The sequence below is a fragment of the Ptychodera flava genome, chromosome 12 (assembly GCF_041260155.1).
Source record: "Ptychodera flava strain L36383 chromosome 12, AS_Pfla_20210202, whole genome shotgun sequence".
In the NCBI taxonomy this organism is placed as follows: Eukaryota; Metazoa; Hemichordata; class Enteropneusta; family Ptychoderidae; genus Ptychodera; species Ptychodera flava.
The window spans coordinates 29,492,294-29,564,382 of record NC_091939.1 but is presented as its reverse complement, the minus strand read 5'-3'; the positions used below and the strand labels follow the sequence as shown (position 1 = coordinate 29,564,382).

Here is a 72,089-nt window from a genome sequence, read left to right as displayed (position 1 = left end):
CGGACTATATCATTGAAAGTTACGTCTTTGGAAGAGGGTATCGGTACACTGTAAACAAAACTGTCAGTATCCATGTAGGCTAATCGTATTCCAGGGAACCGCTTTCGAAAGTAATTGTAATGCGTCTCATACATAAGCAGCTTAGAAAGTTCCAGTACTGCGGCGCCGATGAAAACTGGTTTTACATATCTATGCTCATCCGTTTTCAGTTCCAGTAGGGCACTGTCGCAGGAATCGCCATCCTCTTCGGAAGTTATGAAAGTTATATGTTTCGTCTTTGGATTATACTTCTGAATCTTTTTACGGCCACTATCCGTACCGTTCCAGTCCGAAACAAATTTAAAGTCTCTGTACTTTCGAACATCTTCTATTGTCTTACCGAACATTGCATTATTCATCAGCTTATAGAAATTCTTTTCGAAATCTGTCTTTCCCTTTGCCCTCATTTTAGTGTTAAAGTCAATATATTTCGCGAGACATGCCCTCTCATCGAAAGCAAGCACCCGATAAATCTTTTTCAATCTCATTCCCATCCGAAGATAGAATTCCAGCAACTTGTAGTGTAAGACGTATCTCTCTCTGTCCAACACACTTGTAATCAGTCGAGTGCCCTGCCTCGGAAATTCATAGTGATGTGGCGCTAATGGCAAATCGCTGTGTTCTTCATGTAATTCGACCGGATATTCTAAGTCTACTTCTAGAAAACTTGGTGGAAAGGTGGCGCCAGGTCCCCACGCCCCGCCAGCTCCGCCGTCTCGGGCATACCATTCGTCCCACTCTTCCATCGTCATCCAATGAAGTCCGCCCGTAGGCATTGCCTGACTCATTGCCCAGCCGTAGAGATTGTTTGCATCGAGATATTTTATTTCGGTCACCGGCTTCTCTGGATCCCAGTTCCCGCCAGCTTCACCAGCCCCTTCGGCGACGTAAGCAGGATGATTTGTCTGTAAGTAATGAATATTACACTGGCTGATACCGCCTCGAATTCCCCGTTGTACGAAATTCATCTGCTCAGCATCTTGAATGAGCCCAAATTTATTACCTGTGTAAAGTAACATAGCATCCCATGTCAAGCCGGGCGCCGACATATAGTGGGCTGGATCTAACTTGTACGCTTCTAAACATGTGTCACGGAAATTTTCGAATATATTTGCAAGAAGGAGAACGTCCGTCTCACAATAGAATTCCATATAATCACGGATCGTCTTACATCCAACTTCGTCCCATACTCGCAATGCATGTTCGTAATCAGACTCAGAAATCCCCTCTTCCGTCAATTCGCTATAAAATTCCCCCCTCTCCGGGAGCTCACCCTCTCCCAGTCTGTCAACCGAGTCTAAATATTCGTAGGGGAAGAAACCTTTCGCCCTTTGAATGTCCGGGTACGAAAGTGGTACCGTCCACCCATCCTCCGGCACAGTTTTTGCCAACTTCGCGAGCGACCCCATCATCAACTGAGCACTATCCATAAACTTTATAGAAAAGAAACGTTTCTTTATCTCCCTCTTCCCATCAACAACAATTGAGGCACTAAAAATAAATGTTTTCGAGAGACCCATAATTCCACCATTGCTCGTCTTAGCTATGATTTTAGGCTCTGGTCCGGAACCATCATCATCTATTTCATGTAATTCTTTCAAAATAAAAGAACCATCGTATCCCTTGAGGTTGTGAAAGTAGATAGGAATGGTTCTCGACGGTCGACATCCCTCGCAATAAAAAGTCGCCCCTCCTTCACTACTCGGTATCCTGCCGGCTCTCCACATGCAATACAGACTGGATTGTCGTAATTAGAAGGATCTTTCATCGGTATTATTTTCCAATAATACGATTTCGAATAATACTCGGCCCGTTCTTTCATATCCTTTAGAAATTCTGTAACACAGGAGAGACCTGTGAATGTTCTTTTACCATAAACTTGGGCCGCCGTTCCGAAGGGGACCACCCCCGTTCCACCATAACATACGAAAGACAAATTGGAATATGTCGACCGGTCCCCTTCTCAATAATTGCCTCAGTATCTGCATAGACTACGTAGGGAGAAGGAACCTTCTTCCGATGTCCTTCGAATTGACATACTTCCTTAGGAAAAACTGGCTGGGCGGCGTCTGTTCCACAGTATACCTGATGTTTTTCTAACTCTTCTGTTGACTTAAAACCTCTTTTACAAACCGGGCAAATACACTTCCTTCTGTGCTTATTCTTACGATTAGTATGAGAATTAAGAAGACGATTTAACGAAGTAATTGGCACGAAGTGACCCCCGCCCTCCCCACCAACTATCAGTAATATATTTGCTACCCGATCCGCTCCCAGAACGGGTCCCTCGGCTCCGCTATATAACACAGTTATGTCTGACGGGTCGGGATCGGACTCGTGGATCTGAAACACTTGAAGTTTCGTGCCCGGATTTTGCTGCTCGAAGCGCCTGAATACAGTCAGATCGGCGGGCGTAGGAAAGGGAATACCTTCCCAACAGTAGTCAGCCATAAATGGGGCGTACGTCTTCCAGTTTCTCCTTACCTGACCACCCCTCTTTTCACGAAACTCGGGATCGCTCAACTTTATACTTGCTACGACGGCATACTGAAAACAATTCTCGACCCCCACCGGTAGAATAAGTTCGCTCACACAATGCTTATTTTTTAACCATCCTGGAAGTTGGACTGCGCCAGCCCCGAGTAAAACTTCTACTAGAATTACTTCAAAATTAAGTATCTCCTCGAGAACGAGACCAGAACCCTCAACAGCTTCAATTGTATCAAGCATACGATCGTAGCGATCTATTAATTGTTGTTTCACATCCGCCCCTCTTACATCTTTTGTGTATGTATCTTTTAATTTAACAGGCAATGTACGATTTTGTGTATTACCAGTTTTCGGATCCGATAATTTGACTTCCATTTCGGTATAAACAGAGTACATCTTTCTTTCTTTGACCATACCTTCAATATCCACCAGCTCCCCGATATCCTTGACTCGCTTGACTTCAGGAAATTCTTTTCGTAAACTGCTCCCTTGAATGCTGTATGTAATCGACGGGCCATAATAATCTTTATGATATATACTATCCTAAAAATTTTTAAAATGAAAAATAATTATTCTATGATAGGTCATCAAAATCCACTATAATATTTTTGTCAGCATTTATTTGTTTATATATCTCACCTAATCTTTCTAAGTCGACTAGTTCTTCCGCATCTTGAATTTCTGGTTTATTAGGCGCAGCACAAATAACCTCTCAACAGTGAAAGAAAGGCCACGCTTACTTAATCGCGGTTTAAATGCTAAGAATTCTATCTTACTACCTTTCCGGATATTACGAGGTACAATAGCAGGATTTTCTCGGACTGGCAATGGGCTCACTGTTTTAAAGCACAGTCAATTTCTTGAACCATATCAATACATGTAGCGAAATCGTCCCCTCTTTTAAACCGAAATTTAAAATACGCCACTGGCTGTGCCTCGCTCCCTCGCTTCTGATACACTTTAGATGGATTGTAAAATCCAGTAGTATTCTTGGAGTGAGCGGCCAGGCTTGCAGCATAACTTTTAGCAGTGCTTGCATCGAAACTTTCACCTAGGGTACGGAATATTATTAAATCGGTAAACTTTTGAAGACTCGGTTGCCAACGGACACACATTTCATCGCATGTAGCTGGATCTTTAGAACCGTACTTAGGTCCGATGGGGAAAACCACTTCTAGCTCACTGTCTACGTATATGAAAGGATCTACCAAAGATTCTTCAAATATGAGTTTGCCGTCACTGATTCGGACGCCTTCTCCGGTTTCAAGTATTTTTATTGCAGTTGAAATAGAAAGGATTGTCATTGTCTTATCGTATATATCTTAATAAAAAAATAATTTAAAAAAAAAATTTTCTATGATATAGTATCCCAAATTGCCATACATATTCATAAATGGACCAACTGGAAGTGGTAAGAGTACGATGCATTAAATTTGGATCCGTATCACGTACCAGAATTTGACACTAGTTTTTCCAGCAACATTGCCGACTTTTATAATGGGCGCCACGTTTCGATTGCCGATTTTCAGAAACAGTTTATAGAACATACTCTTAGTTTACAATATCAGGCTGGTGATGGGGAGGGGAAGTGGGAGGGCCTCCCTTCAGAACGCTACATTATTTGTGACTCTTCCATAATTCAACATCTGACTTTTTCTAGAATCCGGGGCGTTTCCGTGGCAGCGGAAGAAAAAAGGATTGTTTCTTTAGCATTTAACCATTTACATAGTTTCATTATCATATTCAAAGATATGCCTTGGGTATTATTGCAGGCGGAATGTGTTGACTCGAGCCAGGTCGTACGAAATAGCTGCCTTAGAAGAACTAGAAGAGATTCACAACAAGTTCAACAGACTTTCTTAGAAATTTGCCACGACTACAGGCTTCCATGTTTGGTAATTCGGAACACTCTTACGCATGAAGTTCTCAATAATATACTTAATCCAACAATTGATACCGAGACAGTCGGGCCAGTAGAATATCCACGAGCTTTTGACTTTGGAATTGCATGGAGCGGCGGCAGCCAAGGATTTTTAATAGACGGTTTCAGCAAGGAGGAACTTGAAAAAGCTTATTATCCACCTGGTCAAGAACAACTAGAACAACCTCGAGTCTCACTCAAGAACCTACACAAACTTCTTAATGCTTGTGAATCTGTGCACGCTTATAATGCTTCTTTTGACTTACAGGCACTTGATATGATGAAAAGGGTGGACTTTGAAGTTACTTGTCTATGGCTCATGTCAGTTGTGTACATTATACTTCAACCAGAACTTATCGATAAAGCTGAAAAAGGGGGACTCGAAAGAACGGACTATGGCAACATGAGAAGTCGCTTTGAAGATCTTGCAAACTTAATATGTGCCTCCGGATCCTTCCCTGTACCACCTCATCCACATAAGGCCAAACAAGATGCAATAAGTGAACATTACTTACGACAGTACATGATAAATACTTGGCCAGGTGGGGGGTGGAAGCGAGGTGGTAAACTGACACTTTCGGCTTTCAAGAAATTAAGACTTCGTCCATGGTACTTACTGAATAACTTTCGTAAATACTTACGTTAGTACTTACGTAAGTACTACGTAAGTACTTGACAAGTACCAGCACAGGAACTTACGAAGTACTTACGTAGTACTAATAACATTTTCCTCCGGCTCCCAACTATTGAAACTTTCTGGATAGCCGCGCCATTTTATCAGATAATATTTCTTTCCTCTAATTTTTTTCGTCTTCAAAATTCGTTCTACTCTGTACAGCTCGTCGGCTCCCCGTTCCGAAAGGGCGCTCTGAAGTTCATCGGAGTAGAAAGTGCCAAGTATTTCCTCTCCATTCAGATCTTTTATTTTGTAAACTGGTGGCGTTCCCAGTCCAGCCGCATACACAACTTTTGAAACCACGAAAATCTCCTCTGTCCAATTTGGTAAATATCCTTTCCTGAAAGTGGTCTTGTATTTTGTAATTCGGACCCGTTCTCCCGGCTTGAATTCAGGGTCAACTCCCCCGGCTGCCAACTCAGGACCGAATAGTGTATAAAATGCCTGCCAATCGTTCTCCTCTGTTACGTCGACGGGTTTCATTTTGATACTTCCGTGTACGGTGTTATTGTAATTCTCAAGAAGTTGTGGTAGAATGGGGAGCCAGGAACGTGTCTGTCTGTATGTAAAGTATTTCCACATCATCGTCTTAAGAGTCCGATTAAAACGTTCAACGACGCTAGCTTTTTTGTCACTGTAGGTGTGAAACCAATGAATGCCTGACTCCTGGAGCCATCCCTGCATTTTTCGATTAGTAAATTCCCGCCCCTCATCTGTCTGAAGTTTGTCGGGCCTTCTCCCGGATTTCTTAATCACGTCTTGTAGCGCCTGCAACGTATCATCCGCCGTTTTTGACTGTATCGGCCTGGCCCATGCATATTTGCTGAGCACATCGATTACTGTTAGCATGTATCGAATGTTACGGTTCTCTTTTGCGAACGGGGGAGGGAATTCCACGAGGTCAGCCTGCCAAAACTCGTCCACCGATGTTACGAAAACGCGCCTCCCGCCCGAACCACCCCCGCGAGTACGAGGTACCGGTTTATGTAGATTATAAGTTAGCTGAGTTTTTAACCACTCCTGCACCTCTTTCTTAGTGACGTGGAGTCCGCTGGCCCGTGCTGCGTCATATAATTTTTGTACACCTCCAAAACCAGTTTTCGGGTTGTAATATAATTCTCTAAGAGTACCTTCGGGATTTCCTTCAGCTTCCATAATTGCTATATTATACGAAAAATTTTATGTCGTACGGATGCCGTAAACGAAATACTAGTTTACTGAATGTCATCCTTTTCAATTGCTTGATTAGGCCCACGGCTTCCTGTTCTGTCACCTCCATTCCATATTCTTTTATAATAGTTTGTTGTCTATCTTGTTCGGTGTGTAACATAGTATTTAACATCTTTATGTTTTCCCTGAATGGTTTACAAATACTAGTATATTGCTGAGTCAGAACCCAGACAGATAGTCCGTAGTGTCTTCCACTGAAACCAAGTTGGACTAAAACATCACTGCGATTCTTCATATCTTTGGACGAGGAGCAGTCGTCAAGGACTATTAAAGTGTTCGTGTCGCCCCATTCGTTCCGTATGTAGGTTAGTGTATCACCCACAGATCGAATCCGACCGGAAACACGAATACGTTGTCATCGTTGAAAATGAATCTTTTATTATACGTTTTATTTTTCATTAATGTCGGGCAAATGAATATCACATATTCGAATTTTTCTCGGTACGGACCTGTGAGGAGGTCCATTACAAATTCTGTTTTGCCAGAACCCGTCGGTCCAGTTATAATCATGTTGAATGGCGGGTTTATGTATATTGACATTTACTCTGGATCTATATATTGTAAATAAATGTAATAAATATTGCTAAAGATAACAACCCAATTTTACCATATTCGTGAATAGGGTCTGCGGTGAGTGTTGCAGATGCTGCCCGTTCCGAAGGCGGGGGGAGGGGAGGGGGATCCCGACTCGTATCAGTCGCTCCTTCGGGCTCGTCCTGCCACTTAACAGGATCCGGACCCCCTCCTTCCATCTCATGTATAGCACTTTCTCGAACTTCCGTGTTTATATCACCGTTCACCCGAAACCAAGACCATAGATTCAGTTGCGTATTGCAATTCATTATTATAACCTGAGATTGCCGGGCCCGAAAGAATGACCATCTCAGACGGCAAGAGAAGTAAATTGGGTGAGACTGCCATATCAAGTTTGACACCAGTATTCATTATTGTGTCTTGATATCGCCGATAACTGATTACTTTGTCGGTATTACGAATTTCATCTTCGAGGAGAACGCCGAATTCTTTTCTTACTTGCTCTGCACTGCCAGTATCGCCTACTATGGTACTGCGAATATTTGCTTGTGCGCCGAGTATGCAATATACGTAGGCTTCAAGGCTTTCATTGAGGCGGGCTAGGCCAGCCTTTGTCAATCCCGAGTCTCCCTTCAGAGGGATGAAACTATTATATTGTCCCTCCGATCCATCATTTCGGAAGAAATAGTAGTGTGGTCGGTTCTTTGTCGGACAGTACATGTTTTTTCTTTCCAAAATTGTATGTGTATAGAAAACGCCTCCGTCGGCAGAGAGGAAAAAGTCATGACCGTTGTATACAGCGGCAGGCTGTCGAACGGGCCCACGATTAGTGTAATATTCATAACCATAACCAAGACCCTTATTTTGACCTTTTCGATATCGAAAGTCGGACTTCGTTGGGCTTATATTTCCAAATTCTGTACATAGAAGTTCATATTGGACGAGATTGTACGGATTGTCACCCGCTTTGAAGGTGGGGGTATCGTCTGGAAGTGCAACGCCCATTTCATGAAGGATACGACATACTGTAAAGTAAACATGGAAACGGCAGAATGATCGTATTTGTGGTGGATATTTCTTATCGACGAGATGGGCGAATGATATACCACAACCAGTAGTGCTGCACCATACGGCGAAATTTAATTGCTGGTCCCAATATTTCATATGCGGGCTGCCCAGCCAGACATTACTTTCTTTCGCTGATCGATGAGTGATTACGTTATCTTTGAACACATCCCTTGGATGAAAAGTAAATTTATCTGTCGGCGTTACATATATTTCTAAGTCCATGAGAATAGGTTTTATTCCTCCATTCGGTTTGGTAGGAATATCAGCATGCTGTACTGTCGGTATGTTCATCTTATTCAATTGAAAAGCAACTGGGAATAGGTCTGTACTCATTATTCGTGTTTCTATATACAGATAGATTTAAATGGAGGAGAATTTTCCCGGAATCCCTATCGGAATGGTACTAACATTCCAGACTATGTTAATACTTTATTTCGGATTCAGGTTTAAACGAATTTTTTATTTTTTACTAAGAATAGATAACATACTGCAAACAATGGAGAATTTAATAAAGTCATCGGCAGCGGCAAATACGACAGCGCCAACCGCAGCGTCGGACGCTCGATCCATAATAGAGACGAAACGTGAAAAAATACTCTGTGTCATCGCAAGTGGTCAAAGTAAGTTATTTTTTGGCAAGGAGATTTCAGTTGCTGACGTAGAAAAATGGGGAGATGAAACGGTGAATAAAGCCTTCAAAATGTACGAAGCGAAATACAGTTCTCTTATCAGTGATACCATCACTCAAAGTTTCATAGATCTAGGAGCCCGTGCAATCAGTCAGGTAGTTCCAATCGATGATCGAGATAACTATGCCACTGATCTTAAAAAGGATTTTATTCTAAACAGTGAAATAAAACGATTATCAGGACGGATAGCGTACACGTGGGGGCCCGTGATTGCTCTAATTTCCACCGGTTTAATTACGGGTAAACATTTAAATTTTAAAAAAATCGGGTTTAATATAGTACCTGAAATAAATGGATTCAACTTCGCAAACGATTCCGACTCAGCAAACGGAAACGACGACGGGGCCCACACCGCAAACGGAAACGACTCCGACACAGCGCAACATAGAGAAAGTGACGTTACCGACGAAGCATCCAGGGAGAGTTGCTGCGGGGAAGCGAGTAGCGGAATGGAACAGGAAAAACAAGGAGAAGAAACGCCAAGCAATGGAGGGGGATGGAGGGGATAGTGATGCGGTAGCGAGTCCCTTTCGGGACCGTTCCGATAGGGTACCGCCTACAACGAAAGAACAGTGTGATAATAAATGGTATAATAAATGTTATCTTGTTTTAGGAATTGTGGGAGTTTCATTGACTGCATTAGGGCTATATTGGGGGCGTGCTCGGCATAATTGTCCCCTTCGGAAAGATCCTCCCCAGAAAGCGAAAAAAACAGAGCACGTAGCAGCTCCCTCCAGAACAGTTCCGACAGGGGTTCCGAGGGGAGTGGAGGGGGAGGGGGGACCCAGCTCCTCTACATTGCATGAGATGGAGTAATACATAATTTTATTATGACTAATGTTTCCAATTACGAAACATATAACTTCCGAAGAGGATGGCGATTCCTGCGACAGTGTCCTACTAAACCTGTTCTCCAACTCCCAATATTTTTTTATTTTTCTATTTTATATACTAGTCAGCAATCATGGATACTAAAACAGTTGTAAACACAATGTACGATGGTATTGTAATCGCAGGACTTGCGATGGGATATCTTATGATCTCCAGCAAATTTCTGAAAATGGATATGGGCGATCCAAGTCGACCAAATTTAATTCGATTGGCAAAATTAGGCGGTGCGACTGCTGCCGCGGTTGCGACCAAAGATCTCCTTGAACAGAAAAATATTATTCCTGCAGAACCTTATACTTTGTAATAATATACAGTTAGCTATGGCTCAGCTATAGGAATGACAGTTCTCGGTGCTGTATTAAATGCAACGGCATTCACAGGAGAAATATTATTGGACAAAAGCTTCTGGGAATGGTGAGGCTCTTATTGAAGAGAAAATTAGACATGATAAAGCATTAGAAAAATTTGAACATGATCGCAACGTCTGGTCAGAAAAAAGATTACTCCAGGCTGACTGGGAAAGAGAAAATCGGGCAAAGGATGCACATGCTGCGGCAGAATTAAGAGATACAGATGCAGAAATCCTAGAAGAAGCAAAAGCGGTGCAAAGCAAAGCAGTTCAATTCTCAGATTATTATCAGCCAAGTCAAGAGCAAAAAAATATGAGATGATCTATATTGCTGGAGGATTGGTCGTGGGATGGTTTATGTTACACCGGTAGGATCCTTCGGAACGACTACAATAATTCAATACAAAAGCTAATTGGCCAGTTATTGAAATTGATCATGTTTCCATCCTGATCTGTTACCCAAATACGCATTGAACTCATATAGTCTGAGCCTTTTCTCAATGGCATGGAAATTGCGCCCCAGTTTTTAAAATTATAGGTGACCTTTTCACCTATTTCTTTTGTATCCTGAATGGGAAGTGTTTGTAAAGAGTCTGATAATACTCCCTGTATGTATTCGTCAGAGCCCAAGCCAACATAACTTCCAGTAAAATCAACAACATCTGAATGAACTATATATTCAGTGACTGTTAAGAAATCTGCTCGACCTGGACTCATAGTACTTTTTGTCACGGGGTTGTTCTCAGGTTTATCTGAAAAGCCGACGACGTTGGCGAAGCTACCTGTGGCATTGAAATAGACTTTAATATCTTTAGCCAAAGTTAGAAGAACGTGACCTGTCGGCAGATGTTTTTCAAAATTAATTTTTTGCTTCAACCCGATTGCTTTGTTTAACGTATCGATATTGTAGTTACCCGGTCGTATTGATTTAGTCTTCTTCGGTTGGTCGCCTTCTTGGTATTTTAATACATTATTCGTCGATGTTATGTTATGCCATGAATTGTACAGTCCACACTCTAGCAGCCTTATCTTCGTAAACTGTGATATGTCAATGCAAGGGTTAAAATACATAGTAACCGGTTTGCCTGTTTTGCTTACAATCTTAATGATCATCGTTGTATGTTGTATATTATTACAAGGTATTATTTATTTTTCACTGTATATAGGTTAATCATGTCTGGTCCAAGTAACTCCGGTCTAGGTGCAATTCGTGTACAAAATCTTGAGCTTGAAGATTTAAGTGATGTTAAAGTGAACAATAATACTAAGATAGCTGGTAATCATAATAAGGATTACGTTCTTCGTTATAAGGACCGCGAGAAACTTTTTGTCTTAGCTTTAGCCGACGTGCAAAGTCACGAGCATGCTGTAGAATTTTCTGAACTGAAAGACATTGATGAGTCCATAATAGACGCCACAAAGGCTTCGAATGATCCTACTCCTTTTGCTCTGACGTGGGATGGAGATAGTCAGAAATTCATGCCTTATAACGTACCACGTAACATCTTAGATATATTGGATAGTGAAATTAGTGGTGGAGTTGCTGAACTGCCAGGAACTCCAAATGTTATTTATTTCGATAGCAATGTTAACAAGTACAAGTTGCTAGATTTTCGTAGTTGGCTTACTCCTACGAATCCATACATTGCACTTCTTGGTATACCGATTCACCTTAAAATTAGTCCTCTTAATACAATAATGAAGGCAGATAATACACTAAGAAGGTGGATAAACGAGGGGGAGAATTATTGCTCGTATACAGCTAGCGGAGTTCCAGTTAGATTATTTTGGGACACAACTTTAAAGAAACTGGGTCTGAAAAGTGTCGGTGATGAGGCAGCTGTTCTCACTTTACAGACTGTAAATCAACAGATGACTGATAATATGAAAATACTTCAACATGGTACAGTTCTCATTAGATGTGTAAAGTTAGCTACTGGAGATGAATTTGACGATTTGGTTGGATATTATGCTATGAAAACAGATAACAGAACAACTTGTGATATTATCATAAGTATCGATAAAGATCGCAATGAAATGAGTATTGAATGTTTTGTTGGTGGGAATAGAGTAGAGAACGACTTAGGAACTACATTTGTACGTAGAGATAAAAGAGTGAACACTTTAGATATCAGTGTTATTCATCTGAAACGTCTCATTTTATTTGAAGTAATGGTCTTCCGACATATTTTAAGTTCAGAGGAAATTACTAAAATTTTATCTATCGGGTGAACAAGTTAACTAGAGTCGTTCAGAAAAAATTCTGTAGAAAATGTTTCTGAAAACTGTAGACTTTCAGACCTCTGAAACCACGTGACAAGTTGCTAAGCAACTGGAAGGGTATTGCGAAAGTTCCCTACCGGAAAGTCCCTGCTGAAAAGGTATTGCGCAACAGTGTTCAAGATCGGAACGGTTACTGTATGGGAGGGACTAAAATCTCGCTCCGATAGGCGTAGGAAAAACATAGTAAATTCACACAACCAGAAAACGAGTATATACTTACATCCACCTCCAGAATGGGCACTGGAACACTTATGGAACGGTGCAGAGCTGCAGCACAGTCAGAATCTATCTAACAAATGAGAGAGAGAATAGAATGTCGTTCCGTTTTGATAGTGGGGGTGAGTCATAGCGCATTGCGCAAGTCTCATTCAGAATGTGACCTGACTCAGCAGGGAATTTCCCTGCTTAGTTCAGGACAATGCACTGCTGCGCGTGAGTTCGTATATAGGTCAGGGTCATACTTTAGTTACATGGATGGTTAATTTTTCCTTCGCTCCCTTTAGATAAATGAATAAAATGGGTGTAAAAATTCTTATTTATCCCAATTGGGAATAAAAACTTACTACTACCTTTCTTAAGCCAGGTTTTTGGAAAAGTACCCCTTTTTTCTCGATTTCACGGACCCGAGATAGGGAATAAAAAACACTCCCCCCCCCGTGATTTTAGGACCATGCATGGATACCCATTTCCCCCGACAGTGACACCACCGAGGGCATTGCTGACTCGCGCCTTCAGCGCTACGTTTGTGGCCCCAGTCCCGGGCCCCACCCCAACCCCGTATGTGCGAACGACAATAACAATAATAGAAAAGAAAAGGCACAAGGGACTGTCGATAGTCTAAGTTTTGTTTGCCCCATTCCAACCAGGCTGGAGGTTGGCACTTTGACAAATTGTACCAAGAAGAAAACATCTCTCCCAGGCATTTGTTTGGTTTGATAAATTTATTGACTCGTACATAGCGGACCATTTTGGCATACGCGATGCTCTTTTATAAACCCGGAACGCGGTCTTGGCACTCACAGAAAAAGCTTGGTACTTATGCTTGTTACGTAAAATTTCAAAACATTCCTTACTTGGATCTGGGGTTTTCAAGAAAAAAGACACCCTTATAATAGTGCGAAATATAGGAGAAATATGAACCAGAAAAAAGTACCTAATTAATTAAGAGTCAGTGAAATAATTACAGATACAGTTACAACCATGTCAATGACCAATGACATTGTCTTGACACATCAGTGTAATCTTTGTTGTTGTCTAACAGATGACCACCACTTATACAGTCTGGGGCAACAAGACAACTTTTGGGAAAAGAGTGTTCATGATGATGCCCTTATTAAAATAGTCACATTTTCACCTCAGCGCTGAAATGGTTGTACGTGTAAGAACATTGTTTACCAGATTTCAAAGTGTTATTCCAATCTTTTCATGGATAAACCATTGCAAAAAGTACGTGTCTGCATGATGAACAAAAAACTCCCGCTTTTCCATGATTTTGAGAACACGCTTGGGTATCCAAATTTCCATTATAGGACCACAATCAGGTTTATAACCCCTTTGTGAGGAGCAAATCTGGCACCAAATACGAATCCACTTCCGGGCTGATGATTCGATGAATGTAATATACAGTCACAGACCCTCCGAGGGTTGTGTTACAGTGTAACAATAACCGTGCGACGCACCGTCTCTGACCACAGGGTACAGGGGACAGTCCCCTGGGGTGGGGAGGAAGGTGTTTTTTGTGCAACGGTTTACCTTATTTGATTTTATTAATTTTGACTGTGATATTTCAAATAAAGAGTTCAACTCTACATCGTCTGACTGCTTTATTATTACCGACAAGTCCTTATCTCCTCTCCAACTTGTGTATACACCACTGTAATTGCTCCGAAAACATTACCAACTTGCTAATCCGCTGTCCGTATCAGCGGATTAAGTGATTGAGTCAACACCACAGCTGCCTCACACGCATTAAATATTTTAATGCGTGTGGGACGGCTGTGGTGTTGACTCAATCACTTAATCCGCTGATACGGACAGCGGATTAGCAAGTTGGCAATGTTTTCAGATCAATTACAGTGGTGTATACACAAGTTGGAGAGGAGATAAGGACTTGTCGGTAATAATAAAGCAGTCAGACGGTGTGAGTTGAACTCTTTATTTGAAATATCACAGTCAAAATTAATAAAATGAAATAAGGTAAACCGTTGCACAAAAAACACCTTCCTCCCCACCCCAGGGGACTGTCCCCTGTACCCTATGGTCTGACGGCTGCGTTAGCGACGCAGCATGCCACTGCGCATGTCAGATAGGAAATAGGAAATAGCCTGTATTTCCTATATTCAATTTACGTCGGGCTGGTGAGGGAACAAGGCTTCGCGTTGGCCGCAATCTGCTATCCAGAATTACCATTATGCTTATTTCGAAATCATACGCTTTGAAAATAGGAAATAGAAATATCAGTATGTTTCAGTATTCAATAGATTTTAGCGTTCAAGAAAAATCAACAAAAATCTATTTTCAAATTTCTTTATTAAAATTTCGTTGCGGTAAACAGATTGGCCGCGATTTGTCACGGATTATTCCAATATATATATATATATATATATATATAATATATATATATATATATGTATGTGTGTGTGTGTGTGTGTGTGTGTGTGTGTGTGTGTTTAGTGAAGTATGATTTACTTCCTTGAAAACGGATTATACAATAATCCACATTATCTTTCCTTTGCTTTAGGATCTCTATTGCTTGCAGCTTGTCGAACGTGTAAAGATACCGCAATATATCGCACCGATTATCTCTTATCCACAGCAACCTATCAGCTTGTCAGAGATTTTTTATTGTCTCACAAAGTCAACAGGAACAACATTAAAGTTGGTCGATAAATGTATTATTTATAAAACATCATTTCCTCCGATAAATCTCCCAGAGACCTGTACGAAAATGAGGATATTCATAAATCATTTTGACAATATTTGCGAGATTTCCACTTAAAAGGGAAGTTACAGGACCGTGGGTGCACAATAGGGGGATTACCGATGACGCAGCCATTTGCATACAGCCGGGAGTTTTTAAATTCTCACAGCATCACTTTGACCGTATGCTAAATTTGAATAATCATAATGGGCACTTTCGTGACATATGCAAAGAGAGGTCAACGGTCGTACAGGGAACACATTTTGAAACATAGGCGTTTTCCGACAAAAACGGAACATTTTCTCAGTTTATTTTAGACCCAAGTTTAGTCGCTGTATATTCACAGACATAATATGCACGATTCAATGACAATGAAAGCCTGACATGGCAAAATTGTGGAATTCTGGGACCAAACACGGCACGTCCAATCAGTAGCGTGGCTTTTTCACACTTGCATGGATTTACGATAGTTCGGCCTTTATAGGGGAAGTTCCTGTTTAAGAACTATTTTTATCGACGGTCATTCTTTGGTTCATTTATGTTTGCGGACAGACAGCAGTGTGTGGGTAAGTAATCAGGGGGTCGAATTAAAGTATCAAGTAAATAGATTAGAGCGGTGGTGTAATTTAGGTGCCAAATGGTTTAACAATAGTGATACTTCGATTAATAGTTATGTAATTTGTTTCTCTGATTCCAAGAATTGCACTGTGTGACCCCTAATCTCTGTTATTTATTCAGTAAAAAATGGTTGAAAGTTTACTGGAGGAAAGTTTGATAAAAGGTTTTAGTATATCAGTTTCGAGGCGCACACTACCTCAAGATGTCGTCATGAACGATGGGAGACTGACCAACACGATTTTAAAATCCTTGAAGAGGCAGGTTATTTTCAGCAATATTTTGACATTTTATTCCAATCGTTAATTTAATTCTCGATTCATGATTTAACTTTTAATTGAAACTCCAAAAACCGTTTTGTCTTAAACTGTGATCTCTAGCCTTGCAAAGCTGGCTCTCCTTGTGGCCCTCAAAATTCACTAAGTAGGTGTTGTCCGGCTGGAGTTTTACGAAGATGAATAATTGATACAGATTAAAGGTAGGGGACTCGATCCTAGGGATCGAGTTTGTTCTAGTCTGTAAGAGGATTATAGAGGCGTAATAGCCTTTTGTTTTTCTTTGAAATTGTAATCTAGTGAGTAAATTACCTGGCAAGACAATCTGTCTCCTGTTCCATGCCTTTAAGTAGCGTTGTCAGATCTTTTAACTATGGGTACAATATATTCTTAATGACTGCGTTCACGATATCTCACCCATATGAAAGTTTTTGACTTGTGAAAACATTTAAATGGTAATAATAAAATTCCTGAGTCTCAGACAGTCGAAATCTGAACACACAACAACATTACCGTGACAGCTGACTTACCTCCACAATACGTGTACTGCAGAAATCACGGGCCGCTGTACACGATATTCTTCTTCTGTTACAGATCCTCGACTGAGTTTAACGCGATTCAGAATACAATGGTATCATCAGTATGGATCATGTCTAATTTCATGATTCGGGTACTATGTAAACAATGTCATTCATAAATATGTTGTCGTTTTGGCTGTCAACTGGATGCAGGTGAACGACTGGATCCGGAGAGTGAGGCGTAGCGGATAGTACACACCGTAGAGAACTTTGGGACGCGTGCACGTGGGCAGTTCTATTCATTCAAAGAATAGAGAAAGGTCATCAAATCAAATATTTACCGTAAATCATTATTGGCTTTTATATTATATTATAGCTTTGTCAATACCAGTAATTTTGTGACGTCATATCCATACATTATTACTGATAATGTATTCCATTATTCAGCATTGCGGCCCCACAGCGAGCAAGTTTTTTTGGAAAAAGAAAAAGGACTGCGCATTTAAAAGGAGGGAAATATCGGATAAACCATGTAATACACAAAACTATAAATCTTGATAATGGTGCACAATATTGATAATAATATCTTACTGTACGATTTATCACATTTTTTGAGTCCTCACGCACGCACTTGTCGTCTGTCTGGCTGGCGCTCAGCATGTAGTTCCCGTCCGATACGCTGGTTGTACTACTATGTTTGTTTACAACATGGTTCGCTTCGTTGCCGTATAGGTGAAACAGAACTCAGTACGTTTGCAAACTCCTAGACGATACTGAGTTTGACACATGGCATATTATGTATGTCAGTGGCCATGCAAACGATGCCAGCGTGAAAGTCTACTCGAACCAGCCGTAAATGGGCCAACAACGGCAGCTTGCTGTCATCAACCTTGACCGGAAGTGTCTACGGATATACTACGGAGCCATTCAAAGTCTCGGTCCAAGGTCAGCTGCTACCAACAATCATGACGACCGTGGACTCTCCGTTGATCTAACATCTCGGCCACCTAATTCTGATGCACTGACTGTAATCGGAGACAACTTTCATTCATCGTTTTTTTCTCCATGTCTGTGATTTTACCTTGCCTTGTTCTCGATATCGCGACGGTACCGAAACCCTCCAGTATGTTTGTCAACTGTACCTTTCAAGCACTCGTTTACGTCAAGTTCTGTCGTTCGCCGAAATAAAATAGCTCTTCTCAAGAAGCTATCAAAAATTAAATTTATAGACACAATTATTATTTAAGTATAAACATTTGAATAACAATGTTGAACTCAGTTGATATCGTTTGCAATGAATGCTGTACTACTAGCGACATAATAATGATCGTATTGATCAGCTGATACCATGGCATGCAGCTCGCTGATCATACTGATGTCGATGCAGGAACATTCCGTTTTCTTCATCTCTGGCATTTCACCGTGTCTACTTTTTGAATAGCATGATATTTAAAGGTGATGTTTCAAGTTCGATATAGACGGTAGGGATGCGGTTACTTTTCACTTCCTTCGAAAATACAATCGTTTTTCAATTGAAAATGAACCGTGAAAGTGCAGTGCAGTGTGGAGTGCATGTAATATGTACAGAGTCAGGGCCGATCATGCTGGACTACGCTCACTGGCTTCAAACTCAGTTTAAATTTCGTTTTTTATTTGTTTTCTACAACTACAAATTCACTGGCATTGCCAAAACTAAAATAATAGCAATAATGCACCCCCTCCCGGCCCATAATGGACTCAAGCAAACTTTGCACTCCATAATGTACTCGGCTTCGCCTCGTACATTATGTCGTGCAAAGTTTGCTTTCGTCCATTATTGGCCGGGAGGGGGTGCATTATTGCTTAACTATATCGACATTACACTGCCAAAAAAATCCGGACGGCAGTAAGCAATATCATGTACTTTATCATTGATATCTTTATTATACGTATCTGTTAATCGTTTTACCTAAAAAAACGTTGAATTTTGCCTTCAAACAGTATGCAGTCCTGTATTTTATAATGATACTCATTTCACCATGAAGACAGAGGGGTATAACTTGGTACAAAGTTCTTACCAGCCTGACATTTCTGAATGTGTGATAAGTTGTCGTTATTTGTCGAGCTTAAGATCCTCGATCCCTGATTCGCGAATTAGTGCTTGTTGACATTGACTGCTTATATGATTCCGTATTTTGTTCTCCTTTGCAAATTGTGTTCAGTTTATCAGCCTGTTTGAAGATAAAGTGACAAAACATCTGCCAATAGAATTTGTGAGTCGCAAACATCTTGTTATACGTGTTTATAGATGTAAAGGGTGTGGTAACAGATTCGTAAAGGAATCGCGACGTTCTATGCGAGAATCATAGGTGCCTTCTCTGTAAGCGACAGGCCTAGGGATTATTCTATATCTGTAAGGCGTTTACCTGTCAAATCCACGTTGTTCAATTATTGTTAAGCTCAAACACATGTATCAGAAAGGAGGATGCTATAAACGGAGAGACTCTTAGCATCAGTCTCTCACTCTAAGCAATGATGGACTCACATTCTAAGATGTATTAGCGGCTACGTCGTAAGGTCTAGCCATATGGTTACGTATTGAACAAGCTCCAGTTCTACATTATAACTCGTCAGTTCGAATGTTGCCTTTTTTTAGATTAGCTATGACATGGTGGAGAATCCGCGCATCGATCCACTTTGTTCGTTTGAAATTTCAATATGTCAGTAAGTTTCAATACGACGGAGGTTAGAGTATATAATTGAACTTTGGTCTTCTGTGTGGATGAAATCACGAATATCTTGCATAGAGTTACTTTCTTGAATTTCATGGGAATGCAAAACACCTGGCATTCCAGTTACACTAATACATTCCTTCTCAGCATTGAAAACACTATGAAACCTTGACCTAGATTCAAATTCTTACATGACCATGCAATAACGAGAGCAAATTAGGTAAAATAAATAAAAACGCATCACTAACGTTTTGTATTCTTCCAAAGTGTTGGATATATCCCCTTGTGATTATACGAATCTGAAATAAATATGCGATTATAAGGTGATGAGTATTTTTTGTTTAATTTTGTTTTATGTAGGGAATTGATTTCGTGATGGTGTCGCCGGGGAAGTATATCATATATTTTACAATACTAATTCATTGAACAAGGCTCTGAATTGGGAAGTATCCATAGATTAAATTTTCAGATTAAACCCATCTTCCTCTCACATGAAGCTGGTAGAAGCAACATTGAGATGCAAGTATCATTACGTAATCATTGAAGCAGATTAAATAATAGCACTCATAGCTTTACAGATTTTACCTCTACTTTCGTAGGGTAACTTTCAACGTACATCTTAACTCTCCATTACCAAGAGACAATGTGCAATTCAAAATGAAAAGTCCACTTTTGCTTAGATCTGTACTATTATATTGTAAATCAACATAACTTGTATTTGCTCTTTCATGTAACATAAAAGTAATATAATCATACTTGTGAAAGTTTAACTGAAAATGCAAGCTTTTTTACTTTCTGAGTCAAGGCTACTTTCTTAGCATCTCAATTGTGTCTGAAATACGATGTCTTCAAAGTTTACTCACCTGAATAAGTTATCGTTTCTCTTGTATTTGAAACGGCTGAAATTGATTAGAGAAAAATTTAATAATTTGTGCTTATTTTTCATAGGCACTTGTTTCTGGGTGTTCTAAATAATAAGAATTTGCAAACTTCAATTTTTTGTCTATTATATACATCGGTTTTTTTATAAAGACAACATTTTCTTTGATTTCTCATCAAATATCGGCTTGACCGACAGTTTCTCATTTCGTATTTCATGTCGATATCACTTATGGGGCATTGCATCATTATACCTTGGTCTTGATAAAGTATGTCTTTGTTTTATCTCTAGATGACGAGTGCCTTCCTTGGCAGATGCTATTCGTAATGAGTAATATGCTGTCACAGTGGATCATAGTAATATGTTGCATGACATTTTATGGTCAGTTGAAGTTAAAGAATTCCTTTGCGCTCTCGTAATGAGTAATTACTACTTCATACTTAATTTTTATATATTTAAGCTTTACCGCATATAACTCTACTTCATAAACAGGACATGGTACTCGTATCGCACGAGACAATCAAATGAGAGTGCCTAGCAAACTGAACTAGTCTGCATGATTATCTTTATCGCAACGTTTCATCGTTGACGCATTCTTATACTCTCTGTGTGTCCATATTCTTGAGAAAGTGTAATCGACCGACTTTTAGGGAATATTTAGTGATTACAGGGAAGGGTTACCTTGAGATTTCCCCATACCTCAATAGTAAAATGCGATTCATACTTACTTATTCTTCTAAATGTGGTCATATTCTACTTCCCAAGTTTAAAAATCTTGTCCTCCCCAACCTCATAACTGACAGGGAAATAACTGTTAACATACAACTTATGTCAAGTCATAAACAGGTTAATGCTATGGGAGATGGTCTCATCCACCTATGGTCATTGATACCAGTTACAGAATGCTTTAAGTTTTTGGAGAGAATTCTTATCTCGTTTAATTTTGAAAGCAAGCTAAGCGCGTTTAGATGTAAAATGTATATTCCTTTCCATTCAAACATTCCAAATGCTCTTCATCTTCATGAGAGGGAACGGTATCACGAAACCCGTGCCTTCAGATAATTGAAAGTTCGCTGTCTTACATTACTTGGCAGAATTTTATTGTGACAAGTACTAAAGGTCATTGCGCTGTTTTTAACATACGCACATTTTAATATCATTATTCGTTTTTGCCTTTAATTTTTTGCTCAACAGTGTTGCTTGCACTGCTTTCTAATCATTTCCTAATGACGTATCTCTTTCAGCAGCGATGTACACCCCTTGAGCAACAGAATAGGCTAGGACTAGACGAAGAATGAGGAAAGGGAGAATATTCACAGCAGACGAACGAGGAAGGCTGTAGTGCTAGAACTATTGAGAAAACCCTTGTTGGTACAAGCTTTAACGATTCGAAAGGTTAATGCGTATTAAAGGGCATTATTCAGCGTAAAAGCATTTCAGTGAGAATCTATTCTCATCGGATAAAATTTCAAGCAATCTCTTAACACACCAATAATAAAGCCGTGTCATTTTCACAGGAACTAGTATATCATTTTCCAATCTGAAATCTTAAATGACTGACAAAGAAACGGTGTTAGTTTTACATGTAGAAAAGTGCTTACTTTTATAATGCTAGAAGCAAAGCCAGGTACACAAAGGGAACAAAGTATTGTATTTGAGAGAAGAGTAATGAAGGAGCTGCTGTAAAATGATTTTGTTTTCTATCATTCTCTTACAGTCGTATATTTAACAAAGAAGAAATATCATAAGACTGCATCGTGCCTAGTTGTGCGTAGTGTAAAAATGTTTGACCGAGAAGTTATTCTTTATAGGAATCGGTGACGGGTCAAATAGTTTAACGATTGGGTAGCCTGGTAAGTTTCTCTCAAACGGCTGGATGCGTTCTTTGAATTGACAGACACATGTTAACAGGAATCGCTGATACCGAACTTCAAACGCCACTTTCCCGTAGCATTGAAGCTATGTATGAGATTTACCGTGGCTTTGTCTTGAAAGATAATTTTACATTATGGACAAGGTATGCATCGCTCTCGAACGTACCGCGTTATCTTTGCTCGGAGTTTTTCGAATTAGATTTCCCCCAGACACTGTGGAGCGGCCAGAGGAGAGCCCAAAAGTGCAGTCAGAGTCATTTCTTTCTTCTTTGGCTGGCTCACAACAATATATTGCAAATGTTTTATTCCTCTTTTAGTGGTGTTATTATTTTAGACACAGATAAATGAATATTGCTTTTCGAATGTGTTTGTTAATTATGAGCAAGAGTTTAAAAAACCCAGAAAGATAGAGTTTCTCCGGCCCCTTATTATGATGTGTTAGTAGATCGCAGTATCTAAGGTATTCTTTACCTTATAACGCTAACTTAAAAAGTCATGATTCAAGTCTGATTTTACAATAGGAAATGAGCAGGCCGCCTGTGATATTTCTTAAATGTCTCTCTATGCTTGTAACATCTTTATTGGGGCGTTTCATCAGTGCAAATTCAACGATTTTCACTGTGAAATATTTAGTAAGCTCAGTCTGTTGTATCGTAAATATTAATTTTTACACAAAAGGATCGCAACTTTAAATGAATTATATGATGGTCATTTACTTCTGAAAAGTATTTCAGAAGTCTCTTGTACTGCGCTTGTGAATCGAACACTTTCCAACTACAAATCACACCATGCACCAGTGAGAAAGATTACGAACGTCACCATTGGAGAAACAGCAGTGTAAGGCAGGGAAAGAGGAACACTACAGTGCCGTTGCTATTAAGTCGGCTTTCGTTTATTCACGGGTATTATCTCGGATTGACAACAAGCCGAGCATGTAAAACAGGCCGAGCAGACCTCCTTGCGTTGAAACACGCCACAGACACATGGAATATGCGCATAAGATGCCAATTTAAGATATGCAAACATGGATATGATATAAGTGTTTTGATTTCATTTTTCTTACTTCGATGTATAATATGTGTATGTGACGTAATATAATTTTTAATAATATATTTTTGCTTATCACCTAAACTAAGAGAAGCCCTACATGTACTGTTTGACACGTTGCACAAGTTATTCACATTGACCGTTGGCTACGTTTTACCAAACATAACTCAGAAGATCAACTACCATAAACATTATTTACATTATGCAACATACTATTCATGACAACGGTTGACTATTCCTGCCATTAAAAGTGCCAGGACCAAAGGTGATGAAATATTCTTACTGCTCAAATCTTGAGTTCCTGGTCCGTATATATTTGTAACACCATTAGAATGGTAACGATTTGTAGCCATGAACTAAAAGCCTACCACACTCTGTCCAGCATTGTAGGGTCTTCACATCAAAAGCAGGGATATGGTACTTTTGAGATAATGAGTAGATTGCAATCAAGCTATAGATCTCCGCTCGTTATTGATAAAATAAAAAGACTCCACTGAATTTGAGCATTCATCATGATAATTAAAACAAAAACTTTTTATTTTGTGGTGTATCTTTGTTTAATTGACTATCTATAAAGCACAAATGGATGGTGTATTCCTACAATATGGTCACTGCTACTATGTACGCTGATTTGTGTCAGAATAGGAATTCAGTGGCGTTTGTAAGTAAATATATGAGAGAGAGAGAGAGAGAGAGAGAGAGAGAGAGAGAGAGAGAGAGAGGGGGAAGAGAGAGGAATGCAAGAATAAACATACAGAATAATTCAAATTTCCGTAAATTTATCCTTCCATGTACTTTAACACGTCATAACATAGCGTAATTACTGAAGCGACTAAAATGCACGTTATACAGCATTAACATACATATTGAAGTATTAAAAAGAAGTTGAGAGTCAAATGGATCATTTAGTCTCGTTTAAGTAAAAACTCTGACTTGGCTGTATAAGAATACTGATTCTCCATGGATGCATCATGACGAAATGAATATAACATGAGCAAATTTATATCATTATACTAGAAATCCATGAGCATTTCAATACAGTACAAATAAAACTATGCTTAATCTAATTGAAATTCAATACAAATAGATCAGTGCTTTATCTTACATGGTGTGATTCTACATAACAATGTTTTCGTTGCCATTGTCATATAATGTGACAGCTTTTACGGTTTCAACTTGTATAAAGTTGTTGCAAAAACAAAATGAGATGCACTGTTTGCCGTTGATAAAGTATCTGAATTCCGGGAAACCTAGAACTGACAAAATGATTTTGAAACAAATGCTAATCTCTTTAACATAAGCATACATGTATATGCGGCATGAAAAGAGCGGTTAGCTCGAAGGTGCACTGCCAGACAGCATTTTTAGTAGGATACAGTTTTAAAGCGAGAAAATATCAAGAACAAGTGAGCGAACAAAGAGTGTGAAAATAAATGTCGCCTCTGTCGTAAAACTCGTATTTTGGGTGGATGGCCACTTTTAAAAATGAAATTGGAGGCAGCTATACCCTTTATGCATATTTGTCAAGTGAGAGGGGAACTTCATGAGTACGAAAACTCAGTGTTGTAGATTTCAAACAGCCCAGCCTCGTTTGCAGCAACAATAGTGAGGTAGTATCTTAACGACGGATCTACATCAGTCAACTGATAAATCGGACTGCGAGTTTCAAACCACTTCAAAATGTTACTTCCTCCAGGTATCGAACTGATTGACAGCTCATAGGTGAGAGACGAGTTGCTGATGAACAGTTTGGTCCAGTCTACATGTACTGCGCCCTCGCCCGACCAAGAATAGTGTACGTCGTGACCTGATGAACGAGGACATTAAAAATCAGAAACAATCATGACTTTAGCGAATATGCATCTGTAACATGCTTATAATGTAAGTTGTCAAAATGAAGTTAAACACCTAACTAACAAACCGGAATCATTTATGAATCCAGTCCATACATTATCGTTCTTTCAAATAGTTTATGCAATTCTTACCGATCACATCAGTAAATGAAGTCACTGTAAGTTAGCGTACAAGTATGATCTGCACACCGCCTCCATGCAAAATCGTCCCTTAATAATATTTCGTAGCGTTTTCATTCCCTTAATGGGTGCATTGTACTCGTTATTACCTGTAAGATACGGTGGACACGTTTCTATGGTGACATCTGATATGACCAACTCACTCTTAAATCCACCATAGTTAACAGCGCGTAATTGTATTTGATAGGATTTGTAGGATTTTAAAGCGAGACCCGTCAACACTGCAGTGTTTTCACCTCTGTCCCCGACGATCCCGGAACCAAGTGACGTGCTTCCTTTGTCGGTTATCACAATACTCTGGAAAGGAAGAAATATATGGAGAGAAAATAGGTTTATATGTGTTGATTCACGATGACCTGCTAGGAGAGACAATTCCATACAAAGAATTCTGTAAATAGAAAGTTTAAATGACTGTCATTCCGTTCTCTATTATTTGTAATGTAGCAAGTAAGAACTTACTATGTATATTAGTTCTTACCTCGAAGTGGGATATACCGGACAAGTCGGAAAATCCATCCCATGCAATGCTTATACTATTTACGTCCGTTTGATGGCTTTCCCGCGCATCGTACATGGTTGGGGAGGAAATGACGACACGAAGAGTTGCATCATGGGAGTGAGGTGCCTCCTTGACGATGGTAACTCCGCTGGATACCATCTCACTGAACAGCCCTACAAAGTTTTTACATCGCACGGTGCAGTACACAGTCTCCGCATGATGTATGAGATTTTCAAGATCTACTGAAGCAGAATGCAAAGTTTCTGTTCTTGTGAAGGGGGACAGGGTGGAAGATGATGGTGCTCTTCCTGTAAAACATGGTACAGATACCCATCAAAATATGAACTAAAGGGGACAAAATATGCACACACTCACAAAACTCACAGACATACAGCTGACTGACTGACTGACTGATTGACTGACTGTCAGTCAGTCAGACAGAAAGATATAAAGATTGATAAACAGACACATACACACGCACCAACTCATTTTCCCTTCTATCATCCCGCACCATCTGCTATGAACGTCCTTTTGTAGAATTGCATTTTCCAGATAGATTTGAGCCATATTATTCAAAGTATGGGCATTTCATTGATGTTGAATAAGATCTACTCTGGCAGAGCTTGTATCAACAAAGATTACCAACATAAAGTTTATTCCAACTCTCTGATTCATGTTATAGCTGGTGCTCAGAAGTTTAGGAATTTTGGAAAATTTGTGGGTCGGATTGTGGATTGTATGAGTACATGTATCCTTTACTGCCGGAGTTGAAATGTGAATATAATTGTCTGAACGTTAAATTCTGTGATGTCCTTTATAAAAGATACAATGTTTTGTTTAGAATGTATTTTCAGTTTTTATAGTGCGAATGACAGATCGCACGAAAGCAATATGCCGTCGTCCGTGTTTGTCTTAATATCTCCGAATGGCTTGTGCAAATCGTCAACTATAAGACTTTATTCCTGAAGATCTTGGCCTTTGCAACAGGATGTAATCTGCAGGTAGCAAGACATCCTCTATTGTTTGAAAAACATCGGTGGAACTCAAAAAGAGGTCATACCTTACACCATACTCCAAATAACTTTAGGTTGGTGGCATCCGATCATTACAGATAAGGGACGCAAGATACGAAATTATATTGTTTTAATTAAATCACCAAAATAGTCGCCTTGGTGAGCACATGAGGACTTTTGGTGATCCTCTAATTCTTTGCTAAACGAAATGAGGGTCCACAAAGCTTTCGTGCCGATGCGATTTTTCCATCATCATTACCATCTTTCACCATGGAGGAGTTTTGCATTTGCAAGATATGCTTAATGTTCGTCACTGAAACTGCGCATATTCCTATCAAAAACACGCGTTTGCCATTATGTCAAATATGAAGCTCATCTTATGTGGTACTCACCTACAGCCCATTCACAATACTCGATTCCACTCTCAGGGTCACTAACTCTCCAATGCACGGAGATCACAGATGATGTTTGGTGAGTGAGATCTTCATCCTGGTTAGGACCATCCTGTTAAGTTGTATACATACTTATAAAGAGCTCAACGTATGCAATGCCTGACAGAAATATATTAATTCACAGCAATAATACACTTTAATACATCTTGAAGTACACACAGGGTCATCGTATGATAAATGTACACAGGTTTAACTGCAATCGGTTTGATATCTGTCCTTTAATGTTGTTAATGACCCAAAAGTTATATTTCATTTGTCTTATCGATCCCAATTTATGTCTATTATCTTCATAATGTTGTATACACGTACTTGTCATCCTAAAGTATCTTACTATTTCCTTTTTTTCTTATTATCAATAGAGGCTGTAACCTTTCGTTGCTTGCACCATGAAGCTGAGCCTACTTACCCCTATACAGCAAATGTCTGGAGGTGTGGTGTCAACCATGATAGGTTCAGAGTAGAACACTGCAGTCAGATCAGCGGCATTCTTTGCCATCACAGTGACGTAAAGTGGTAAACCATGGGTCAATGAAAGGTCATTGACTGATACTTGGCACGATCGACCTACAGATCGAAATTCTTGCAATTGTGTTCCTCCTAAAACAATTGAAAAACAAGAATTAATGTTTGAAACAAATATTAGGTTTATTTATACTAAAGGACCGATGATTTGTTTGCTAGAAATGTTTTATAAACTTCATAGTAGTTAGGAAAGTCATTAACATCTCGCAATTATACGGTACACATATAGGTTTTCCTGTACCACCATGGTAAGCTTTGTACAACATGGGGAGACTTGGCTTGGAATGTTATTATATTTGTTAAAGAGTTGAGCTGTACGAATGTTCATATTAACAGTAGCACACTGCTGGTTTTGCTGTATTACCTTTAATAGTACCTATAGCGACCATATAGTCTACTACAGGGCTCTCTGATCTGTGATATCCCAGCTTGCATGCATGGAAAATTCCTTTCCATCTGTACGCAGATGCACATGGACAGGGCCGGGTGATTCGCTACTCTCTTGTTTAGACGTTGAGTGCAAGAGATAAAGGAACGTCATCTAGTGAAATACCTGAAGGGAAATAAAAAATAATTGATTTTATCTTGGATGGTCGACATGCAGTTCACTGCTGTCAGCATCATTGAAAATATATTGTGTGGAAACATAATATTATGGAAAAGCTGCCGTATGACACCAAATTGTAACTTTAAACAATTGAAGAAATTCGACAAAAGGCCGAAATTCAGCTAATATGCATCTCAGATATTTGATATCACCCTTTCCAATGCAAGCACCTGTATGTGTATATGCGTATCAAGCTTTTAAAAACACATGTACGATAAATCGTAAGATTTTACAAGTATCTCAGTTTAAGTGTATTCAAAAAACACTTTTTGTTAAGCAAGTCTCTTCAGAGATAATAAATTCAAAAATTGATTTACTTACCACTTTTTTCTCCAAAGGATCCGATAGTAACACTTGAAATCTCTGACGTAGCAGTGAAGTAATAAATATGTTTATACCAGTCCAGCTGACTCTGAGTCCTGGCACTTTTTTGAAATAATTTGAAGACTCGATCAACGCCGGGAACGCGAATGTATCCTTCTTGTGACAGAAGTGAAGTGGTCGACCCGGGCAAATGACTTGCGTAGAATGAAATTTTGTACTTCCCACCAATCGTAGCTGCAACTGTCTGTGATACGCTGCCGTAGATGTTCATAAAGGCATTACCAGAGTTGGCATTTGCTTCAGAACCAGTGAAAACATGTCCCGTTCCTTGCACCTGCCACACTGTCGGCAGACAGATGAGTATTTCTGGATCATTGCAATCTGTGTCGTTGCCAATTTGACCATCGCCTGTTTCAAATTCTTCGAAGGAAGGATTACTGATTAAGTTCGTCCCATCGAGGACTGTTTCCACTGCCTCTGGTACTGTCGTGTCCACGGTGATACCGTTTGAAAAGGATGGTTCGGACTTGAGGCCTGCGGCATCGACAGCAGTGACTTTTGAAAAGTAACTCTGACCTGCCAGTCCAAAATTTTGAAATAAGTTGATTTTGATTTTAATGTTAAGTAACGAAACCAGTTTTCGCTTGGTTTCAATGCAATATTTAACATTTCTACGTGCTCTCTCGCAGCATTTTCGATACTTGTGCAAAATCTTTTTTGCGTAAACTAGAACGGTTGTGTTTCATATAGTTTTTCCAATCTTAGTCTACACGATATTGGCACACACACAAATGTTAAAATACAATAACCTTGAAAACACACCAAGACAAAGACAACCGTTAAGGCAATAACTTTTGAATCGCGGTTCAACTAATACGCGGTTGAGAACAACCACTTAAATTTAATCAAAACATTTCATCACCTGAGTTTAATCTGTGCTCAATCGATGTCATCATTGAAAGATGAAATCCAACGTTTTTACATGCAAGAATATCTTCAGCTTCAGGCGTGGTACCAACACACCACATGTAATGATGAATTGATGACTGCAAGTCAGAGAAACCATGCCATGACGCAGCTACAATAGTGCTGGAGTTTTGATACCCTGAATCGTGAATTCCGAGACCATCATGCACCACGCCTACCTCTGGTGGCGCTGTATCAATCTGGAGAGGTAACAGGTTTTCATATTTTATCAACAAAATTCTTTTAATGAAACTGCACTTGTACATAACTGTACCCATACTCATGATGTAGTGAAATGATTCTGATCTAAAATCACGGAACACTGTCAACAAGTTAGAAAATACACTCTGTGATGAAGATATTATATTCTCACCATGAACCCATCAGACGATCCTATCGATATAAGTCCAGCATTATTCACAGCCTTGACGTTGGAGTAGTACTTGAATCCTGGCTGAAGATTTAACCCTGTCAACATCACTTTGTATTCATCTTGTGGGTGCGTATTTGTACTGTAAGATATGATATCTTCACCTGAAATACAGAATGTTCGATAGATCTAACATGAACATTTGACATGAAATACATGTATGGGAAGGGAGCGTTGTTTATATCTACATGTATACTACATTCAGACGTTAGCATAAAAGAAAATCGTATGCTGTGATGGTCATTAAGTGGCACCTACCTCCAACATGTGTTCCGATTGACACCGAGAATTCTCTGATATCAGAATCCCTATCTGAGAAGACGTTTCTCCATGATATTCCGATATATGTTTGTGACGTCGAAAAGTCGATATCAACCAGTTTTTCGAGGTCGAGAACATCCTTTACCTATTTACAGTTAGGAAATCAAGAAGGAACATTATATATAAAGCTCACATGAAGATAGAAACAACAAACTCATGATCAAAATAGAACGATTCTTTAGAATCATCCCACTCCTACCTTACGTGACGTTGATATCGCTGGCGGAGTGTTGTCCGGTTTGATTCCGTCTGATGTAAATATGGCGTACCTCATATCGTCATACCACGCTTTGACGTAGAAAACGTACTCTAAGTTTGAATTCAGAGAAACTGAAATACATAGAGAACATTTTGATTAGATTTTGACCTGAATTTCTGCAAGCTCCTTAAATTGTAAACAGATTCAAGATCGATGAAAAATGGTTCTGTGACGAAAAGTTATTGTTTACTTACTGTCTTTAACAGTAAACACATCAAAGGTGTTCAGACCAGCGTCGTGCCATACTCTATCAAACGCTGGATCTAACAACCCTGTTCCGGGCGCCGTACCTTTGCTACCAGCACTCCACTCATAACGTTGAATTGGTGTACCTATGAAGGGCGAATACGTTAAATATATCTACCACACGTCGTTTAGTTATGTGTCTTGATCTATCAAATAAATTGCACTGAAGAAATCGATGGCCTCTGTTATGAACAAGGTAGCCTTTTTATCATACACACTATATTCACAATCCCACGGCTCGATTTGTTCGTTTCTTTAGTACTCTCTTTGCCTATCTGCACAGTGACCTTTCATTTATATAATTATTCCATATAGTACGCAACAAGATAAACAACATTCATCATCATCATCATCATCATCATCATCATCATCATCATCATCTGATTTCCTACCGTTCTTCAATGTTCTCCATCTCGCAGCTAAAGCACATCTTGAAGCTGTGAAGTTTACGTCTTGGTAGACATCGCCTATCACATCTACGTCTCCATAATAAATTACATCGAAGATTTCAACCTGTTGGTACTGCCCATTTCCTGTCAATAGAAATTACGTAACCATGGAGTTAGGCAGTAAGGTAAAGCTGTCATACTGTGAGATTTAATTATTAAACGTGGCGTCGATACTTCATCACTCTTATTAAAAATATCAACAATGCGTATAAGACTTGATAAAAAGCCCACCTTTGACGTCAAAGCATTCATCGGGAGTATAGTCACATGGTTGGTTTTGTGGTGCGCATGTGCAGTCGCCCTGACATGTCTGTATCTCACATCGCCTTAGTAATGATAGAATCCCGCTATGGTCATTAGACTTTGTCACCACAAATTTTTCATGGGCTTCATAGCTCCGTAACCCAACCTGTGTAATATGAACGAAAAAGTGGATATCGAAACGAAGATCGAATGAACACTTTTTGAAATGTTGTCAAAAGATCATATGGAGCATATCACCCATCATAAACGGACACTTCGAAAAATCATCAGAAATGGTAGTCGACTGAAAAAATTTGATTATTGCCAATGAATCCAAGCCGTTTCTTGCTTCATCGATTCACAGTGTGACATGGATTTATGTGTATTGTTTACCAAAGTACCATATTAAGTGAGGAACTCTCAGATTACAAATTCGCTTTGATAAAGGATTCCGCACTTAATTTGATAGATAAAAAGAAAGCAAAAGTCCTTTACATCGTCTCAGTGAATATATTCTAATTACCTCATTGACAGCCCAAAGTGTACAATAAATGTGTTCTCCAGGAACAAGGTCTCTGTTGATATCAATAATCGCCGTTTGTACGCTACCTTCGTCGAAATGGGAAGTCCCATTGGAGTGAGGGACTTGTACTGTAATATGCTGCATGGCAATGACACGATTGAGAAGTATGTTAATGCCACATATCAAACGCCTTGTGTCCATGTTGCCCCCTCATCCTGAGTATCAATAACCTTCTAGGAACACTATAGTTACTTTTGCTATGGCCTTATGTAATAATCAAATAACACCCCTATCTCAACATTAATTTGTCATTGGTCAAGATATTGCACAAAGTCACTTCGCGTTCATCATGTAAGCCGCAACGAGGCATGTCAGAATTATGTATATCAGAGCGAGTGGCTTTGGTAGACAGAGTATATTTAGAGAGACGTACAAAGATGTGAAAGGCTTCCTTTTGAGAGATTTCACGTCAACGGACTTGGAAAAGGCAAAACACATGTCGACGGACACGTTCACTCAAAATTTTTGTTTCACCATTATGATTCGCATTCTGGACAGTTGAAATTGCAATATATGATCATATGAGGTGGCATACCAGAAGGTCGCATACCACATGATAAAAGAGTGATTTTAAAATGTGACAGAAAGAGTTTTGCATTGATTCAAATACTGCAAGAAGCAATGTGTGTTTCACGACCAATTAATACACCGATGCCTCACTTACCCCAGTCATATCCCATGAAGCATATCTACTGCCTATTCCAACATGGTAATGTCTTATTCCTGTGTGAATATCTGCAAATCCTAACCAAGCTAGTTTAACATTTGCTGAGTTTTGGCCCTGACTTTGATGATACGTCATCCAACCTTCCTGATGACGGGTTAAACCAGCCGCGTGGTCTGTCTCCACAGCGAAGGTGCCAACAGTTGGAGGGCTTGAATCAACCTGGAAATGAGGTTAAGAATGCTTCTAGTTATTATAATCAGGTAAACGCTGCTTTGCACTGACAATTCTACCACCCTTTGCTACTAAACCGTTAAAGACAGTACGTGATACATACTGACGTATTATGAAGTATTAATTAAAAGATCGTCTTACCAAGATGTCGTCCGTGTCGCTGGATGTACACAGTTTAGCTGCATTGCATGCTATCACGTGGACATAGTAGGTGTTACCAGCTTGCAGTGACAGGTTGGTGAACGTGTACTGATGGAGATTGCCTTGTACCTGTGTATAATCAGAATGTAGTCAAATGTGCCTACACAGGCCAAGAGGGGCTGGTGTATTTTGTCCTGCCATTACTCAAAATCTGCGCATAGAACGATATTGCTTAGTATTTCTTATATATATATATATATATATATATATATATATATATATATATATATATATATATATATATATATATATATATATATATGCTAATATTACACATGTGGGCTAGTAACACCTTGTCTTCTCCAACGAGCTATGTTGAGAAAATCCTACAGTACACATAAATTACCTGGCATTGGGATGTCAGCTTTTTTACAGCGCAAGTCGGACAAAATCTACTTGCAATTTTTTCATTTAGGCCTACATTCAAAATAATATGCAAGATTGGGAGAGGAATATGACGGACTTTGATCTTATGAATTGGTTTGTCCGTTGTACGATGACAAATTAAAACCTTTGCGCAGCATACATTTTGGATGAAAGATGTAAACCTCGGAATGCAGTGTTAAAAAACTAAGGTGTTACCTTTACTGAAGGCACAGTAATATCAGACTGGCGATGAGTGGAGACAGACAGCAGCTGAGTTTCTATCGGACTGTCAGGATCGTAAAACTCCCATGATACCGGGAGTAGCGAAACCCATACCTATTGTATATATACAGAGAGGTCAATATGATTTAACTGAGACAGTGATTAGAGGCCGACGAGCGGAATCTAAATTTAATTCAGTGACTTCAACATATCTCACAACCTTCTCAGACATGCTGTGAATTTAACTTGCTAAGCTTCTCCTTGTGTAACGAAATTTGATGCATTGCAACACCTTAATTTGTGACGGAATAAGAAAGTAATTATTTTACTGTTAAAATTTCGTTTTAAATTGACTGCTGTTCTCAAAACAGGATATATTACATATGAAACAGATATATATAACGTCCCATTGGAGTAAATGCTGTCTCAAGTGTTAAAATGGATAACAACATTCACCGTAAGTTTTCACCCTTGTTATCTTTGACTTCAAACTTGCACACGCAGTTCCAGTCTTTGATAATTACACTTGTGTATACTCCCTTCAGTTAGTACATCAACTGCCTCACAACTCTATCGACTACAAACTTTAGATAAACATTGAAAATAAATAAATTCTCATCTCATAACTAGACAGCAGTTCTTGAAAACAAAATATGGCCACGATGCATGTTGTACCTGAGTTCCATTGAATATTGATCCAATGGTGCTATCAAATCTTGGCTTCTTAATCAGGGTAGGCGGAGTGACGTCTACGATAACCCCATTAGACGACTGTTCAGTGAACAAGCCTGAAATCAAATGACAGATTTATTGTATGTTTAGTTATCGGCCGTTGTAAGTTACTAGTAGCTACGTTCGACGATGTACGAAATGTTACGAAAAGTGTTTATGACGTTGCCATCGTCATCATCATTATCGTCATCGTCACCCCCGCTATCGTAATGATGCACAATTCATTAGAAAAAAACACCACAGAAAAAACTTACGACCAATACATAAGACGTATATGCTGTTTACAAAAACACTAAAAGGACAGGTCCGACAAAGAGCTATTACAAAAAGTCACATCAATGATTAAGGAATGCTAAATTGATGAACTACATTTTTTTTCGAATCGTTTTGGCAAATGCGATCACTTAGTATGAACCATATTCTTCAAAGTCAGCTGAGAAAGTAAGTATGGTTAATGTGACTGAATAGCTGCCTGATATTGTAATGTAATAGCGCTGTTCACGGTTACAGGTTTGTTACTAATATAGCTGTACGCGCGCGACATCGGACACGCAGCTTGAAATGCGGACAAATTTTATCAATGTTGCATACATGGCCGTTTTTGCAGCTTGAACTCTGAGTCGTGAATGTGCCTTTTAGTATTCATTGTTACACTAGCAGTCGCCTATTAAGATGTGTTTTCGACGTTTTTGCATGCGTAATTTTCAAAAGCGTAATCTGAAAATGCGGACAAATATTTATTTTTGCATATTAATGAGAGAACAGTGACGTAAACTGTGAACAGCCCTATTGAGTATGTGTACTGTAACATTGTCGAGTTTGTGTCCAGATGATCTGGGCAAAGACACATTTTCCTTTCAATTGAATCAAAATACCGACATTTGTCTGGCCACATGCTAGACATTGTTTCTGCTTTTGATGAGTTGATTTCTTTCTAACTGACTGATAATACCGCTAAGCTGATAGTTACGCCTGAGAGTGTTGAAAACACCTCGAGTTTTGACAATGTGTCAAGTACGTCTGATACCAACCGGTCAACGCAAACCACTGTAACAAGACATCGGCCTATGTACCTGCTTTATTGTATGCTGTAACGGTCACATAAATCGGAGTCGCTACTTGTAGCTGGCTGGGTAACTTTGATGTAAATGCCTTCTCGGTCAGGTGTAACCTAGTTCTTGGTAAAGTATCGTTGCCGCCTGGTGTCGTTCCTGCACGAAGCTCGTAGTGTGAAAGTTGAGAATGAGGATCGTGAAAATTATACCAGTGAGCCAACAGTGATGTCCTAGATATCAAGCAAAGTTGATTGCAAATTATTTTGAGAAAAAGAAAATTTATGAAAAGATTTATCCACATTCATTTTATTATGTTTATATAAATCGAGAAACCATATTGTGTGTTCATTGTACATAATGGCTGAATTTCCTGTCATCGAAGCGCCAGGCAGAGACTTATGAATTGGCACAACATAGGAATAATATAAGGTTATTCACAAAATACCGGATTTATGTCCGAGTACATCGTGCAGCGAAGGTATTGTCCGAGACGCGACAACACCGAAGCGTACGATGAACGAGGACATAATTCCCGTATTTTGTGCACATGTGAATAACCTTATTATTATACAGCTTTTTAGTCCAACTTTACCTGAAAAAGTCGAAATTTAGGCGTTTTTTGGATGCTTCTCGCGCACTGCACTGAGCAATCGCGAGCAGACTGGGAACGCGTTCAGCGCGTCCGCTAAGCGCACAGAACGAAATTTCAACCCGCGCTGCGCAGTGCACGTGGTAGAAATTTTACGTCAGCAGCATAATTTCACTCAAATTCACCGGTTTTGGACTGACCATGATTTACTTTGTGAAGTACTGAATGTTAAGAAGTATATGTTTTTGTAAAAAATGTAAAATATTTTCTTCTTTTTCCTCGTGTTGACGTAAAGGTGTTTTGAGGTCAAAGGTCAAATAGCGTCCAATAACACCTAAAGTTATTGTACTCCGCGTCAAAGTTATTGGACTCCGCGTCCTCTGATACCGAAACTTACTGTACGACGAAACTCCATAGGTTACAGACGTAGGTGTATAATAACAAACAATATAAATGTAGGCAATAATATGTTCAATGCGATCCAAATAACGGCATCTTTTGCTTAAAAGTAAATGTTTTTTTTTCATGTTAACTTGTCGAATCATCATCGCCTTCTGAACGGAGATGATGGACGTAAAGCGTCTTTGCTTACATTGAAAACTGGAAATCCTGGTCTCCGTGACTCACTCCGTCGTACACTTTGCCAGCAATGGGTGGAGAGTTATCTGGTATGATACCGTCAGACGTAACAACCGTACACAGTCCAGCAGCGTTACACGCAGTGACAGTTGCATAGTACCTCAAACCAGGTTCCAAGTTAAGGTTTGAGATTCTCATTTCTAAAAGTGTAGTCCAAAGTGGATTTTTTTCAGAAATATGTGCGTCTACTATATTAGGCAAAAATAATACATTGTTTATGGTGACAGTTATTCTAATGTACAGATATCGAGATATTTCCTTTTTTAAGTTTGACATGTACATACAGCTTTAAAAAATTAACAGCCTTTGCCCTGGATCAGACTATGTTCATTCTTTAATAAACGTACCTCAGCCTCATCTGAAACAAGTTTTATCAATAACGATTTACAGTTATTAATGCTAGTTCAATTGTCACGTTTACCGAAAGAATATCCAACGTCTTCTTCTTTCATGACATCGTCACAGTTCAAACAAGTTCCGATTTGCAATGAATATCCGATGACGGAAGAATGTGGATCGTAGAAACCACCCCAGTGTACTGCAAGGTAGTCCAAGTGAGTCTGGGGAAAAGTCAAACAGTGAGTATGAAAAAGTAACAATGCAAAGAACAGTTTTTCTACTTGTGAAAGCGCATCGACGTCACATACTATCCTGACCTTAAAGTGTGGAGCAAACAGAAGACATTACAAACAGTAGATACAGATTGTATGGTCGTAAATGAGTGGTCTAGTGTACAATTAACAGGCTGAGAACTCAACTTTGCCGTATTGTCATCACTAATCGATATTTTTGAAATTTTAATATTGGTTCAGATGCATAGTGCCCTGACAATTATATATATTTCTCGGAGTCGTGATTGATGTCTTCCATAAACAAACCTCTTCATATAAAAATATATCAATGCGGCAATATCTAGCTTTCTGGCAGATATGAAGACTTGTGCACAAAATGATTGCTACTGTCAATCATACTTCCCTTGAGTTTTTGAGTAGTAATACGCCATAGTCATTTGATGGCTTGCCACTTAAAATACCATATATCACAACATATATGTCTACTTTAAACGACGAACCTGGTAATCCTTGTCTATTTTCTTCTCATCTCCGTCATACACTAAACCATCGTAAGGTGGCGATGCATCGACCAACACACCCCATGATACGGCAGCGGTCGAAAGCCCAGCTCCATTGTAGGCCTTTATATCAAATATATAACAGTCATTTGCACTTTTATACATGATAATATCCCAGAGTAATTTAGATAATGATGACGGAGGTCACAATATTACCGAGCACAATAAGTCATGACGCAATGATTTGCTTTTATTTTCTTTACCGAAATTATTCCGTCTACCTACTGAAAGAGTGGCGTATTAATATCTTATCTCTGTTAACGGACTTTAGTATAAAACGAATTGCTATGCATTCGAAAAACTGGTTGACAAATGTACAAAATAATTCAACCACCATCCTACGATATAGACTTTATCATTATCGTATAATTACAATGACGACTTTCATATAATATACATGCATTGTTTTGTTCCTATGAGCGTCGAATATGGATCATGGTGTTTTTAAGTTGTAAAATGACTTCCGTTACACAAGTTCACCGAATAAATCACGTTATCGTCAGAGATTTATTTATATTATTCTTTAGACAAGTACGGAAACTACCTGAGCATGCAATACCAATATTCATCTCCGGGAAAACGCTCTTTTGTCAACATACCTTGACCATTACATAGTAAACGTGACCTTCAATTAGTTCAAGATCCCCATCATCTGATTCGCCGCTTGGCTGTTGTTCCGTACTTGTACATGGATACACATCCGAATGGTAAGGATTTGAACCTACACACCATTCGTACTCGAAAATCCCTTCATATAATGGAAACTCAACAATTAAATGTCTCTTACTACCATTTGCATCACAGTGTTTGTCGTCTTTGGTACAATCTACTCGCAGAGCATAAATGTCTAATTTTGTTGCTGTTGTTTTTCACTTTACTTATTTCATTACAAATGTACGAAAATTAAGCAACAGAACATTCGAAAATTATGGCTATATTCACACATGTCAAGACAGACTAAGGTATTTCATGCGTGTAGTTACTGTATTACTGTTTGCGTAACCATTTGATTACTGGTTTATCAAATGCAACAAAGAAAATCTCTAGTTTAAATATGGTGGCAAGGCATACCACTTTCGTCATCAGTAAACAGACCGATCCATGTTGCCGTTATGGATGACGTAGAGGTGAGAAAGTGACCGCCCAGGTCTATTGATCTGTCTGACGTCACTGGTGGAGTGACGTCAACCGTAATGCCGACGGAAACAGCTTCTGATGTCAACCCAACGTAGTCCGTAGCTATAATGGAATGTAAAGCGCACTGAGATGAATGTGCCATAAAGATTAAGATTAAGATTAGAACAATTAAAATGTTAGCCAGTATATCAGATATAAAACGGCCATTCGTTTTGACGTGAAATGATACACGTGCGTGATCATTATTTCACAAGTGACTAACGTCTTTATGATATTTTTAAGTCATTGTTTGATCTATTTTGAGGTGTCCTCACACATCCTTCAATGATTTGATAATTTTTAAAAAAGACGTTTACAATGTTACAATGTACCAATCAGTTTTTTCCCGTCAGGTATGGAATTATGGTCATAAATTATGTAATCGACTATTACAATTGCATCATACAAACCTCTGACAGTGGCATAGTATGTGAGACCTCCTTGAAGATTAAGACCGGTAACAACAATCCAGTTCAGTATTCCAACGGATTGGTAATCTTGCACGTCTACACCACCGGGAAATGAACCTATCATAGAAATTATACCAGGTAATTACAAACGTTCCGCCATCAACGTAAGAATCGGCAACTGGTATTTTATGCAATATGTTGAGACAGGTTACTGCAAATAATAATACCGCTATTTTGTTAGCGGAGTTTTCATCATGATTCAACTACAATTCAAGGCAATATCGTACCTATTGCGATTTCGTATTTCTTAATTCCGGTGCCGTGAGATGTCCTTCCGTGTTCCTCAACATCGTAGAATCCTTCCCAGTGAAATATAAGTTCAGAACTGGACGTCTATAGATGCGAAATGAAAAACGATAAGTAAGAACAGATGACATCACATTGCACAAAATAGAAAAGTAAAGTTGCACTTAAATTCATAATCATGTTGAGTTCACATTCAATTGTATTTCGTTAGGGAACCTAAAATTACGTAGCCTATGTTGGGTGGCTTCAGACGTTATTTGCAAGACTTTCGGATTTTTCATAGATCGTAAGAAATTAGCTTATAAAATACCTGATATATCTGATTCTCTCTGCCAATTCTCACTGTACCAATAGTGGGTGGCGTATGGTCAGCAACGATTCCATCCGAGCAGGCTGATTCTTCCGGTAGAATAACTTTGATGTTGCCACGATACGTCACTGTTTCATTTGCATACATGCAGACGTAGTAACGCCAGCCATGTTGTAGTTGAAGGCCATCGACATTAACATACTGCGACTGAATGAGTAGGAAAAAACATGCCATTACAATTTGATTACAATTTACTTCTTAGAAATAAATTTCTGTCATATTGCTAGTGAGTCAAAACACAATTGCTCACTCACATTTGTTTCACCACAGGCCTCCACATCTGGCGAAGAGCATTCGTAAGAATCGTAATCGATGTGTTGTTCCGGCTTCTGATATGCGTAACGGTCCAAAGTTTGATCAGAGATGACCTTCCAGCTGAAATTCCCATGTCCGAGACCCGGCCATACAGCAGAAAGCTTGTGCTTTGAACGAGTGTACTCAGCATCCGAACCTTTCCATTCTGAATCTTCTGAGAGTTCCACATCCCTGTTTAACAACAAACAACAGCAAAGTCGTTTATGGGTTTGTTGCATGTTAATTTTTCTTTTGTAACGATAGTTGAGAATTTTGATGGCCATAGGACATAGTAATGATTGTCGATTAGGAATGGAGATAGTGAGAATGGTAATTAATTGTGAACAAAAGAAACAACAAGAAAATGTCAGTGGTGATGAAGACAATTCAGTGATAACTTCATTTTAAGGAACTGTACAGCGTTCACCCTGGACTGTACAATTACTTTTTTAATTGTTAGTAAAGTTAATGATTAAACAATACCCCACATCGTCGATTTCATCGTCATACTCTCCTACAGCGTCGATAACAACGTTCTTTGTGATGTGACCAGCCACACTGCAATCTCTTATCTCTTTGTGAACCGTGGAGCTGAGTCCAGCTTTGTTGTATCCACGCAATCCAAGTCGAAGACAATCGCTGAAGTCAAGTCCTACCGTGAGTGTTGTGGTGTAGTGTAACTGTTAATTAATAAATTACAACAAAAGAATGTATGACATACGTATATTCTGGAACTTCAAGCGTAAGTTTTATGGACAAAACTAGACAGTAGTCTATCTAAACGTAACAAAAGTTCATGAAGTGCTTAAAAATTGAATTAACCTTAAATAATACTAAAGACAATAAACTCTCATTTGCGTCCGGACGGATGTAGCTAAATTAGAAGTACACACTGTCACAAGCATTCTTGCTCGTATTGCAAAGTCAAACCTAGGGTACTCATGTTCCAACCACCTAATTATACGATGATTATAATCCATACCCCAGAAACACTGCCCTAGGGATTCTTTGTCGCTGTCAATTTATATATCATCAATGTGCGATATCAAACATTTTAACTGTCAAAAGCATCGACCCATACGACTAAGTTTTTCAAAATAAATTATGAACGTACTTGATCTGATATGGGTGTCGCATCAATCCGTTGCCATGGTAATATCAGATGGCCGTCCTGTGTTTCTTCATCAGATGTTGCAACATTAATGCTCCATTCATAATAATCGATTGCATCCTCAGTAACACCATCGTCTAACTCTTCTTGTTTGAAAGATTTCCACGTAAAGCTCAGTTCTCTCATGGCACTGCAGAAAATAATTGAAGGGTACTTAATGCAGTCTCCCAACAACAGTTTTTAAATGAAATGACAAAATCAAGGACTATAAACTCCGCTATACTATCGCAAGCAGATCAAGATGTCCGATAAAGAAGATTGCTACTTCATTTACCTGTCATAGATGACTTCATCGATTCCGAATGAAACCGGTGGGTATGGGGTTATCCAGAATCCACTGCTCGCAATAGGTTGGAAACATCCGGCTGGATGACAAAACTTTATGATTGAACGGTAACGGCCGCCAGGTCTCAACGCCATATCCGTTGCCCGGATGTCACTCTCTTTATGTACAGGTCTGTATTCGACGACGTAATCCCACACTTCAACACTTAGAATTTCGAGGAAGCATGAAATGAAAAAAAGAGGAAAAGAAATTAAGTTGCCTTAAGTTTTGTCACAGGCTTTCTTGAAATAATTCCAGTTCACGTCAGTTATTGAAATCTTCGTATTCGACAAACTAAACCGGGTGCTCGTGTTTAAACCATATAATAACCTCTACTGCTGTGTTTGACTTCTCACCTGTCCTGAATAAGCTCACTTTGTAAAGCCCACTTCAATTCAGTGATGTAATCAGTCATGTTCTCGGAGACAGTCCAATGAGCGTTGGCTGTGGTGACTGAGGCCTGGAAATTTATGTCATCTAAACATGCTTTCCTTCTATCGTAGTCATGATGAATACTGTCACCGGTAGCAGTGTCATTTGAACCTATGAATAAAAAAAATGCAAAATGAGGATAACGATTTTGGCAAGACGTTCAGAATAAGTTAATTGTATTGCAATCACTATCAAGTAGCGATGCTCCCTCATCTTCTCTGGGATAAACTTTCACTGTTTCTATATTTCCAGCACTTTAGACTCACTGTAACTACAATTATAGAAACATGGCGAAGACACCGTTAAGAGGCACTCCCACTTGGTAACATTTTTAAAACACATTTTTTTAATGCCAACGGTCGATATTTGACGTGGCGACTGCGCACGGATCGCGAGATATCGATAAAAACATGTCATTTCCCGAGCGTATTTTTCACATCCCGAAGTTTCTGATTATGACCCAAAATCCCCCGAAGGTTTGTTGTTGTGCTGATGGACGATATTCTAGGGAGTCCAAAAACGTTCGAATGACGCTCACTGTGAAGACTTTATATACCTCATTATGCCTTTACCTCAGGTAATTTTTTTAAAACTTCTCCTTAGTTTTTGTCGTTTTCATTATTCTCAATCAGCTGTATTAGATTTTTAACCAATACCACATAGATATCAGTTTTTACGTGTAAAGTATTAGCCGCCTGTGATGACTACATTTTGTCGTCTGCCACACAGTTACGCGTGGTTCGATACATAGCGGCCACCACGTGGTATGTGTCTGCATACCACGCGGCGGCCGCTATGTATCAACCAAACGTAACTGTGCTGGTCACCTATGCGAATTCTGGTGGAATCAGCAAACTTTTTTTTTTCGTTTTTTTTGCCGAGTCAGTGAGACTCGGCTTTCTCCCACGGGACATGACCGATCACCGACGCGAGTGGTACTGTGGCGTACAGACAGCAGCGTCAGCGTAGACTCGTACTCCATAGCTTAGTTGACAATGGCCCCAGTGCCGAACGTTCGATGTTCGGAAGCTGAATTTAGGTGGGCCACCGAATTCAAACTTTTACTTTTTTGAGGACATGTTTTTATCGATATCTCGCGATCCGCGCGCAGTCGCCACGTCAAATATCGACCGTTGGTATTAAAAAAATGTTTTTAAAAAATGTTACCAAGTGGGAGTGCCACTTTAATGTACATTGGGACAAATAAATGCAGTTTCTTCAATGTCTGCACGCATTGACAGAAATCACGTGAGAAGATCCAACCGAACTGTTATTTCATAAGGAAAAAAGGCATTCTTTGTATATTAGCATACTGTCACCATTACGGTTGGGAGCTTTTATACTCACCTATTAGTTTATCACAGGAAAGACCGTCATATACGTGAGTATCTGTCAGTGACTCTCCATCAGAGATGACCGTTACTCCGTCCGAACTTACAGACACTGATCCAAGCTCACTCTCTGCTTCTACAGTCACAAAATATCTCTGACATGAAAGTTAGAGTACATCCATTAGAAAACGTGAAAGAGACGTGATCAGGTACATATTTAGTGATTACACTTAGGAACTATACTGGAGTGATAACACCAAAACGAATCGTTTATTATGGAGAGTTCTTGATGTCCTATAAATTGGAAAGTTGCCTGCCTACATGTATACATGCACGACTCTCTCTCACCCTCTTTCTATGTATGTATGTATGTATGTATGTATGTATGTATGTATGTATGTATGTATGTATGTATGTATGTATGTATGTCTCGGTCTCTTTCAGTCTGTGTCACTCTACCCATATAGTAACTTACTTGATGAATGAATCGACAAGAAACCACACAACATTCCAGCAACAGTAAACGTTGTGAACAACGTACATAACTGGATACAGCATGGGCCAAACAAGGATCGCAATACCAAACGGCCTTTTTAAAGGCCAACACAAACTCAAAAGGGAGAGTTACCGTATCAACACTGTGCCATGCCTCAACACCAAAAATGTACACTAAAATTACAAAATAAAGACGGGCGGTAACAGTATAAGCCGGCACAGAAACAGAGAACAAAATAGTGCACATAACATCAACAAATATGTCGCATTACACGGGCACAAACCAAAATGAATATCGATACACATAGCAGCCTCGAATTCATCTCAATATCCCCTTCCAAATCACATAATAGAAAACATCTCATGTCGAAGGCATGTCATGAAGCAATCTGATTAAAATCAGATGTAGAGTACGGCGACGTCTTCTTATGCGTACGCGGTATTCTCTCGCTGAGGCGACAGCGAGAGAATACCGCGTACGCATAAGAAACGTCGCCGTGCTCTACATCTGATTTTATCAGATTGGTCATGAAGAACACTATCAGAAAACGGTGTGATACCAATCAAACCGTATGATAGTGGAAGCGGATTGACATTTTATACACAAATGATTACATAATAAGGAAGCGTCAAAAATTACTCGTCAACCAATGATTTCAAACAAAGTTTACAACTGACAACTTATAACACAGAAAAAATACAACATTTTGACAGCACAACATTAAACATGTTGACGACCACATATATCTATCTCTCAATCTAGTAAACACAATACGAACACGACCTTGAACACAACTGAACAAATTAGACATCCTAGCTTCCAGAATAAAAAGAACATACTTCCAGTGGGACAATATAGGAATACATACAATCTTCCAATATACCACACATTTTATCCACTGAAGATGAACTTGAGGCGACTGATGAAGAAAGTCTGGCAAACTTTCGAAACATAGCGTTAAAGGATCGCAGTGTCGTACGCAGTCTCTCCACTCTGGAGTACAGTCTGCACTGACACGCAGATTACAGCTGTGTCTCGCCGTGCCTAATCGGTTCTATACACAAGACAGTGAAACAAAAAAATACACACTACTATACATTAAACGCAAATCACTAATATATGAACGATGTGTGGAGTTGCTTTCCCTTTACTAACTATGTATTTCGTGTTAAGAGACAACAATGGTAACCCAACTCTCTCCGACAACGAATAGAACATAAGCTTACATGAAGACGAACAATAAAAGACTTGCACCAGAGATGGAAGACGTCCCTGAACATAGGTGAGTGGAAACCACCAAGACAAGATCCTAGGCCGTACAATGAATCGACAAGAAACCACACAATATTCAGCAACAGTAAACGTTGTGAACAACGTACATAACTGGATACAGCATGGGCCAAACAAGGATCACAATACTAAACGGCCTTTTTGAAAGGCCAACACATATTCAAAAGGGAGAGTTACCATATCAATACTGTGCTATGCCTCGACACTAAAAATGTACACTAAAATTACACATAAAATTACAATAAATAGAAGGGGTAAACATCATAAGAGGGCACAGAAATAGAGAACAAAATAAACATATTAAGTCAACAAAATGTCGCATTACAAGAGCACAAACCAAAATGAAAATTAATACACATAGCAGTCTCAAATTCATCTGAATTTCACCTTCCAAAACACAAGATAAAATACAGTCTATGTCTAGGCATGTGATCAAGAACACTATCAGAAAACGGTGAGATACCAATCAAACCGTTAGATAAAGGAAGATGAATGAAATTCTACACACTAATAAGGAAGCGTCAAAAATAACTCGTCAACCACCGACTTCATACAAAGATTACAACAGACAACTTATAAACACAGAAACAATTCCTGCATTTTGACAGAAACGCACAACATTAAACAGGTTGACGATCACATATATCTTTCTCTCAATCCAGTAAACACAATACGAACACGACCTTGAACACAGTAGAACAAAATGAGATAGCTTCCAGAATGAAAGAACAAATTTCCAGTTGAACAACATAGGAATACATACAATCTGCAAATATACCACACAATTTATCCACTGAAGTTGAACTTGAGGCAATTGATGAAGAAAGTCTGGCAAACTTCCAAAATATAGCGTCAAAGAATCGTAGTGTCTTACACAGTCTCTCCACTCTAGAGTACAGACTGCACTGACACGCAGATTACAGCCGCTGTGTCTCTCCGTGCCTAATCGGCTCTATACACAAGACAGTGAAACAGAAAATACACAATACTATACATTAAACGCAAAACCACCAATATATGAACGATGTGTGGAGTTGCTTTCCCTTTACTAACTATATATGTATGTATGTATGTATGTATGTATGTATGTATGTATGTATGTATGTATGTATGTATGTATGTATGTATGTATGTCTCGGTCTCTTTCATTCAGTGTCACTCTACCCATACAGTAACTTACTTGATATACGTTCAGTGATAGTCCTTCGAAGGAATATGATGATACTGATGAATCTACATTAGTAAAAGCGACTACGTTGTCTGAGCCTTGTAGAGTTCCGAGCGCCACACTGTATTGAACATCCTGGTCAGGATGGGAGAATCCCGTCCACCAACAGTGGAAATCTGTTACGCTCGTCTGGAAGTCGATATCTTCAAAATTCTACAACACACAAGACGGGATATTTGAATTAGACCAGTGTCAAGAGGATCATCATTATAGGGAATAGCCTCTCTGAAACAAAGAATGTACATTGTATCACCCAATATGTAATAATTAACCAATATGTAATACTAACCCAATATGTAATAACACCTAACCCAATATGTAATACTAGCCCAATATGTAATAACACTTAACCCAATATGTAATACTAACCCAATATGTAATAACACTTAACCCAATATGTAATAAAACTAAACTTGGGATATAATACTAAGCAAAATAATACAAAAAATGCCTAACAACCATCAACACGTCCCTGTGTAGCCAAAACACTTCAAAACTTTAGATAAAAGTGGAGACAATTATTGAGATCAATAAACTTGCAAAAAAGCTAAGAACGCCCAGGTACCCTAATCAAGCCGTCGTCGAGCATTTAAATTTTAATTTTAATTGTTCCTTAATTTACATACAGCGGAAAATACCTGAAAACACACATTTCTTATAATCATTTAGCATACGGAAAGAAAAGTTTCACCATTATTGCTAGTTCCTGACCTTACAACAATCAGAAAATGCATGGAAGTTTTATTACATATTGGGTTAACCCAATATGTAATAAAGTCCCCATTGAGAATGCATGGAAGGTTATTACATATTAGGTTCACCCAATATGTAATAAAGTCCCCATTGAGAATGCATGGAAGGTTTATTACATATTGGGTTAACCCAATATGTAATAAAGTCCCCATTGAGAATGCATGGACATTTTATCACATTTATTACATTACAATTTCCTAATTGCATTTCATGAAGAAAAACTACATTGCATTAGACTTGAAGTGATCACCATGCATGATACAGATGACAAAGTTTACGTAAAACACCACAGACTCTGGCGGATGACTGGCTACTGGTTTTTTTATCGATTGAATGAAACCGAGTTTACTTGGTTCACAATAAAGTTTTGAAGTTGAACTAACTGTTGCAAATGTTACAGCTCTTCAATGTTATATAAAAATTAAACTCAACAAATAAAATTGAAATATAAAAGCTGGCATTTATATATTGCCACTAGTACTCTATGTTCATTGGTTATTCTATGTTCTGCAGAACGTTTCATTTTGTCGTATTGCACTCATTGTTTGCAGACACATTTGTTGGCTTTCGCATGCCAAAATTATTTTAGTCGTCTCAGGCGCGAAACAGCCAGACTTAAGCTTACCACAGTGTATCTTCAGTATATCAACTTCACGGTCTCTATCGATTCCTTGTACCTCATTAATTAATGTTATGTACTTTGAAAACATACTCCATTGATATGTCACAAGCACTTGAAGGTTGAGAATTTAATTTGAAGATTGTGAAGAAATGTCCCGAGGATTAGACGTTGAAGTGATTTTGTATGCGAATGTACGTATTTGGCTAAATGCTATTACGTACTGGGCTAGGATAATATATTGGTTAGAATTTTATTACCTATTCGTTTTGTATTACAAATTGGATCGAATATTATTACTTATTGGGTGAAATGTTCTTACATGGTTAGTATTACATATTGGGTAAAAAAACAAAACAAAAAAATTTTCGAAAAATTATCAAATTTTGGAAATGCTGCAGGTTGTGAAGGGGCGTGATCATGGTTGCTATGCATAGTTTAGTCTTATTTTGGTCAGCATAATATCCCAAAGTCATTTTTTATTACATATAGGGTTAAGTGTTATTACATATTGGGTTAGTATTACATATTGGGTTAAGTGTTATTACATATTGGGTTAGTATTACATATTGGGTTAAGTGTTATTACATATTGGGTTAGTATTACATATTGGGTTAAGTGTTATTACATATTGGGTTAGTATTACATATTGGGTTAAGTGTTATTACATATTGGGTTAGTATTACATATTGGGTTAATTATTACATATTGGGGTGATACATACATAATATTCCTGGTTGCATTTGTCGAGAAGCTCTATAATATAGCTATTAACACTGCGGAAATATATGAACAAGGGGAACGCAGAAGCTGGTTTTACCTCAGTAACAATGATCTCAGTTCAGTTCAATGCAAACCACTGAAGTCATCCTAATCTATCACACTTTCATGGATATTCTGCTTATTATAGTCTATGTTTCCAAGAACAGTTGCTAAACACTGATAAATGATTGTACACTAACCTTGAATGAAACACCACGTTCATCAGGTGAGACGATATCGTATACAACCCCTTCTCTCGGTAACAGAACGACGTGTTTGTATGGAAGGGATGATGCAACGACGCTAAGACCAGCTACATTGGTGACTTTGATTGAAATGTAATAGGTTTGTTCGCCGTGCAGATGCCAATCTAACATATCCGTCGGTACGGCCACGCAGCTTGGAGGGATAGTTACTTCACATATGTCACTTTCAAGTGTCGACAGAGGTACGTATGACATCATCGATGTATCACCGGGGGCTTCACCTGAATTAGGAAAATAAATTCGGACATTTGGTCCGAGACCAGTCAACATGCATTAAATAATCATTACTGGAATGACATTTCAAAAGTGAGGAGTAATGAGGATAGCTAACCATGTAATCCTCCCTAAGCCTTGTAGCACCACTAATTGCCAATGCTTTAAATCCAGCGATGCGTCAATCTCCCTGCACGTGGGGACTTAATTCATAGCAAGACCGATAGCTCATCCTAATATTAAGATTACGAGTTTAAGGATTGCTAATGTTTCAGAGCCCCGTTTGAAAACTGGTGTTCTCTGAAATATTATTTTCTCAAATATAAAAAATTGATGCCTTGCTGTTTTAACGGCACAAGCTACCTTGTCCATTTCAGAATGACGATCCGTGACAATGCAGGTAACTACATTTCGCATTGCACCTTGGGAAATATGTTAATACGAGAAATGCCAGGCTCATCTGACCCACGGACCCTTGTTCAAATTGGAAGAGGCATTCTAACATTGCCTTTCAATGGTCGGAGACCATTTAGCAGCACAGAAAATTCCGCTACGGAACACATGTTGTGTGTTCATCAGGAAGACATAGTTGACATAAAATTTGCACCTGAGCAGTTATGGCAACCTACCGACAGCAACTTGATAATCCTCCAATGGATCTAAATCATCGTCATCATAGAAAGCGTCTTGGCTCCAACGAGCAACTAGGTAACTATTTCCGTGATCATCGTCTTCTAGTGTTACCGTGATTTCACCATCGAACTCAGGGGGCGTCACTTCGACAACCAAAGGTCCTATGAACTAGTTGAAGTAAGTGGAAATGATCAAAGAATTCCATTAGCCATAGCCGTTTATTAATTTGTTATATGTTTTCCTGCATTTAATTGTTTGTTTCATCGATAGGTGAAGTTAGGATACTACAGTGGTTTATTGCAAGCATCTTGTCATAAATGTGTGCATGTAGTATTTTTTCATTATTCCCTTTGACAATGGTTTCTTCCACAAAATTCAATGCACTTGGTAAATGTAACATAACTTAATCCAAATTCCTCGGAATATATTATGGTATTTTTCTTGTTATGATTAAAATGTTTCTCCACTAGATCCAAGATACCGCTGTTTCTCAAGGAAGCCGCAGTTTCCGTTTCCTGACCTGATGATCGGTGGCCAATTGTAAATTTAAACTAGTTTTAACACGACCGAAGCTCGGGTGCGGAGATAACCGCATTCCCCTTATAATTATTATTAATCTATTATTAATCTTCTACCGGAGCAGATTTTTAATCTTCATATCGCGGTAGTATTTTACCTCGTTTGCGACTAATTCTGCTCTATTGATGGCTTTGATGACGACATAGAATTCAACCCCTTCTCCAAGATTGGGATGATACGTCAGAAAAGCAGGGTGGGACTTGGTTGATGTGAATGGTAGGATATCAGGAATCAACCCTGAGGGCGCACTACTCAGACCAACTTCATAATCGAAGATACCACTTTCTGCGTCCTCGCCGTGCCATTTTAAAGTTAACTGAAAGAATAAGTGAGTGTTTTGGCAGAGCTGGATATATTTGGAAAGAATTAATGAAAAGTATGTGCCATATTTGTTACTAAGAAATATTCGTAGAGTACATAGTTGAGTAGTAGAGAACATATTTCAAGACAACTGATGTTCACAAGTATGTAAAGCTTCATCACTTACGTGATTTTCTTTTCTCAAGAACGCATGTGTAGATAAAGATCCTATTGATAACATTCAGTATCATCAAGAGTTGTGGAAGGATTTTCTTCTGAACGTGGATACAACTCAAAGTCAGCTGCAAACCGCGACGCATTCCTTTAAACAAGAAAGTGAAGATGTTGAAAATGGATATAGAGACAGAAAGGCATTTATCATGATATTATTTCTACATTTAGTTTGAGATGTGTGTTTACTATACAGTAAAACTATAGTGCTGCACAATTCTTATTCTTTGCTGTTTTATCATTGTTTATTACAATTAAATTGTAGTTTGAAGCCAATGAAATGTCGGAATAGTTCAGTTTCACTTACATGCACGCTTCTGATGCATTCTGTACTTCCTGTCTGTACCTGTTTTCATCAATAAACCAGACTGTGCCATCACCGTCATTCACTAACCCAGGCCGTACGTATACATCATCAATAACAACGTCAGTGACGAATGGTTCGCTGACATCAACGGTCACTCCGTCTGAACATACGGGATTGGAGGGCGCCATCGCTCGGTTGTAGGCGATAACCGTGCAGTGATACCGACCCGGAGAGGGCGCTGTCCAATCAGCTTGCGTTGATGTGGTAGTGAACAACTGGGAATTAATCAGTGGAAAAAGTTTAGATGATTACTTTGACGGGGGTTTGGGGCGTATATTAGTAAATTTTAGCTATGCAAATCATGTTCATTTAAGTGCCACTGTCTTAATAAGTTGTACTACTGTTGGAAAGCTTGCATAAAGTCATTGCTAGTGACTTTTTTACTCATTATCTCAAAAGTATATCATCAATAGCACGTTTATGAATCAATTATTAATTATTCAAGAAATAAACTGACAGTTTGAATGTTTACAATTGAAACCTCCATCGATTGTCCAAAATCAGAGGCTTGAAATGTTGTCGATGTTGCAATATTCAGTGCATAACGTTCCCATCTCATGTAGCTATTTAATTGAACTCATATCAGTGGCAATGTATAATTTTTTGTTTGTTTTTTTGTCTTGTGTGTATTTGTCAAAGTTTGACATTGTCCCCAGAGCCTGTTGAATTTTGAAATAAATGAAGAAATAAATGAACAATGATGCGCTTACAATTCCTTTAACAAATACAAATGGAGGTAAAAATAATAGCGAAGACTATCGACCCCTTTGAATATTCATGTCATTGTGACCATTGACATGTGTTTCATAGCAACTGTCGAGGAAAAATCTTCTATAAACATGGATCATTTTGAACTGGAGACATAAAGGGGTTAATATTGGCAAGTTTGTCGTGAACACTTTGCAGCGCACAAGCTAGGACTGGATTGCTAACTTGAAGACAGTGCAATGATCAAAATATTCGAGCTGTAACTACTTACTGGTTCTTGGACCGGAAACATGAGTTCGTTGTCATATAAGCAGTCAGTTCCAAAGTAGTAGACGTATAACATTATGCCACTCTCTCTGTCAAAGAAGCCGTCCCATGATGCAAATATCTCAAAACTTTGTTGGAAGTCTATATCTGGATAATTTGGTAAACTGTCATGAACACTGCCCTCATGAGGCGGGCTGTTGTCGACTGTTATCTGAAACAAGATGATACGATGCAGTGTTTTCATGCTGATGACGGTAACTAAGCATACAGAGGGTGGCAATATTGAGTTGTCATGGTTGTCAGATTATCTCTGCTATGATTCTTGAGTAAGGTCATTTCTATAATTTTTTCTTGCCTTTGGCCAAATGAGAGCTGTCTTTGTATAGCCCGATAGGTGTGTCAACATGTGCCCTTCGGGAAAGAAAGTGTGAGTGAGATCGAAAATGTAGTTAGATTCAAAATAAACAAAAGTAAAATGGTAACAACCGATCGCGAAGATATATATTACTTTCATATAGATGTTGATGTATTTGTGCTGATTGTCCGTGACATACCTGAAACTGACGAGTTGTCTTCAACATCGCCCTGTTGGTCACAGTTACCGAAAATATATAATCATAGTCATGCGTTCCAGTCGGTATGGACATCAGTTCTTTGTTCATTTCGATGGTGAAATTTCTGTAGTAACACTCACCCATGGGAATGCATGAACATTCAGGAGGGTTGCAGTCGTTCGCTTCCTTAAACGATATCATAGAAAATTATTTAAAAAATAAATGTATTCGAGATATCTATGATTGCAGAATCAGTCTTATTCAAGGTGGATCTTATGGGCTCCATTAAGACAAGGGAAATTCTTTGCCTTTTACATGATTATCAAATTTATAGTAGAATCCATGAGGTATCCATCAACATCCAGCAGTGGGAATCCAGCACTAGAATGCATAATCATTGATTCCCTACGGATTCCTAAGTATTGTAATAGAATCCAAAAATGAATCCAGCGTAATCCTTTTTGGATTCAGCTCTTTTGGCTCAGTGAAAGTGTCTCCATTTTGACTCAATGTTCCCAGAGTAGGCAAAATAAACTGTATGTGGTTGGCAAATCTAAAGAGTGCCGTGTGTGAATATACTTACATGTCTGACAACAGGTAGATGACCTTCACCATGTATCAACGTGTTGTCAACCATATCGAATAACTCCCAGTGGACAAGTGAGAGACCACTGTGATCATCAAAGGAGTCAAACACCACTCTGTAGCAAAAATCAAATCATACAGCATCGACTGATATAAATGTGTCTCATAGAGCACAAGCGAACAGCCAAACGACACAAATTCATGCCAAACAGACATAGATATGTCTGTACAGAATGAACGAACACTTACTCAAACACGAAATAACAAGACGACTTTGCAGTGAAAAGATCCAGTATAACGTGTAGAGAAACTCGACAGTGCGGAAACTATAAACGTAAAACCAATTCAACAGCGCTGTCACAGTGTATGAAAAATACCATGGACCCTTAAAAAGACACTTACGTCATTTCATACAGATCTTCTGAATTGTGTACTGCGAGGTAGTCAACTCCATCTCGAGTCAGGTACATCTCACCAATTTCAGGCGGGGTAGAATCTGAGTGTACGGTGACATTATCTATAACGGTGTTTCCCATTACATCATAGCCGTTTATCCAGATTCTGATAGTATCGCCGTCTTGATGAGAAATTTCCAGATCGACCTTTTCTGCCTGTACAGAGGGTGCAGTGGAAAAGCTAGATTATTAATGATACTAGCATCTGTGTTTTGTCAAATTGACGCATTGATAATATTTTTTCATTAGGTATCTTTATTTAAATGATGCATTTCTTGGCAAAAATATCCTACCTCGACATCGTCCACAACTGACCATGTTGTTGCACCTGTCAGTGATTCCCCTCCCTCTTGGTCAACCCCGAAGGCAACCTCGAATTTGACGATTCCATGGGCGTTTGGTATAGCTTCACGTGACCTAGTATCTGGTGGCTGACCCGTCAGCTCGTCATATGCCGGTAATATATCAAGAGAGTAATCACCAATTGCATCCAGTTTGCCATTAACTTTGTGAAACTCGTTTTGAAAGTGTTGATACCATTGGACTTGGACCTACGAACAAAGTGAACAGTGGTCAGCAAATACTTTGATGACAACAGTGAAAACAGAAAAATTGCTCATTCCAATACCTTGCTGATCTCAAATAAAATCGGACGGAAACATTTTTGTTGACTGATCATGAGAACACAGATTTTCTGTCATCAATTCAACAGTAGAAGGACTCTTGGACTCGGCTGAATTTTACTAGGTACGTTATATGGAGCTAAACTGCTATTCGTAGGTCGAAGGTTATTGTTTCATACTCAAGCTCGTAAGATGCATGTATAGAGGTTACTTAAGGAGTGTGACATATTGCTTTTGAACCCATTTGCGGTGGGATAATTTTTCTTGCATCAATTTCCCCCACATGTGGAATTGAGGATCAACAGTCTATGCCCTAACAAAACACAATTTGCATAAAATAATTTCTTTGACTTTTTTCATTCCATACAGAAAGAAATATTTTCCAATTAAATTTATCGACACTGTCGGTTAATGAATGCTCCTCGGTCTACCACTTTCAGTACTATTTGACGCACTTGATAATGGTATGTCACGCAACGTATGTAACCTTTTTCAATAAATTTAGCCGATAATGGTTAAGTTTGGCTAAAAAATTCCTGTAGGGTGAGTAAATATTTGTTGTAATGGATGAAGGTTGACCTCTGGGAACGTGAAGATGAATCTGTGACAATGATAGTTTCGTCTGTATCCATTTAGCAAATTGAATGCATGAAAAGTATCTATTGTATAGAATCGGAGGACAAATTGATCCAACGGCAGTTTCTCCACTCTCTTACCCTTAAGGCGCCAAACGTTTTATACGTATTTGTGACAAATGTATTATCTCAACGGCACAAAACACGAACTTACAATTTATACTACCATATACCTTTGACTCAGAGCTAGTAATCCATGTGTAGCTAGTGTTCTCAGCTGCTGATTCCACTCTCATAGGATAGTGACCAGTGTTGTCAATGTGAGGTGTGTTCACATTGTCAAACATAAGGTATCTCATCGCATTATCGTGGTTTCCTGCCTTGTCTGTCACCGTCAGGAGAACACAGTATACTCCTAAAATTGCATTGTGATAACAAAACCAGTCAACTTGTTCATCAGTTTCTTTAGTTTAGTTGTGTTTCTGGCTTATATCAAAATCTCAACCATTTTCTAAACATATCAGTCAAAAACAAATAACATAACCTACGAATGAAACAATCAGTCGAAGCTGGAATTTGAAATTGCAACTTTTTAGATCCAAATTACACTTCAACGAGGACTTCGCAAATCTTCACATCAAATATTAAATACAGCAAAGCCGCTCAGAGAATATGTATTTTCACATATCACCAAAGTATATATTAGCGAACTTTGAGGAGTGCATCAATAGCCTTAGTTGAGATCCGTTGACATTAAACTCTGAACTTCATAATCAGTATACTCACCAGGGTCAGAGATATTCACAGAACAGTTCGACGCAGGCGCGAAGCTGTCCCATTTTTCTGCAAGGGCTCTGTCCTCTGAGCACGCCAATAGCCCATTGTTGGACTGAGTAGGTAGTACGTGAATTTCGTAATGGTGGACTTGTGATATGTCATCCAACCAGTCAGACCAAGAAATGTCTATAGTTGGCTGGAGAAGGGTAATTTTAATGAAATATGGCATTTTCTTCGCAAATACTACGCATAAAAGCGACCGAAAGAGTCACGTTACGTCGCAATGAACTTAAAGTTGAGTCATAAGGTACAAATTCACTAAAAAATCAAAGATTACGATGTCAATAGTGTATTTCGTATGGCATTCTGGTAATATTTAAAGGCATTAAAGATTAAATTTTCGTCAATATCTAGCCTGCATGTATCGCACATCTGACACATAGTAAAATTGGTGTATTTCTTGCTAGGTTTTACCTCTTTTGTATATGGTGGGGCCTCGTTCAAGGAGACCGGAAGCATCACAAGAAGTTTCTACGGAGCAGTGATACGGTTTCTCAAAATCGAAGGTGAACGAAGCACTAGTGTTAAATATAAGTCCCTCGTAGTATGTGCGATCAATCTGGTGGACATCGGGGTACCCTACCGTATCTAAGTAACCACCGTTCTTGATTGATATATTAAATACGAGTCTGGAAGAGGAAGAGGCGTTCGATTACTATATCGTATGTCGATGCACAGGGATAATAAAGTTAAACAACGTTCAGTTGATATGTGGCATTACAAAGGTAGTTTATCTCACACAAAGGTCAATGCACAAAGTGGTCATCGGCCCCTATAAAATTATAAAGTAAACTAACAAGAGTTCAATTATAACCAATCAGCATGTAAACAAACGAACACAATATTGTGGTAAATGTCAAAAGAACTTAATTCCCTTTTACAAGGCTGTTTCTGAGGTTTGGTCGCAACATATGTTTGAATGATATTAAGATTATAAAAATAATTAATACTTTAGCCTCATTAGGGAACATGGGTATTTCATGTGATCAGTTTGCAAAAGAGTCACAAAGAGGTTTATCTATTATTGCTGACATGTAAATTGAAGAAAAGAGCTGTATTGATGTCTGCGATTGTACGTATTGTTTTGTAATATTTAATTCATATCCATCGTATGATCGAAACCACGCCTTTTATGAGTTTGTATAAAACAATATTCGAAAAATTGTGACCTGGGGAAGCACAATTATGAGCAAAGGGGAGAGAGGGGTCCCAACTACCTTTTTGTCAGGCGACATGTATATTCAAGCGTATGAAATAAATGGGTGTAAACTTTAAAGACTGAGCGTTTCTACTCCTTTCATGTATCTTAGCGACCTCTCGCAATATCCCGAGGAAACATAATATTGTGGACAGTAATACATGGTTGGGAATCCGAACATCGATCCTGTTACCTCTTGCATGGCAATATCTTGATGGTAGACAGAAGTGAACCGTAATACATGGTAGAGAATCCGGGTATACAAAGCAAGTTTTGAGTTTGAAAGGCAACATCAAGCTTTGAGTTTGAAAGGCAACATGGAGCGGAAGAAAGTGCAGTAAGATGAATGTTGCCCAGAATGAAGATAGCCAAGTGGTTCAATGGCAACAAGTCTTTCCGTGAGCCACAAACGGCATTGTAATACATGGTAGAAGAATCCGACGGGTACAAGCAAACTTCACGAAGACGCACAGCCAGTATTGAACCGATCACGATGACGAGGAGAACTGAATGCGACGAAATTATCTTTGAAATTCGACCGAGTGAGTAACACTGTAATATGAATCAATTCGATATATCTTTGAAGAAACTGACCGCTGAAACATCATCTCCACTGATCAACATACACCGAATAACGAAGCACAAATAACCGACCACTTTAGTGTAGCACCCTGTGAGTATCGTAATGAAGCTTGGAGCATCATGGACTCTGCGAAGTCTTATTACCAATAACTATCGATCAACTCAAAATGCGATCTAGCCTTCAACACTTGTCCGTACTAAGATATTCAAATGTTCTGCAAAAATGTTTTACGGTGATAGAGTACTTTTGAAGACGACCTGGATCTTTTGGTAAGGTTAAATGGTAAAGAGATTAATGAAACGTAGGCGTTAATTAAGTGTAACGGAAAATTTGGCTAAGAAGAATTAATTGTCTATCTTCTGGTCAAATTTCGCTTGTCCCGCAGATAAATACAATGAAGTCACCTATGCGCGCACCGTACATGTAGTACAGATACAGTACGCCATTCGTTGATTACTCGTTTTGCACAGTCGCCTTTCCGACGGTCTCCAACGGAAGGCTTGTTATATTATGCATAGACAGTCTCCTCATATTAGTGAAGTACTGGAATATCAAAAGCTACTTATCCCTTTAGCTTATTCTCTTTTTTATAATTACAAAATAAATAAACTAAGGATTTTTGTTGCTTCTCACCAGTGATAAATATATGAAGAATCCATTGAAATTCTAATATATGATTCGTAAAAAACTCGGCAGCCGCTGCCGTTAAAGCGAAGCAGTCTACATCAACGGAGACATATAAAAACAATGATTCAGAACGCGTGCTTAAAGTATCGCATGCGACTGGTGAAAACTTCTTCAGCCTTTTATATCACTATGATCGGTTTCTCATACCGAGTTAAAGTAACTTTGACGTTGATATTGCAATGCGGTTAACGTCGGCTATCATGTTTGAAAGCAAATGAAAACATTGCGCATGCACTCTAGATGATAATGAATGGTGCTTTGGATACTTGGAATTATTTGACAAGAGGTACTTACACATCTCCGTTCTGATATGGATATCCGGTATCTTCGGAAAAGAGACAATCGACAGGAATTGCGACCGACGGGTTATCAGCAGAATTGTCCATTAACGCCCTGCATCCTTGCGACGCTGAGAAACTCCCGTCGGTGAGTGAGGTGTTTCCGTTTACGACTACATTACAAATGAACAAAAAGTGAGATACCTTCAAAACAAAGTTTTGACTCGAGAATAAACTGCTGTTGATCTATGCTTTCCTTAGAAGGACTAACAAATTGAAATTTTGCACTAAATACGGCTAGTTTTCAATCGGAATACGAAAGAAATACATTATCACCGATGAAATCACGTGAACTGGTACAACTCACCCGAAGAAAACAAGTGAAACATCGCCATCGAGTAGACAACCCCAACTTTAAAATCTTGTACATACACAGGCATCGTTGGATAACGCTCCGCGCCACGAAAGAATGTAGTCCACTTGATTTCTATGCGATTCATGCCCGGGCCGTTCACATACTGAGTTTCCTCGTGTAATTTCATACATTCGGCTTCTGCTTTGTCGAGGGTATTTCCCCCGTCTACGCGCAGGACTCGTGCGAAGCATTCGAGGGGAACTGCATAATTGTCAACTAGAAAACAGATTTTTTTAAATGAAATAGTTATTACATGATTTTGATTAACACCAACATAACCTTATTTACACCATAGATAGAGACACAATAGAAACTTTCGGACAAACACGAATTAAATGTATCTAACTCTTGTGACAACCTTTAATTTGTCTTTCTTTCTCTGTCTACGTGCCTTAACAAAGGTAGGCCCTATATGTCCTGTGCATAAATGCTGTGAAAAGCCATTTATATCAGAGGTCCACTGACTTTGTATTGTACATGGTTGTTAATCAGCAACGGAGAAACCGTCGATGAAGGAGTTGGACTTTATTTCGTTCAGATATTACGCAATATACAAAGATTTAACCACAAATTTATTGACATCTTAAGATTTCACATACTTGTCAAACAGCCCTCGCCCGAAAACCCTTCAGTGCAGCTGCAAGTGCTAGGAGGACCATTTGTATGACATTCTCCGGGATAACAAAATACATCTCTCGAAATCCATGAGCATCGAGCTAAAAATGAAATATAACATTTCGAAAACTAAGACAATGACCAAAAACATCGTTTAGTCACGTTCACAGAATACGATAAGAATCTATCGATCATCATCATCGTATCTCTACTTATAGCCAGAAGATTTCAAGATTTCTCATTTTTATATACGCTGATTTTTTCAACTTGCAATATTCGGAGAAGAATTTGAATAAATATGATCACAAAAAACTGTCTTCGAGATATGAGCCTGTGAAGTCACGGCTAGGGTCAATGAGACTGAGGTAGGGTCAAAGATAACTGACTAGTATTTATAAAACCCAAGAATCAAATATATGGATAACATGTATGTTTCAAGGTTTTGCTTGCCTGTTTCTCTGACCTTCTGGTATGAATAATATTGTCTATATGCGATGGTAACATCTATCCTGCATGGGGGTGCTATTCCGTTACTACTTTTCTTCACAACACTGTATAAGAGTGCCAGTTAATAAAATCCCTATTGGTCTCGGTAAAACGGACAGTCTCGACACCATAGCCACGCCCATATTGTTATTCTTACAGTAATCAAACGTTATGAAGAAAACACTTACGTTGACACACGCCGTCTTCAACGATGCGCGATATTGAATTCGCGGCAGCAGAGCGTATGCTTTTAAATCGCCACCATAGTCGTGTTCACATTTAAGACAATAGTGATCGCGTTTGGATGTGCAACGTCGTTGACCTGTGTCACAGTTTGGAAGCTCGCTGCATTCTTTTAGTAGGAAAAAATGTAGACCAGATTAATTTGCCAACCAATAATACATTATTACAACGATTATGAGCTGGAGTTGACCAGAAGCGTATCCTAATGAGCAATTTTTACACATAATTATTTTCTGCAATCATGTTGCAATCAACATCAAAATTTGATAACTCACTGATTACTTACCACAATCAGGTCCTCCGCTGTCACAGAAAACTTCACATGTGCCTAAATAGTAAGTCTGAATGAGTTGGTACTCCCATCTAGACGCAGCTTTGTATTTTGTTCTGCGCACAGAAAAATAACATGCGATTAATGAATATTGTTAACCTCACTTCTGCGACTATGGAATGTTTTAGTTTGCACAAGGGGATCGAATTCTGACACTTATGGGTTTGTCATTGGCGTTGTCTTGTACATAACTTTTTTGGTCTAACCAGGCAACCTGCTGGTTGATATGCTATCTAGATTTCTTTACTGGAAAACATATCAAGTATATATTATAATTTAAGTATCACGTATACACGTTGCATCCAAAGAAATGGCCGATGCATTAATTACCCCCACGCTGTTATGGTGCAGCGATATCTCTAATGTTCATCAGCGCGAGAGGTACCTAAAAGTTACCTCTTTAGCTTTGCAGTTGAAGATCACATGTGCATAAAGACAGCACTCGAACACAGAGCAAAATTAATAGTTATTTGGTTTTGATCCATAAAAACCAACCCCCTAAAAAGAAACGGATTATGTAAAGACATGTACTCATGTCTAAAAGGAAGAATTACCTCTGACTAATATGTTTGTTTTGTAATCTACACTTTAATGTCATACCAAAGTTCGTTCAAACTGTACAGTTACTTATCAGTATTTTCCAAACTTTAAAATGCTCGACAATACATAGACAAGATATTTGTGAGCTGGGACACAGGTGACGTTGTCATATATACGTTTATTAAAAAATGAAAAACTACTTATCCTTAAAATTAACAAATTTTATTGGCTGTTTTTAACGGTTACGTTCTACTATGTATTTAGATTTACCTGTAAGCCGTGCAAGATCTCCATGACCAAAATCCACAGTCTGTATGATATCTCGTTCTAGTTGGTGCGGCGTAGTACACGCGACGAGAGATGTACTCGTTACGTCTAAGAGGGCACAAATCTGCTCTGTGTAGGACAGCAAATGAAGATTGTAAGCTTGCCTTTTTAAGGTAAAACGCGGGGACAGATAGTCGGACTCTCAAATTTCTACAATTTTTTCTGATCTACCACTTGTTAGGGCGCATTTCTAAGCTCTTGGGGAACGCAAGACTTTCACCACCTTAGTTTTTCGAAAATCCAAAATTTAATTTTCCCCATAGAGTTAACACAGAGATAGCGGCCATTTAGAATTGCAAATATCGCAAAATGTTTGGCAAATCGTTTCGCTAGATCAAAACTTTGCACGGTGACCCCCGATTTCTATTCTTAGTTTTGGCTGTGAATGGTCGAAAGATTCCTGGAGGAAGGTTTGAACAAAAGTTTAATTCTCTCACTTTCGAGGCGCATGCTACCTCAATATAGTATTTTCCGAAAACATGAGGACTTAAGAATGCACTCATATTCGAACGATATCCGCACTCTACTTATACACCCTTTTGCGTTGCCAGTTTACAGTAAATCTAGCTGGAATTCAAAACACATCGCATGTCTCTTTCACAAAAATCCATTGAATCAGGTTATTGTGCGTTGTTATAATGAACCCCAAGTCAATTCATAGTTGTCCTACGTCACGCAATACGCGCTACAATAGACCCTACGACTTCATTTAGATAGAAAGTTAGAATCTTACGACTTGCTGTCACTAATCACCTAATAACAGAAAAACCTCTGTCAGCAGAGTGTGTGAATAGAATCAGCGCAGTATTTAGAGTGTACGGTAGATGTTTTAATTTAAAAGGGTGTTTCGACCACATTGGAATATAAGGAATTGCTGGAGTAAATCATTATAGAACTGTATAGACTTTTAAAAATATCTCTGTATTGTAATGTCCTTGATTTTTTCCACTGTACATATTTTGACTTTCAAAGAAATATTACAGTCGCAAAAAGAATAAAACCCAAAATGAGGTTTAAAATTACTCTTAACTGATTCATTTTTCGGATTGGTTTAATTTTACCTGTTCTAACAACCATAATGTTATTCTATTCATTTTTCACTGAATTAAAGTGAGAGTTTTTTTTCACAATTCCTGTACCATCGAGTTTTTTTATATTAAGCATGATACAAGCGACTTTCACAATTACCTAACGTTCATCGCCTGCCAGGACAATTATGACAATGGAAGTGAATTAAATGTAATCGAAATTGTTCGTCAAACCAAGTCACGTGATTACTTACTCTTGCGCATTTGCTGTAGGTAAAATGAAGAAACAGGTAGAGCACAACAAAGTGCCAAGAGCTGCCAGCGACAGCACCGTGGCCTTCATGGTACGAACACTCATCTACGTATGATGGTTGGGTTCGTTCCGGGTTCTGCAAAGATGATGAAACTGAATATTAGGTTTTCTTAAGAGGTAGCGCTATCTTTCACTTATGATTCACCCACTGCAATATATTACGTACTATATGAAACCATCATTTATGTAGAACCCAGTGACATTATATATATTGACGTACCCAGGACCTTGTCATATTGGTCTTCTGAGTCTGTTAGTATGGGTTTTCAATGACATAATATTATATAGGGTTCAGCCCTTGGTGTCGCGCCAGGGGTTAAGATTGGCATGTTATTTGTATTGATTCATGATAAATGTAATTAATTGTTTACTTCATAAACGTTTATATGACAACTATGCCCAGTTTCCCTCTGATGAAAGCAGTTCACGTACGTACACGACGTCAAACCCTGCAGCAGAGCAGGTATAGATTTTCTGTAACGTGTAAAAATTTTGGACAAAAATTGGCAATTTTTACAATGATAACAGCCTATTGCGTTCAACAAGGGACGTATTATGCAATCATTATCATTGCAATGGTAACCGCACTGCCCACCTTCCACTTGCAAGCTGAAAACACGGTCCCTCGTGGTGAAAACTACAGCGTTTCGTCTAAAAACTGGCAATTTTTGAATCTAATTATTGACACAGGGGGCGCTTTTCTAAAATTCAATCCCAGCATTCTTTGCGTATGCCCCCGTTCATATGCACGACAGTTTTCTCCCTTTATCTACATAAACGATATTTTGTATTGGCGACAAGGTGCATAATAACATTTACTGGCTAATAAAGAGGTATATTTTATAAATGGCATGTTATATAATAGTAATTTGTTTCGTATTTGTTTATTTACGAGTACTCAAAAAAAAAACATGGCGGCGCCCATGAAAGAAGGGTACACTTCCGGTTACTCGCAAAGTATATTATAGATATGCCATGCGTAGTCAGTAAGCCGCTGGCGCGACTATTAATGATTTTAATTATATCTTACCTACCGTAAGAATGATGAATTCAGAATACCGCATCAGAATTGTAGTTATCATATTGTTACATCAACAATTTCCTGGTGTACGTTTATCATTTACCCATGCCTATCTTGCCTAATCATTGTGACGATCGCCATGATATATTAGCATAAATAGTTCAGTGTGTGTCTATACAGTCAACAAACTCTCTTTGATAGGTATGTACAATTTAGCAACATTCGATTTAAACGATTTGCCTCATCTACAATGCCATCGGCATGAATATAATAATAGCTTTTACGAATAGGGATATAGACTGTAAAATTGGATGAGAACTAATTGGTATCATAATTAGATGGGGCGTATTTTATGTCTTGAGATACTCCTGTGAAGAATTCGTAACTTTTAGCACACGCGAAAGATGGATGAATATTAAAGGGGAGTCTCTGGCACAGTCCACTTGCCATAACCCTTACCTAAAGAGGGCGAATAAGGAGTGACCTGTCGTCAGTGTTTTAGATCGTGTTTCTCTCGTTGACTTGGCAACAGTCAGTATAAACACATTAATCTTAACCCCGCGTTACGGACTTCGTAACGGACGGCTTTTAGGTGAGATTAGATATAACTGGCTGCCCTGTACAATTCTACGCATGCCATATTATCAATCATTACCTACATTTGAATCATCATTGCATCATACATGCATATCAAAACTGGAGCCATTTGTACCGAGAGCAGTTGACAATTTGCCCGACGCCGGGGGCAAATTGTCTCTTGCTGCCAGGGCACATAAACCCATGTATTCAAAAAATAATATTTCTATTACATGTCTCTAAAGCTACATGGCATATATTTACATGCAGAGCATTCTCAATCATTTACCATTATCGACCAGCATCAAACAGGTTTTATCGAAATTCAAAATAGCAGCGCGCGCATAGATTTTCTATATCCAGCGTTAAGCGTCTACCTTGACGTCGAAAAGGTCAAAGGGCTTTACGGGACCGGGTAACTCTGGAAACCGGTCCGTACATCGTTTACACGGCCCGTTAACTCGCTGGATGTTCCTTTTAAAATCAATGCACTGACTTGCACTCACATCGAGGCACGTAATAAATTAACGAAGTAAATTACGTCAAATTAAGGTAAAGGGCGACGAATTCGGACGCGCACACGCTTTAGAACATTTCTGCGCAGATTTAACTCCAGCCTGCCGCAAATGGGTTATTTTGTAGCGCATGTATTTAACATCACCTGTCATTGTTGAAATTGCGCTTTTACCTAATTTTTTGACCCAGTCTCTTAGAAATACATGTGACCTTTAATCTTGTCATATTTTGACCCCCTAGGAAGCTGGTTTTTATTCAATATGAGCGCAAAATTAACATTTCTCTCCCATTTACATGGCGCATATTACCCATTCACCTGGAGATATTGTAAAAAGTAGCGTGGTGACATTTTTTATTAAAAGTGTAAACTAAATGGTATTATGTCAGGATTTTATTCGCCAAGTTTGGTCAAAATGACACCATTCAAAGTGACAGGAAGAAAGTTCGAAAATTATGTAGTGATGTAATTTCGATATCGTCATTTTGTAATCGATACTTATGTTAAAATTTCTTTACAAACATCATGAAAACTATACATTCGATAGATATTGATCTTAGTTCTTGGTATTTATTAAAATTAACTTATTTGCTAAGCGTTTTATAATTGCTTTCTTTAGTTTAAGTGAATTATATCATTTTTATTTATTTCTAACGACGCCATTTTAACGTCCGTTTCATGGAAACGAGCGTGGTGACCCCCATTTTTTATTTCATTTTTGCACTTGCACAACTTCCAAGAATATTTGTGCAAAGTTTCAAAAAAATGACACCACAACCTAATTTTGACGTAATTCGTAGTACTTCACCTTAAGCAAATAAAATCAAGAGAATGTTGTTGAAAGTGTACCTGCACGCTGTATGTCCTAAACATTATGGTTTAAGCTTGCAAGCCATTCTTTTTTGGACCAAATTTTACATCAGGCCCTCCTATTCTTGAATCTTCCGCAGAGAACCCTACATTGATGTATTGCATTAATTACTTTTCGAAATAGTTATTTCTATACTACTAAATGTGAAAATGGATCTGAATTAAGAACTTTCAGTCCTTCCTGCTTCCCATAGGCACGACCGTAAATTATGTTTTACGGGATTGCTGATACTACCCTTTCTTTATAAGTCATGGCGAAAGTTACAAAAGTTATGAGATACTCGTACATTGCATCTGTGCCGCAAGGAAAATAAATAGAACCGAAACTCAAAGGTTGATATGTAAACTAACTACTTTTAATACTATCAGAACTGCCAATTTAAATTACTCTGGGGCCACAACTGTCTACTGGCATGAACAGCATGCTATTGGCTAAAACGACCTTCCGCCAAATTACCAATGAAATAACAATAATCCTAAACTCACCTCAAGACCACAGACGTTTATAAACACAATTAAAAGTCTGATCTCAATAGTGAAATGCGTTTCACGAAATCTATAATTTAAAAATAAGACGATTAAAACTGACTTGCGATGATTGGATGGTAATGTATGTTTAATCTGCAAATGTAAGCTCACCTGCTTTTTCTTTTTAAGTTATACACTTGTTTATATGAGTTATATTCAATATTCCAACTTTCAGCTAAAGGAAATTTAACGTTTTTGGAAATTTGAAAAATATAAGATTCACTAATCCTAATTAGTTTCAATCGCACCTACTCACATCCTTCTTCACTTCCATAGCATTGTTTGTAATATTCAGAGTACCATACGTCAACCTGAGACACGCGATAGTCAAATGCACATCTAACTGCATGGACACATTGGTAATTATTTCTTCGCCCCTGGGCACTTCATTCTGTTTGCATAGTTCTACTACCCGGCAGATTTGTTTACTCGGTTAGATTTGTATTGACAGGAGGAACGCCCGCTCTGCTAAGCTGTACATTTCACAGTTTACAACTGCTACACGATAACCGATGTCCATGCGATAACTTTTATCAGGACAACTTGCTGTATTATGTTGCACAAAATAAACCACAATGTTTTGCTGTTACACCTCAGACAATAGTGACTTCTTAATTGTTGTCTGAGATTAAGCTGATTTTACTAAAACACTTTCAATATGAAAAACTAAGTTTGACGGGAAATTTTCTCCGTCAAATAGCGCTTCCCACAAAATGGTGATCTCAGCATATCGGTTAGAGTGATCTATTGCTTCAAGAATACAATCTCTGCAACCGTGCTATCTCCGCCCTGTCTTCAATCGTAAACGTTGCTACGAACGTCAGCGATCAGAGTGCTTCAATCGTTAAAGAAAAAAAGGTATTCAGAAAATGGTGATCTCCTCACATCGGTTAGAATGATTTATTGGTTCAAGAACACGATCTCTGCTACCATGCAGTCTCTGTCCTATCTTTAATCGTAATCGTTGCTACGGACGTCCGTAATTAGAGTGTTATACTTGACTGCGATGACCGAGGCATAATTTACCGATGGGACTGAGTGTCGGACTGATCTTAGAATTTTCTCCAGAATATCTTGCGTGGGACACATTTTGAAATCAGTAGAGAAAACTTTTCCTCATACTTTAAATCTTTACACATCCAATGGGCCGGTGGACATGTATCATTAAATATTCAATACTTTAAATTTTAGCCAATGTTTCTTCTCTTATTCACATTTGCACTGCGGTTCCTATCTTTTTGATTGCGAAAAAATATGGTTCTTCGAGTGAAGTATTCACGAATTATGGAACTTTCGTCTCAGGTTAGCATACAGTAAATCTACGCAACTCTGTCTTTCTGTCCTATACGCACAATTTACACTACAGCTTTTCATTCTCGCTTCATATTCTACTAACTTGTTGTTGTTTACAAGGGAAACCTACTTCGCGGGGTAAGGGAAGCTTTTCACGTTTTAGGCAGCGACGGGAAGTGTGCGTGAAAATGTGACCATACTTACCTTCCGCTCTTCTACATGCAGAAACAAAATTGTTTGACCGGGGCAAACGGTTTATATACTCATGGCATTTTCGACAGCCTTTTCCTATTGGTCGTTCATTTCGTATGTCAGAAAAACAAGGTGGCGAAGATGGTAGTAACCATTGCAATTGTCAGAGTGGCTAAATTACAAATATTTGAAAGACAAAAGTGAATCTTTGTTACTGTTGTTTACATTCGTTGATGGTTAAATTTCGTCCCTGAAACCGCTTTTCGACATTCAGTCTCATAATCTCAAACACAACTGTCATTTCCAACGGACTCACCCAGAGCAAATGGATTATTCTAACGAGGCCCCGCCTTTTAATTTAGCTGTCAACACCTGCCAATTTTACAAAAGTCTATATAAACAACGGTATTTGTGGCCCATCCGGAGCGTCTTCGGCACGACTTGTAGAAACATGGCAAATACCGAAACACTTCTGTGTTTCCTTCTGATAGCCATATCCACTATTTCACTACATGTCGCTTCAAACATGATACGTTTTAAGCCAAGCGTCGTGTACAAGTACGAATACAAAGCAAGAACAGCCATCGAGAAAGCTGGAGTTATCTCTGTGAAGGCTGAGGTAATGTAATATTTTTATTTTGGCAAATATGGAAGTTTTAATTTTTGGTACCTGACAGTAATAGAGATGACCCTGAAGCGTAGCAAAATTAGAACTTAAAATGCTCCAGCACTGGATATCACGTTGAAGATGTTAAATAGTTGAGAATACTCGAATTTATGGTTTTTCGCGACGCGCCTTGACATAATCATGCCAAAAACTCCGACACTATTACCCGATTAAATTAGGTTATCTTAACAAACAAACGAACTGAACTCTTTACAATACATATAATTTTTGTTATTCACGTGTTACGTGCTTAAAGTAGAGATAAATACTTAAGTTATTATCTCACATGTCTATGACATTCACCTTTTCAAGACGGTGGATACTCTGGACCACAATGCTTTAAAATGTTCCACGATGTGAAGTGTTATGTTGTGCATTAGCATTTGATATGTATGACAGCACGCAATTTTGCAAACGATCATGTGTCATCTGGTCCAAGTTGTAGATATGCCTGTATTAATACCACGTTTAAAATACAAAAATATATGATAATACTGAAGGGTAGAATTCACCACACAGATATTTTGACTCTCAAATGTTCACAACACCTTTCTTTTGTTCCGCTTGTGCGAGCTCATTTTAAAGCTCTGGGAATAAAATCATTTTTGCCGTTATAGTTTTTCAAGAATTATATTTTTCCATACAGTTAAGACAGGAATTGCGGCCATTTTGAACAATAAAATATAAGGTAATTTGTTTCTCTAGTGCAAAACTTTGCACGGTGACCTCTGATTTTTATTCATGTTCGGTAAGATATTAGTTGATCGTTTCATTGAGAAAAGTTTGAGCAAAACTTTAGTCTTTGACTTTCGAGGTGTATATTACCTTAATTGCAATCAACTGTACCTATTTTGACTTGCTATTTTGAAGGAACGTCAATAACAAATCTGATAAAATATATTTGAATAATACAATTCTATAGAATTGACGCCATCACCGTGTCAGACCGTTGATATTACAAAATGTTCTTCTGTAACTCATCATCCAATACTGGTACTGTTAATATATCGAGTCTCGTAGCGTACCTTTACAACTTTCATAGTATGTATAATATTAGCAGTTTTGTCTAAGTCGTAATGCCATAACCGTGAACTGAAATCATCGGGTCACAGGTAACTTAGAACGTTCACAAAAACAAGCAAAATAGATATAATTCATGGTGAGCACTTTAATTCATGATCCCTTTGATAAACTTGCTGGTTAAATTATACGGTGATAATTTGTGAAGGGATTCAATCAACCCGGCGATGGTATCGGTGTTGATTTTCTGAATAGTCGTGTATGGAAACATAAAATGTTGCTTCAGTTCCCATTGCGTCATTGTTGTCATACGTTAAGGGACAATGGGTAATACTGATGCTTGCAGTGACTTATTGCATTTAGTTCTCTGAATTCTCATCTTATTGACTGGTGTACTGAGCCACACAGTCGACTCAACTCTCGGTTTGGTGTCCTCAACATGATCTCGTCTGATTTACCTCATGAAAAATATCTATGACGTATTCCGTGTACGGAAATAAGAGATAACAGATCATGAACGATAACAGCTTGACATTCCTTACATCTAGACATTTAGTATTGTAATAGATAAGCTAAATGAGAAATCAATACAACGCAAATACTGGGCTCAAATCACCCGCACTTTGAAACATCAGTATAGATTCAACCGTATTTGATGTACCTTTTTCATACCTACTGTCCTTGAACGGATTCTGTACCTTAAATCGGAAAGCAAACTTTTGATATAAGGACACGTATTTATCTCAAAGTAGTATGCACCTTGAAAGTGAAAGACTTCCATTTTTCCTCAAACTTTCCTCAATGAAACTTTCAGCCATTATCTTACAAAATCAAGATAAAAATCATGGATCACCCTGAAAAGTTTGGTTCAAGACAAGCAATTAACCAAAATTGTACCGATATTGAAATTCCAAAATCTCCGCCTTCACTGTGAACTCTATTGAGAAAAAATAAATTTTCTATTTTCTCAAAACGAAGCCGTTGAAAAGTTTTATTTTACACCAAGAGCTTTAAAATGAAAGCTTACAAGAGGTATATCAGAAAAGAATTGAAAAAGTTTGAGTCTCCGAAAATCTGTCACCGATCTTAACGAGCATGTAGCCAAATAATCGCCGCGACATGATAACCGTCTGAAAAGTCTGATAAGTCTGAAACACAAATTCTAGTATGTAAGCCCCTGCTTCAGCTTTTTATTGAATAAATGTTCACAAGATTATATATTTGACAGTTTCTCAAGAGTATTGTGCGCTATGTGTAACTAGTGAAAAATCCAAGTTAATCGCCAATCACTTGCATACTTGTAGTTGGATATTACAAACATTCATTTTATAATATACTTTATCAATCGCATCTGCACAGGTTGCCAAATTGTCTTTGTAACATATATATTTTAAACATATCACTTTATTACAATGAGTGTATTTCACTCTGCAGTCATGACTTTGCGGAGCAGTTACTTGCATTTAGATGCACTTAACTTCTGGTTTCGAGGATAAACGTTCGTCACTTGCACTGTTGTAATCTCATCATAGGGAATATGGACAAATTATTCAGTACGACACACACCCTTTGTCGAGTCCTTCACAACCCGTCGTCTCACGACCTGAAACTTCGCATTCTTATGGTTGCGCTCTTTTCCTAAATTTGGAACGATCCTCGCATAATTTAAAGGTCGAACATCGACTGTTGACATCAAAATAAGATGTGCAAAACGTTATGAAAAAGGCAACTCCTTTCGCCTAATATCTTCTTCAATGCCGATCATTATTCGAACTGAAAAACTGTTGAGTAAATGATGAATGCCACCTTCTTTGATGGTTAACCGTTTTCCTCTGCATTTGAGGTTGTTTTCCTTTAGACTTATTCTACATTCCCAAGTTCCAAGCTTATGACTTACCCCAGATTAAGGAACACATCTTTAAAAAAATCGTAAAAGTTTTCTGCTTGATGTTACTGATATTACACATCAATTGGGTTCTCACAGTTCACCTGCAGTGATGGCATTATAGAAAATGAAGATTCGTGGTACGGTGACAAACACAAACTGGTACATCAATTGACCTAACTGCTAGAACAATAGCATGTTGGATAAGTGCCAGGTGATGCCTGGGGAGTGGTTATTGATTATATTGATTACTGTAAGCATACCATGTCGCTTCAGGTGGCGATAAAATTGTGATGGCATTTTTCAAACGAGGCACTTAAATCGCGGCGCCTTAAGATGACACCAGTGCTTATATCAGCCTGATATTTGTACAGATGTTTATTGCCAGTCTTCGTGAAGATTAATACAAACAAAGTCTACCATACAATTATCATCCTCCCACAATATAGCAACAGCGATTAATATGTATACTTGCGCTATTTTTTCGGAGAAACACGGTACACTGTCAAAGATAGTGCCTGATTACTAAAAT

The 72,089-nt window shown here is 38.6% G+C and overlaps 4 protein-coding genes and 1 long non-coding RNA gene across 5 annotated transcripts; all 5 read right to left on the bottom strand.

Annotated features, from left to right (window-relative positions):
• Window positions 1-23,552: 23,552 nt before the first annotated feature.
• LOC139145573 (uncharacterized) lies at window positions 23,553-29,036 on the bottom strand. The gene is made up of 7 exons (XM_070716805.1): window positions 28,458-29,036; window positions 27,894-28,082; window positions 27,414-27,604; window positions 26,948-27,059; window positions 25,522-25,850; window positions 25,133-25,340; window positions 23,553-24,817 (listed from the first exon to the last, which is right to left on the bottom strand). Exons 2-7 carry the CDS (start codon window positions 27,916-27,918, stop codon window positions 24,552-24,554), a joined length of 1,131 nt encoding a protein of 376 aa, XP_070572906.1. The 5' UTR covers window positions 27,919-28,082; window positions 28,458-29,036; the 3' UTR covers window positions 23,553-24,551.
• A 1,028-nt stretch (window positions 29,037-30,064) lies between these two features.
• On the bottom strand, window positions 30,065-39,964 carry LOC139146268 (uncharacterized). Its single transcript, XM_070717675.1, has 19 exons — window positions 39,950-39,964; window positions 39,665-39,770; window positions 39,378-39,494; window positions 38,863-39,030; window positions 38,391-38,539; window positions 37,732-37,854; window positions 37,081-37,219; window positions 36,613-36,799; window positions 35,450-35,661; window positions 34,320-34,432; window positions 33,639-33,758; window positions 32,997-33,125; window positions 32,622-32,843; window positions 31,898-32,035; window positions 31,363-31,540; window positions 31,075-31,215; window positions 30,631-30,768; window positions 30,377-30,507; window positions 30,065-30,262 (listed from the first exon to the last, which is right to left on the bottom strand). Exons 1-19 carry the CDS (start codon window positions 39,962-39,964, stop codon window positions 30,065-30,067), a joined length of 2,724 nt encoding a protein of 907 aa, XP_070573776.1.
• An 832-nt stretch (window positions 39,965-40,796) lies between these two features.
• LOC139146267 (uncharacterized) lies at window positions 40,797-53,053 on the bottom strand. The gene is made up of 13 exons (XM_070717674.1): window positions 52,873-53,053; window positions 52,323-52,529; window positions 51,284-51,558; window positions 50,933-51,067; window positions 50,543-50,761; window positions 49,863-50,034; window positions 48,955-49,241; window positions 46,573-46,773; window positions 43,623-43,761; window positions 42,200-42,386; window positions 41,793-42,008; window positions 41,462-41,648; window positions 40,797-41,027 (listed from the first exon to the last, which is right to left on the bottom strand). The coding sequence occupies exons 4-13, from the start codon at window positions 50,984-50,986 to the stop codon at window positions 40,797-40,799; spliced, it is 1,893 nt and encodes a 630-aa protein (XP_070573775.1). The 5' UTR covers window positions 50,987-51,067; window positions 51,284-51,558; window positions 52,323-52,529; window positions 52,873-53,053.
• Window positions 53,054-54,157: 1,104 nt separating this feature from the next.
• On the bottom strand, window positions 54,158-56,071 carry LOC139146266 (uncharacterized). Its single transcript, XM_070717673.1, has 3 exons — window positions 55,897-56,071; window positions 55,344-55,525; window positions 54,158-54,463 (listed from the first exon to the last, which is right to left on the bottom strand). The coding sequence occupies exons 2-3, from the start codon at window positions 55,467-55,469 to the stop codon at window positions 54,158-54,160; spliced, it is 432 nt and encodes a 143-aa protein (XP_070573774.1). The 5' UTR covers window positions 55,470-55,525; window positions 55,897-56,071.
• A 296-nt stretch (window positions 56,072-56,367) lies between these two features.
• LOC139146168 (uncharacterized) lies at window positions 56,368-59,318 on the bottom strand. The gene is made up of 3 exons (XR_011555108.1): window positions 59,061-59,318; window positions 58,710-58,866; window positions 56,368-56,576 (listed from the first exon to the last, which is right to left on the bottom strand). It is a non-coding gene; the product is annotated as an uncharacterized lncRNA (long non-coding RNA).
• Between the last annotated feature and the right edge of the window lie 12,771 nt (window positions 59,319-72,089).

Bases quoted from the DNA above. Each gene is read 5' to 3' on its own strand.
- LOC139145573 (XM_070716805.1), bottom strand. From the start codon at position 27,918: ATGGTCGCTATAGGTACTATTAAAG. The intron at 27,060-27,413 runs GTAAGTAGGCTC...ACAACTTAACAG, and splicing joins CAGACATTTGCTGTATAGGG to GATGGTCCTAACCAGGATGA. The intron at 25,341-25,521 runs GTAAGAACTAAT...CTTCCTTTCCAG, and splicing joins CCGGTATATCCCACTTCGAG to AGTATTGTGATAACCGACAA.
- LOC139146268 (XM_070717675.1), bottom strand. The intron at 36,800-37,080 runs GTAAACGTGACA...CTACACTTTTAG, and splicing joins AGACGTTGGATATTCTTTCG to AAATGAGAATCTCAAACCTT. The intron at 32,844-32,996 runs GTAAGACGATCT...CCTCATTTCCAG, and splicing joins GCGACACGGACGACATCTTG to GTTGATTCAAGCCCTCCAAC.
- LOC139146267 (XM_070717674.1), bottom strand. From the start codon at position 50,986: ATGTTATCAATAGGATCTTTATCTACACATGCGTTCTTGAGAAAAGAA. The intron at 46,774-48,954 runs GTTAGTGTACAA...TGTGTGTTGTAG, and splicing joins AACGTGGTGTTTCATTCAAG to AATTTTGAAGATATCGACTT. The intron at 42,387-43,622 runs GTGAGTATAAAA...TTTTATTCATAG, and splicing joins TTCCTGTGATAAACTAATAG to GTTCAAATGACACTGCTACC.
- LOC139146266 (XM_070717673.1), bottom strand. From the start codon at position 55,469: ATGAGATACCTTATGTTTGACAATGTGAACACACCTCACATTGACAAC. The intron at 54,464-55,343 runs GTATATGGTAGT...CTTTGTTCGTAG, and splicing joins TTACTAGCTCTGAGTCAAAG to GTCCAAGTCCAATGGTATCA.